Raw genomic sequence first — 59,634 nt, 5'->3', positions numbered from 1 at the left:
ATTGTTAGGAGACCTAAAATTATTTACAATTTTAACTTTGACCAGAGGCTTTGAATAGGTCTTTTTTCTCTTTTTCTTTAATGTCTCCATATTAGCAAGAATGAACTCTGTACATTATAAATTTGCTTAAAGATTTTGAATTTTTTTCTTCAGAATAAAGTGTACTTTAATTATAGTAATTAAGACAGTTTGTTTTCAAGTAGTCTTTCATGATTTAGAACTAGATTTTAGATTTTATTTCGAAAAGTCCTGAGCTCTTCTTAAATATACATTATAGAGAGCAAGCATAAGTTGGAAAGTGCATATTGAGCACATCTGTGCATTTGAGAAGGCAGGCTTTTTTATGCTGTCATGAGCAAGATAGAAGGGATAAATGCAAGTTATGTTTTGAGATTGCTCATAGCCTGACAAGATGTCATCACATGCAATGCTATGAACTCTTTGCTTCTGTTAAGAAGCAGCCTACATATAATCAACCTACAGTGAGCTGTCTGAAGCTAACCAAGGCAGGCAGAACCCTCTTAAATGTGAGACTGATGTATAATGTTGTTGCTATGGTCAGTGTTGCTGCAGGTTTGCTGGGTGAGCCTTCTTTATTCATATGAAAGCATTTAAACGCATTTTATTTTGCTGAGTGCTGTTTAGTTCACAGCCATTAAATGTCACATGAAGCCTTGATAGAACTTGTTCATAACGGATAATACATTATTTATATCTGTAGTTTGTATGCTTAGTTGTTGCCTATAGTGATCTGGTTATAGTTTGAACACTTTTGTATCATCTACAGGAGTGCTTTGAGCATCAATTTTGTTTTAATCTTAAATGGTAGCAGTTTGCTGCAACTAAAATAGATCAATGAATATAATTTCAGTCTGTTAAATTAGCAGTACTATGTAAGGTAATGATAGGTCATATATATAGTAGGTTTATTGCACTACCCATAGAAGTAAGTCACTCTGTCATACCCAGTTATTTTTAAAAAGACACCTTATCATTATTATCCTCTATCTCATATATTATAAATTTAAAAGACATATATACCAAATATAGGTCTGTTTGAGGGAAAGGAAAAATATATCAAGGTGTTTTTGCCTCTATTTATTTTCAAATAGATTTTTTTCTACGTTTTTTAAAGGGAAGAGAAAATGAATTTTTTTTTTTTTTTTTTGAGACAGAGTCTCACTCTTATCACCCTAGCTAGAGTGCTGTGGTGTCATCATAGCTCACTGCAACCTCAAACTTTTGGGCTCAAGTGATGCTCCTGCCTCAGACTCCTGAGTAGCTGGGACTACAGGCATGTGCCACCGAGCCTGGCTAATTATTTCTCTTTTTGATATTAACAGGATCTTGCTCTTGCTCAGGCTGGTCTTGAACTCTTAACCTCAAGAGATCCTCCTGCCTCAGTCTCCCAGAATGCTAGGATTACAGTGTGAGCCACTCCGCCCAGCCTCAAAGTTACAATATTTTAGAGTATAAATTGGTTTTTGTTGTTCCAGCCACTTAAAGAAATGCAAAGCTAAAAAGTAAGATCTTATAATTGGTAAAACTGTAGATAAATTGGCAATGAAAATTCAATAGAACATCTCAGCACTTTAAGTTTAGAGAAGATGCTGAATTACTGTCAGATTAAACTACTGAACATTCTGATCATGACTGCATTGAGATTGTTTGGACATAGTCTGGAATGCACCCCTCATGCTCATGCTCACACATTGTTACTTCTTCGACCTCATTGCTGACTGCTGTCTTCCTCACTTCAGCCACATTGGCCTCTGCTATGCCTTGAAAACACATCTAATGAAGACCTCCCGTCACCACCCCTGTTCCTTCTACCTTGAACACTTTCTCCCTAGGGATATCAGATCTCTGTTCAAACGTTACCTGCTTAGTAAAGCCTTCCCTGCTCCTTTCCTAACACTTTTATCTCCCTTTCCTGTTTTATTTGCTGAATAGCTCTAATTTTCACCAATGTTCCATTTTATTAATAATTTATTTTTTAAAGCAAAGACTGTGAAATTACCAACATTCTACATACTTTATTTTGCTTATTGTTTTTTCCCATAAAATTATACTTAGGCTCTCTGTGATTTTTATTATGTTGTTTTTCTATAGCAGGCATATAAAAATATGTGTGTACCATAGCAGGGATTCAAAAATTGCTTGTTAGAAGGGAGGGAGGAAGGAAGGAAAAAAATTGATACATGCTGTTATGAAAGCTTAGTAGTGCCTATTGTAGATCAGAGTTCAAGCTCTGGCAAATGACTTACATCTGTAGCCACGTTCTGACAGTGTATGAAGGTGACAGTTTGGAATGACAGACAAAACAGGACCCACACAGGACCCTAAGCAGCAAATAATATGTGAGTGCCCTTTTTCTAAGGTCAAGCCTTCTAACATAATAGTTTAGAAATTAAAAAGCTGAAGCTGGTCACAGTGGCCCATGCCTATAAGCACAGCACTTTGGAAGGCTGAGGTGGGAGAATTGTTTGAGCCCAGGAGTTCAAGACCCCCATCTCTCAAAAGAAAAGCAGAAGAAAAAAAGGCTGATCAAATAACCAGCAAGAGTGTTCACTATAGTAGTATTTTGCTTTCATTCAAGATACAAAAGAACAGTGGCTTACATGCCAATTATCAATTTATTGTCTCTCCACTCCAAATCCACTCTTTATTCCCTACTCTGCAAAAGGGGAGATGGACCCTTGAAATATTATTCCTTTAATGGCTAGTATGATGTCCCTTTTGTTGGTAGAAGATGCTGTGTTGAAAAGATCTGTCAGGAAGAGGAGTTTTTCTACCTCGTCCTGGTATTCCTGCAGTACGGATGACTTCCTCAAGGTCAGGCTCCTACAGTGCTCACAGCTTCATTGCTTGGTCCTGTAGTATAAGTTGGCACCTGCAGCACCCACTGGGCAGCAGCTTTTCCCGATAACACTCTAGGGTGGTCTTGTAGCAGAGTGCCTCTGGTGAGACACCTGTCTGTCAACAGATTTACCTGGTGTTTCACTGTTCACTGGGTGGCCAAGCTGTGTGGTCAAAGTTAAAAGGCAGATAAATGTTACCCAGGGATGAAACCAATGTATGATTTGAGTCGCTGAGAATAGACAATAACTGTGCCGGGCTCAAGTGGTACAGTGTTTACATAGCAAGAGGAGAGAAAGAGTCGATCCATTCTCGCCAGTACAGACCATGTGGCTGCATACATCTCACTTGCTGCAGTAGAAGGACCCTGACCCTTTTCCCAGGCATGTGAAATACAGAAATCTGGAGGTGTGCCTGAGGGCCACTGACACACGTGCTTAAGCAGAACAAAGGAATAGACATTACATTTAAATCTGGGAAAGATAGTCCCATTCAAGGTGATAAGCCCAGAACAGGCAGGGAAGACTCTCTCAGTAAGGAAGTATTCCAGATCCAAGGCCCATTCTTATGTGGTTAGCCAGGGGTCAAAAGACTATGCATGAGACTGCCTTTCCCAACACTTGGCATCTTAGAAGGCGGATTTTAAGCAAGTTCTGTCAGTCAACACTACAGCAATTTCTCTACCATCCAATGAGCCCTGGCTTCACTCTGCCCAACTGTTGGGGATGGGGGCAATTTTATTAAATATATAACAAGATCTATATTTCAATCTTGAGGGCCTTTTCCTTGAATGTTCTATCTTAGCCCTAGAAGTGGTTGCTGCTTTTTATATCTGCTATTCCTATATTATTTAGAATTCTCTTTACTTTTTCTTTTTTTCTAGATAATCCTTTGTTACTCCAACCCCATTATAGTTAATAAATCCTTATATTAAACTTTCCCTGTTTAAATTATTGTATGGTTTATCACTCCTGTTTAGACTCAGACTGATCTAGCCTATAATTTATAGTCAACTTTTTTAATAATCACTTTTGCATAGTATTTTTAACAGCAGGTCAAGCTATGTTACAGTCATGCTGATGATAATAAAACTCAAATGGCAATTAATGTAGAACTATTTTTTGAGAGTCAAATTCTATTAATATAAATAGTGCTAAATGTAAGATTATGGTATATACACCTGATTTCGTTGATGCCTGTTATCTACAGGGTGATAAATTCTTCAAAGTTAAAAGGACACAAATAGTGCAATATAACTTTGCTCTTATGTTGTTTTACCCATTCTTTCCACTCGAATATCATTTCTACTCCCTTATTTACTTGGGTAAATTAACTTCTTAAACTCCTTCATAGAGTTGTTTTAAAGATTAAATAAGATAAGGTAGTTTTATAGTAGGTACTCTTTAAAAAATTGAAGTAGATTTCCATATAATGAATATAGCCCAGGAATGACGTTTTCTCACCCCATAGGCCAGATTCTTAGAATAGATTAAGTACTTATTAGGATCTCAGGAAGACTCTCTTTCAGTAAGTACTAATATGTTCTACAATTGTCATTAATTATAGAAAAAGAAGCATTTATAAAAGCTTTACTGAAGAAGTAAATTACCTTTTCAGTAGAGTTAAGCAAATGGGAAATCACTGGTATTCAATTCTTCCCTTTCAGCGAAGATGGACAGCTGTGGACCTTGTTCACAAATCACATCACAGGCTCACCAAATGCTACAAGTGTGTGGCTCCTTGGCAGTGAGGACTCTTGATCTAACTAAGGTTCATTTCTATTCATAACAACTAATGATTGATCTACTCATTGCAATTCTTTGGTCAGAGAAACTTGGAAAAAATTAAGAGTCAAGTTGTTCTCTTTTATTATCTGTTAACTTAATAACTGCCCTCATTAATGGCTTTATAGTTGGATTGCATGAAAATATGCTATTTAAAACTATAAAGTACTGTACTATAATATTATTATCTTCTTACTATGAATTGGTCAGAAAAAACTTTTAGTCATTATAGACTTTTCTCAGAAACTTCAGCTTATTCTCTGCTTTTGCAAAATGTACGTTCATAGCACAAGATATGTCAGCCCTCCCCCAGGCCACAGCACAGGGCATACCAGTTCTCCCAGAGACTATATAGGCTAGGGTGTACTAGTCCTCAGTTAGTCTCTTGAATCATCTTTAAATAATAACATGTTAAACTGTACTGCATACTTCATTAGTTAATGAATATCCAGGTATTTCAAACAAAAATTTATAGACCCTAGTATGATGTAATACAATGAAGACACCGAGCTAATGTTCTTAAGAAATGCTCTTGATAAATATTGTGTTTTTTAGTATTATTGGGTTAGTACTATATATAGCTATACTGTTCAAACCTCAGAAAAGATAAACTTTGGCCTAAAGAGACTTTTCATGTTTGTAAGTACATTTTTTTGGAAAGAGTTCAGTATAATTTTAGATGATATAAAAAATAATTAGAAGACACAGAGCTGTAGGGAAGTTGTTGGGTAAGAGATAGGTTTAGGAGATAAGCCAGAATGACAGATGTAAAAGCCACTGATGAAGAGTAGGGTTACAGCATGTTTCAGTGATGTTAGTAGGCAGAGGGTACAAGAAGTTGAATGGCTGTGTGTAACAAGAAAAATCTATGTAATGGGGAAAATCTGAGATTTTGTTCTGAAAGTTATCAATAACTAATCGATAATCTTGATAATATTCAGCTGCCATTTATAGAGCATGTGATAAAGATTTAAAAAGTGTTACAGAAATGTTTCAATGAGCAATTATGAACATGTGTAAGACAAATGAAAAATATAGAAAGCCTCATCAAAGAAATAGAAAATATAAGAAAGAATCCAATGAAAACTTTAAAACTGAAAAATACAATGACCAAAGTAAAAATCTCAGAAGATGAGTTCAACAACAGACTGGAGGGGACAAAGAAAACACTCAATGACCTGGAAGATAGAACAATAGAAATCATCCAATCTGCAGGGCATGGTGGCTCATGTCTATAATTCCAGTACTTTTGGAGGCCGAGCTGGGAAGATCATTTCATGCCAGGAATTTGAGACCAGCTTGGGTAACATAGCAAGACCCTGTCTCTAAAAATAATAAGAAAAAAAATTAGCTGAGCTGGTGGTGCACACCTGTAGTCCCAGCTACTTGGGAGACTAAGGTAGGAGGATTGCTTGACCCCAGGAGTTGGAAGTTGCAGTGAGTTATGATCACGCCATTGTACTCCAGCCTGGGTGACAGAGTGAGACCCTGTCTCAAATAAAAGAAAAAATTGTCCAATCAATGAATAGAGGCTCAGACACTTGTAGGACTATAACAAACAATCTAACATTCTTGTCAGTGGAGTCCTGGAAAGAGAGGTGAAAGATCAAGACTAAAAAAGTACTTGAAAAAATAATGACTGAAAACTCCATAAAGTTGGACAAAGCTATAAACTGGTAGATTAAAGAAGCAGAGGAGACCCCAAATGGATAACCCCTCAACCCTGCAAAATTCATATCAAGACACATCATAATTAAACATCTGAAAGCTAAAGACAAAGAACAATTCTTGAAAGCAGTAGAAAGATGACGCCTATTCTATATATGTCTATATCTATATATCTATATAAAATAATTTGAATGACAGTGGATTTCCTTTTTTTTTTTTTTTTTTTTGAGACAGAGTCTCACTCTGTTGCCCGGGCTAGAGTGAGTGCCGTGGCTTCAGCCTAGCTCACAGCAACCTCAAACTCCTGGGCTCAAGCGATCCTCCTGCCTCAGCCTCCCAAGTAGCTGGGACTACAGGCATGCACCACCATGCCCGGCTAATTTTTTGTGTGTATATATTTTAGTTGTCCATATAATTTCTTTCTATTTTTAGTAGAGACGGGGTCTCACTCTTGCTCAGGCTGGTCTCGAACTCCTGACCTCGAGCGATCCACCCGCCTCGGCCTCCCAGAGTGCTAGGATTACAGGCGTGAGCCACCGCGCCTGGCCGACAGTGGATTTCTAATTAGAAGCCATGGAGGCCAGAAGGAAGTGGCATCATATTTTTCAAGTGCTTAAAGAAAAGAAATGTAGACCCATAATCATATGATTATGATTCACCCAGTGAAAATATCCTTTAGGAATTAAGAGGAAATCACGATATTCTCATATGAAGGAAAACTAAGAGAAGTTGTGGCCAACAGCCCAACCCAGAAGAATGGCTTAAAATAATTCTCTAAACAGAAATAAAATGATAAAAAATATTGGAGCATCAGGAAGAAAGAATGTTGTAAATAATATGACTAAATTCAATAAACTTTCCTTTTGCGTTTCTATATTATATTTGATGGCTTAAGCCATTATTATAACACAGTGTGATATGCTTCTAAATGTATGTAGAGGAAACATTTAAAATAATTATAAATGGGGGAGGGTAAAGAAGCATAAAAGCTTCTATACTTCATTTGAAGTGGTAAAATACCAAGAAGACATAATAGTAATGTTAAATGTGTATGCAACAAAAAATTAGAGATGCAAAATATGTTAAGCAAAAACTGATAGAATTGAAAGAATAGATAGGTGACTCTACAATCATAGTTGGAAACATCACTCCTCTTTCATCAAATGATACAGAAAAACATCAAGGATATAGAAGAAGTTAACGTCATCAACCAACAGGATCTAATTTACACTTACAGAACACTCCACCCAATGGTAGCAGAATACTCATTCTTTTCAAGTGCCCATGAAGCCTACACCAAGATAACCATGTTCTGTGTCATAAACCTCAACAAATTCAAAAGATTTGAAATCATGCAAAGTATATTTTCTGACTACATTGGAATAATATTACAAATCGGTAACAGAATGATACCAGGAAAATCTCCAAACATTTGGAAATTAAGCCACATACTTCAAAATAATCTACAGACAAGTATTGTAAATGTTTAAAGGGAAATAAAAATACATTGAACCGAATGAAAATAGAACACATAAAAATTTCTAGGACATAGTTAAAGCAGTGCTGAAAGAGAAATTTATAGATAATATTAAATGTATGTATTGGAAAAGAGAAAAAGGCTCAAATCAATAATCTAAGCCCCACTTTAAGAACCTAGAACAGGAAAAGCAAAATAAACCCACAAAAAACAGAAGGAAGAGCAGAAATCAATGAAATTGAAAATAGAAAAACAATAGAGAAGAATCCATAAATCAAAAAGCTGATTTTTGAAAAGACCAATAAAATTAACCAACCTCTTGTTAGATTAACAAAGAAAAAAAGAGAAGACACAGATTACCGATAACAAGAATAAAACAGGAGATATTAGACTGCAGACATCAAAAGGATAATAAGGAGATACTACAAACAACTCTACACAAATAAAGTTGACAATTTAGACAAAATGGACTGCTTCCTTGAAAACACAAACGACCACAACTCACCTAATATGAATAAATAATTTGAATAGCTCTGGAACTGGTAAGTAAATTGAATTAGTAATTTTAAATTCCTTAAAAAGAAATATCCATGCTCATATTTTCTTAAAACTTCACTGGAGAATTCTACCTAATGTTTAAAAGATATTAACACCAATTCTACACAATCTCTTCCAGAGAACAGAAGATGGAACGCTTCTTACTTCATTTTATGAAGCTAGTATTAGCCTGATACACAAACCAGACAAAGATAGTGCAAAAAAGAATACAGCCAATATTATTCCTGAATATAGATGCAAAAGTCTTTCACAAAATATTGGCAAAAAGAATTCAGCTATATGTAAAAAGGATAACATACCATAACCAAGTGGGTTTTATTTCAGAGGTGCAAAGCTGACCCAACATTTGAAAATCAATCAGTATAATCATCCATGTTATTAAGCAAAAGAAGAAAAATCATGTTATGCCAATCAATACCAAAAAAAAAAAAAAGCATTTGACAAGCTTCTATATCCATTTAGCACTACCTAAGAAAAATAAGGATAGAGGAGAAACTTTCTCAACTTGATAAAAAGCATTTACAAAAGATCCTATAGCTAACATTATACTTAATGGTAAAACATTGAATGCTTTCCTCCTAAGATCAGGAATAGAGTAAGGATGTGTGTTCTTACCGTTCTTCTTCAACATATTGTTGCAATTTGTAGCCAGTGAAATAAATCAAGGAAGAAATAAAAAGACATACAGATCAGATAGGAAGAAAGAAAAGAGTTACTTTTGCAGACTGCATGATTGTTTACATAGAAGATCCCAAGGAATCTACAAAAAACTAAATCAAGTTGTATTTCTACATACTAGCAACAAACATATAGTTACTAAAATTAAAAATACAAGACCATTATACAATTTACAATCACTCAAAAAAAAGGGAAGAAATATTTAGGTATAAATTTAACAAAACATGTACAGGACTTGTATGCCCAAAATTATGGAATGCTAATGAAAAAAATCAAAGGAGATCTAAACAAATGAAGACAATTGTGTTCATAGACTAAAAGACTAAATATAGTAAAGATGTCAGTTCTCCCTAAATTGATACACATATTTAATCTGATTCATATCAAAATCTCAGCAAGATTTTTTATAGATATAGACAAGTTTATCCTAAAATGTATATGGAAAAGCAAGGAACAAGAATAGCTACAATTTTGAAAAAGGAGAATAAAGTGTATCTGATTTCAAGAGTTACTATATAGCTACAGTAATCAAGACCAGTATTGGTAGAGAGACAGACACATAGATAAATCACACAGAACAGAGAATCCAGAAATGGACCCACACAATTATGCTCAATTGATTTTTGACAAAGGTGCAAAAGCAATTCAGGGGAGGAAAGATGGTCTTTTTTACAAATGAGGCTGGAGTAATTGGACATCTGGACTTGCACAGTCAACAACAACAAAAGAATTTCTATGTAGTATCCTATCTTCAACAAAAATTAACTCAAAAATGGAGTGCAAATTAAATGTAAAACTATAAAACTTTTAGGAAAAAAGAAACAGAAGAAAATCTTGGGATCTAGGGCCAGGAAAAAATTCTTAGACTTGACACCAAACTCATGATCTGTAATAGCAAAAATTTACAAATTGGACCTAATTGAAATGAAAAATTTTGTTCTAGGAAAGACCTTGTTAAGAGGATGAAAAGCCAAGCCACAAAGTGGAAGAAAATATTTGCAAACCATATATCTGACAAAAGATTAGCATTTTAGAATATGTAAAAAACCCTCAAGGCCAGGCACGGTGGCTCACGCCTGTGATCCTAGTACTCTGGGAGGCTGAGGCGGGAGGATTGTTTGAGCTCAGGAGTTCGAGACCAGCCTGAGCAAAAGCGAGACCCCTGTCTCTACTAAAAAATAGAAAGAAATTAGCTGGACAACTAAAAATATATAGAAAAAAAAAATTAGCCGGGCATGGTGGCGCATGCCTGTAGTCCCAGCTACCTGGGAGGCTGAGGCAGAAGGATTGCTTGAGCCCAGGAGTTTGAGGTTGCTGTGAGGTAGGCTGATGCCACGGCACTCTAGCCAGGGTGACAGAGTGGGACTCTGCCAAACAAAAAAACAAAAAAACCCTCCAAACTCAATAGTAAAAAAAATGAATCTAATTAGAAAATGGGCAAAAGACATGAAGAGGCATTTTACTAAAGAGGATATACGGATGACAAATAGTACATGATAAGATGTTCAACATTATACCTATTAGGGAAGTACAAATTAAAACCACAATGAAATATCATACCTACTATAATGGCTAAAAGAAAGACAGTGACGACACCAAATGTTGACAAGGATGTAGAGGAAGTGGGTCACTTACATGTTGCTGGTGGGAATGTAAAATGTTCTAGCTACTCTAGGCAATTTCTTTAAAAACTAAAACTAAACATGTAGTTACCATATGACCCACCAGCTATGCACCTGGGCATTTTCCCCAGAGAACTGATGATGTTTCTTAATACAAAAACGTGTACATGAATGTTTATAGACACAGCCAAAACTGAAAACAACCCAGATGTTCTTCAATGGCTGAATGGTTAACCAAATTGTGATACATCCATACCATGGAATATGACTCAGCAATAAAAAGAACAAACTACCGGCTATATGCATTAAGCTGGATGAATCTACAGAGAATTATGCTGAATAAAAAAGCCAATGCTAAACTGACACATACTGTGTGATTTCACTAATACAACATTTTTGAAATGACAAAACTGTGGAGATGGAGGCCAGGGATTAAGGAGGTAGTGGCAGCAGAAGGAAGTGTGTGTGGTTATAAAATGGCAACATGAGAGATCCTTGTGGAAATGAAAATGTCCTTTTTTTTTTTTTTTTTTTTGAGACAGAGTCTCACTCTGTTGCCCAGGCTAGAGTGAGTGCCGTGGCATCAGCCTAGCTCACAGCAACCTCAAACTCCTGAGCTCAAGCGATCCTCCTGTCTCAGCCTCCCGAGTAGCTGGGACTACAGGCATGCACCACCATGCCCGGCTAATTTTTTCTATATATATTTTTAGCTGTCCATATAATTTCTTTCTATTTTTAGTAGAGATGGGGTCTCGCTCTTGCTCAGGCTGGTCTCGAACTCCTGAGCTCAAACGATCCGCCCACCTCGGCCTCCCAGAGTGCTAGGATTACAGGCGTGAGCCACCGTGCCCGGCCGAAAATGTCCTTTATCTTGATGTATGTTAACATTCAATATCCTGGTTGTGACATTGTACTATAGTTTTGCAAGATATTACCATTGGGGAAAACTAGGTAAAGGGCACAGGAGATCTCTCTGTAATATTATTATTTTTTTACAACTGCTTGTGAATCTATAAATACCTCAAAACAAAAATGTTTTTAAAAGCCTTAATAGAAAACCAAGTACCTGACTTCTGGGAGCTTACAGTTTAGTTGGGAGGGGAGATATGTATTATTTTTAAAAGTTCAGAAATATGTAACTCAAACTGTAACCTCGTCCAGTTATGAGGGAAAGCTTTCCTGACTTTTGAGTGACATTTGCAATCAGTTCTGAAAGATAAGTAGGAGTTGACTAAGTGACAGGGAGTGGGTCGTTGCAGATCTTCCAGAACTGAGGGAAGAACACATGTAAAGACCCAGGGCTGGGAAGGAGCACGACACATTAAAGTGATGGAAAGAAGGGCTGGATTAGCTGCAGCAGTGAACCAGGGCGGGTGAGATGGTGTCAGATGAGGCTGGACCTACAGTTAGGCCAGATCAAGCAGGGGCATGTAGGTAGCTTTAGAATTTTGGTCTTTTGGAGCAATGGAAGAAATTGAAAAGTTTTAAGCAGGAGAAAAACTTGCTCAGGATGTTATTTTTAAAGCTCACTCAAGCTGCACTATGGAGAGTGGATTAGGGAGGGAAAGTAAGACCAATAAGGAAGCTAGGTCCAGGTGTTAGATAATGAAGCTGGGATTTGGTTAAAGCAATAAAAATGGAAAGAAGTGAATGCATTTAAATGGTATTTAGGAGGCAGAATTCACGGGACTTGGCATTGAATTTATGTTGGAAAAAAGAGGTTTTTAAGACCATTCTAAGGTTTCATGCTTTAGTAACTAGATAGCTTGTGGCACCATTCTCTGAGATAAATATTCATGTTTTATAGATGAGACCATAAGTTTGGCTTTTTTATTTGATTTTGTAGTGCCTTTGAGATATCCAAATCAAGTGGGAATGTCAAATAGGTAATTGGATATTTAAATTTGGACCACAGAGAATGAACCGGGCTGGTGTTATGAACTGAGAGTCATTTTAGGCAATGGGCATGGATGACATCATATAAAGAAAGAGCTTAGACTAACACCAGACTATAAGATAAAAGGTTGGGGAACAATAACATTTAATGGCTAAGTAGAGGAGGATGAGTCAAGAAAAGAGATTTAGTCATATGATCAGAGAGGTAGGAGGGAAACCAAGAGAGTACAGTGTCAAAGAAACTAAATACAGCTTCAAATAGAGTGTTCAACAGACCTTATGCTGAGAAGTTATATAAGACAAAGACTGAAAATGTCTTGTGTTTAGCCTCATGGAGGTCACTGGTGACCTTGGAAAGACCTGTTTGGTGGGTTAATGAGGGAAGAAGTCAAATTAGTTCATTAAAGTCTATGTAATATGCTGGATGATAGATAAGACCATTAGGCTAAAATTTAGTTATTGAGTACATATTATTTAAAATATATATGTATCACTGGGTGAATAAGTCAATGTATTACATATGAGATAGGTACAATTATCCCCACTATTCAAATAAAAACAACTAAGCCCTAGGGATGTTAATATCACATAGCTATTAAGTATTTAAAGTCAAGATTTGCACCGGTCTTCAACAAAATGCTACTTCTCTAAACAAAGACATGATCAAGCAAGGAAAGATTCATTTTTGTCATTGATTTTTCACAAAAGCTGAGATAGAATGTATGACTTTTGAACATCCTAGAATTTAGGCTTATTGATATTTAAAAAACATTTAATTAGGAAATATGTCAAATATATACAAAATTATAGAGAATAGCATAATTAATTATTATCAACATTTATTAACTCATGGCTTTTCTTGTTTAATGTATACCCACCCCCCAGCCATCTCCCTACCTCAGAAGATTATTCCAAGGCAAATCTCTTTTTTTTTTTTTTTTTTGTGACATTGTCTTCTCTCTGCCTGGGCCAGAGTGCCGTGGCGTCAGCCTAGCTCACAGCAACCTCAAACTCCTGGGCTCAAGCAATCCTGCCTCAGCCTCCCAAGTAGCTGGGACTACAGGCATGCGCCACCATGCCCGGCTAATTTTTTTTTTTCTATATATTTTTAGTTGTCCAGATAATTTCTTTCTATTTTTAGTAGAGACGGGGGGGTGGGGGGACGGGTGTCTCACTTTTGCTCAGGCTGGTCTCGAACTCCTGAGCTCAAACGATCCTCCCCCTCGGCCTCCCAGAGTGCTAGGAATACAGGTGTGAGCCACCACCACACCCGGCCCAAGGCAAATCTCAGACATAGCTCTTTCTAAAATCAATTACAAAGTTGTTCATTTTGCCTGCTATAAAACTTCCACTTTCAAATATCTTCTCAAACCTATGTATCTGATAGTTCAAATAGGAGAACAAGCAATAAAATTACACCTGAAAGTCATGTAAGTTTTAAAGTTACTTTTTCACTTCCAACAGGTGAAAGGAACCGTTTAATTAAGGACAACAGATGAATCAGATAAACTGGTGTTTCTTTTGATGTTTGGCTGCCTTCTTTCGCCTATTTGTTTACTGCAATAAAATGATTAGAAAAACCTCACAACTTTCTACATGTAATGAGTTTGTTTTTAAATTTATAAAGACATGGCTTTGGTCATTATTATTTACAGAGGTAAGATAATGCAAATAACAGATAATGGGTTTGTATTTTTCTGAACATGATTCCTACATCTTTTGGAGATCATTTGTCTTTGGCCCTACAGAGTCATGGTTCCTCTATGTGCTTTATGTGACATCACAGTCTAAGTAAATGACAGTGCATGCAACACCAGCTGCTGAAGGCTGAGATGATGAGAACATGAGTGATAAGATGTTCTCTCCCCTTGCTCTCTTTCTGAAGACTACAAACTCCATCTTTCTTCTAAAGTCTTACTAAAGGTGGATATCTTTTTTCTTCACTTCAATTTTTAAAAATTCTTTGTTTTTATTTTATAGAATAGACTGAGAGTGGGCTTTTAAGAGCAACAGTTGATTTTATATTTTTATATAAATACTGCATATTAATAAACATTTATAAATAGGTTGACGAATATTTAGTATCAATGATAGATACACAAGCAGTTTGGCTGTGAATATATCAAACTTATTGAAAATAAAGAAATTTTGAGATTTTATATATTTCTGACTTTTTCAAAATTCACTTTGATTTAGATGAAAGTTGAAATATATATTGTCCAGAGCTAATTTTCAGGTTGAGCTCTCTATAACCCTAGATACTCCACCCAAGTGTTTCAAGGTTCACCTGGAACTATGATAGTCAGAAGACAGGTTAGGGGGCAAGAACCCTGAGTTGGTGGGGCATGTACTCTTTCTGTTTTTGTTTTCTCAGCCAGAGTCATTCTGTTGTGTTTCTTAAGCATCTTCAGTATACTTTGTTTAAAGAAATGGTTCCCCACCTAAGTTTGAAAATCAATGGTCTATAAAAACAGCACTTTGATAAAATCCTATTTCCTGGGAAGGGGACCTTCAGGGAACCATAAATTCAGAATAGAAATAGGGAACAGGTTCCCCTTTATGTGATATTTTGTTCAATATATTCAGAATAGAAAGCAGGAAAGCAAGTATTGTAATTAGATAATTATTCATAATAGTATCTTAATATCTTATAGTATTAAGATAATTCATTCATGTACAGAGGAATATGGTCAACATGCAATATTTCCAAAGATTGTAGCATAACAGGAAATATAAAAAAGTAGAACTGTACATGTGTTTCTCATTCAAGATAATCCAAATTTTGAAATCTCGTTTTCCAAAAAAAGAGATAATTAGAATTATAAACAGATCTTCATTTTATGGTAATAAGGACTTCTACCAGAATTTATGTGCAAAGTTATGATTTTAAAAATCTGCAAACATACGAAATTGCATCAAATAAGTTATGTCAGATAATTATCCTTTGTTTAATGTTTACTTTTTAAAAGCTTGTCATTAGTTTGTTCATTCATTTTTTTTTCAACATACATTGATTGAAAGTGATGGAAGTGTAAGAAAGAAAAAGTTTATGGTCCCTGCACTTAAGAAAATCCATTTAGTATGGCCGAAAAGAAAACTTACAAAACAAGTATATTATTGCAAATGAGTTGCAGAGATAATGCATTGGGTATTCTAAAAGGGAATGATGATTTAGGGCTGGTATGACTGGGGCAGGTTTCGTGGTAGAAAGGGGCTTTTATTTGAAGAACAGGACTTTGTAAAGTGAGGTGGAAAGGGAACGGATGCTATGTAGGGGGATTAGCTGTGAGCAAGGAATACAATGTGAAGAGCTGTTCATGAGAGAATGATGGTTTGCAAAGGGGAATAATGGGAGAATTGATTGCAGCAAAAGGTTATGGTGAGAAGAGGAAGTGACTTTATTTTTGAAGCCAGGGTTCTTAACTACCCTATTATGAAAGCCAGGCGACAATGTAGATTGCTTTTAGGAGTGCCTATTGCAATCTCTAAGAGATGCTTGTACCCTCCCACCCTGAGAGATTCTTATTTTTCCCTTCCCTTGCTGCCCAGGTGAAAATTTGTATAGTGTAATGAAGAGTGTTTCTAGTTGGCATGTGCTGCACATGTGAACCTCGTGAAAGCTGAAGAAAAGGAGGCTGGGCCTGGCGAGGTGGCTCATGCCTGTAATCCAAAATGCCAAAAAAGCAAAGTGGACCAGACACTGTACTAAGCATAACAACCTTTCAAAGAAGGTATCGTTTCTATTTTACAAAAAATAAAATCTAGAAATTAAATACAAATCCAAGCTATACAGGTTTTAGTGGGAGAGTTGGATCTGAATTCAGGTGACTCCAAATTCTGCTGACACACCATGATTTTAATTTTGGGTTTCTAAGAGACCAACAGAAAAAGGAACAACTGGAATGAGGCTAGCTTTAGGGGTAAGAGGAGCTTGTTTTTGAGGTTTGATGTACTGGTAGGTTGTCTAGCAAGCATCTACCAAAGTGGCATTTGGCTTTAGAGAGGTTGGGCATAGAGTACTGAAAATTATTCACATAGATGTGATAACTGATAAGGACTCCAAGGGAGACAATTAAGAGTTCAAAAAGAAAGAGAACAAAGGCTTGAGCAACAGTAACATTTTCAGGTTAGAAAAAATGGAATCAATTATTAAAAAGCCAGGGAAGGAGTAGAAAGTTATGAAGAGAAATAGGAAGTGTAGTAGCATCAAAAACAAGGGAAACACTTGTACTTAGGAAAAGATTGTCAAAGCTGCTGAATACTGCAGATGTCCAGGAGACAGGTCTAATTTGAAAATTAGAAAAAGAATAGTTGGGGTCAGTAGTTTCAATTCAGAAGAGCATTTACACAGGAGTTAGTGTGTAATGAATTAAAAATTGAGATAGTGGCCGGGCGCGGTGGCTCACGCCTGTAATCCTAGCACTCTGGGAGGCCGAGGCGGGTGGATCGCTCAAGGTCAGGAGTTCGAGACCAGCCTGAGCAAGAGCGAGACACTGTCTCTACTAAAAATAGAAAGAAATTATATGGACAACTAAAAATATATATAGAAAAATTAGCCGGGCATAGTGGCACATGCCTGTAGTCCCAGCTACTCGGGAGGCTGAGGCAGGAGGATCGCTTGAGCCCAGGAGTTTGAGGTTGCTGTGAGCTAGGCTGACGCCACGGCACTCACTCCAGCCTGGGCAACAAAGTGAGACTCTGTCTCAAAAAAAAAAAAAAAAAAAAAAAAATTGAGATAGTGAAGATAGGGAAACATCATCTGTTAACGTCTGTGGACCCTTTTGATATCTTGAGAAATTAGAAGGAGGAGAGAGGGCTAGGGAAGGTTTCAAGACTGGTCATCTTTATAGCTTCGTAAGGAAAGAGCCAGTTGAAAGGTAAAAGATTGAATGCAGGTGAAGAAAGGGAAATAATTTTCTTTCTTTAAGGAAAAAGTTTTTAATTTCAAAAATACTGAAAATAGTAATAACACCTGTAATCAACCACAGAAAATTAAATAAAATAAGTTAAAGATTTTTCTTAAATCCTCCAATTTGCAAACCCCTTTCCTACTCCATCTCTCCTGTTAATAGTTTGGTGCAAATCTTTTCCAATTTTTTCCTTTATTTAAACAAGCATCTCTTTCTTTCTTTTCTCTCTCTCTGCTTCTGTACCCAAATATACATTTTTCTTAAATAAAAATGAAACGATGCTATATATATGCATTATATATTTATGTTTTCAAATTACTTTTTTCATTATATCTATCATAGAGTTCTTCCTAGGTCAATACACACACATACCAAATCCATCTTATTCACTTTAATAGGTGCATGGTGTTCTTTTGTTTGGCTAGATTATAATTTGTATAGAAATTTCTTCATTGGTAAGCCTTTCTTGGTAGGTTAATTTTAAAAAGCGGATTGCTGTGTGTTGTGGGCTGAATAACAGTCCCCAAAGATATCCACACACTAAGCTCTGGAATCTGTGAATTTTACCTTATATGGTAAAAAAGTATTTTGCAGGTGTGATTATTAACTTAATCACCTCAACTAGATACTGAAATAGGAATATTATCCTGGATTACTTGAGTGAGCCCTAAATGTAATCACAGAGTCATGTGATGACAAAAGCTGAGGGAAGCAGTGCCAGACAGGGAGAAAATGCTACAGGGCTGGCTTTGAAGTGGTAGGAAGGTGGCACAAGCTGAGGGATAGAAAGAAGCTAGAAAAAAGGAAGGAAACAGATTCTCCCCTGGAGATGGCAGAAGAAATCAGTCCTGAGGACATGTTAGTTTTAGCTCCATAAAACTCATTTTGGATTTCTGGCATCCAGAAATGTAGACATAAATTTGCGTTGTTTTATGTTACCAAGTTTGTGGTAATCCAGTATGTCCTTATCTGAACTTTATTATATCTGCAAAGGCCCTATTTCCAAATGAGGTCACATTTATAAATATGAGGGTTAGGATCTGAACTTAACTTTTTGGGGGACACAATTCAACTCACATATTCATTTTAAAAAAGTCAGTTCCATCTGTGAGTGGTTTTAACATTCGATTTCTGAGAACCTACCATTTAATCCTGACCTTGTTATTGCCTCATCCCAATAACAAAATTCTTGCTGGGTTTGAGATTTTAGGAAGTCCCATAAGAAAGAGCTGAGCATAGGTGGATATTTTGGGGATAATGAGCTTGGTGTCCACATTCCAGATTATACATATGTAGCACATTTTTTAATAAAGTTAGTAAACTTTATTAGCAAAAATGTTGCTTAGCAAAACTAAGCAACATTTTTATACACATATATATATAGAATATATGTGATCTATTTATGAATATATCTTAAAAGCAGCAAAGTGTGGGGAGAGGAATGGCATAGCCAGGAGCACACGGTGGGTGGGTTCATAAGTGTTTATAATTGACTTCCATTACTTACATATACGTTTATGAGCCATACTCTTTTGTATGCAATATGTAATAAAACAGCATACTAGTTATGCTTTAATGTAAAATTGTACCTGCATAACACAAACTTTAAAAGAAATGGTATACAGATGGTCGAATATATGCTTTGAGAAAAGAGCGGCATGTACGGAGCTCAAAAACTGACACTGGAAAGAAATACCGTTTCATCAAGCTAACTTTTCCAGGTGTTAATTGGAAAAGCTGACAGCTGACAAAGCACCAGGTGAACCCAAGCTAATTATGAAACAGTAAAATAATCTGTTTCTATGAAACTCAAGTATCAAATTAGGAGGCTCATAAAGTGACCAAAAGCATTCCCAGAACCACAGCTTCCACACTGGCTAGCCACCTTCCCAGTGAAAATTCCTTTTCTTAAAGATTCCTAGTCTGAGCAAAGACACTTGCCCTATTCCAAAATGGCTCCGACATCCACAACTTAAGTATAGCGCATGTCCGGAAGTTACGCAACCCCCCATAAAGTAGTGCGTCCTTACCCGTGGGGGGAGTTTCCGCCATTTTTGAAAATCGGGAAGGTGCCTTAGATAAGCGTAGTTGCCGCCGCGATGGCAGCCTTTGCCGTGGAACCCCAGGCTCCCACGATGGGTGAGTGAAAAACTGTTCTCTTTGCTGGCACTGCCATTCACGCTGTAGGCCTGGAAGCGGGCAAGACTGAAAGGCAGTAGTCAGGCTCTTGCACGCTGGTTTCAGTCGGGGAGGAGGAGTCCTGGGTCTCCCCAAGTTCCTAGTCGCTCCCGCGCTGCTCAAGGCGTCACCACCCTATCGCTATTGAGGTGGCTGCGGGAAGCTGTGCGCCCTGGGAGGGAGAAGAAACGGCCGTCGGGCGGTGACTGAGCTGTGTTTGTGTCCCCGCACGCCGTCTGCACCAGACTGGCCCATACCTGAGACGCCCCCCGACGCCCGAGACGCGATGCTTGGTTGCTGGGTTCCAGGATCCTCGGAAGCGTCCTAGGGAAGGAACTGACCGGTGTGCACGTGGGTGGGCGGTGCCCTAGAGTGTGTGGTTACAGTCCGCTGCTCCTTGGTCGTCTATACTTCCAGTTCCTGTTTTGACTCCTTTACTCTCCTGGACTTTGCAAAAGGAATCTGTTACTAATGAAAGCTTGAATCGTGAGATTTGATCAACCAGGTGATGGTAATCATTGAGATATTGGCCTTAATAGCAAGCTAGGCGTTTGCACAATTTTTCCCGCCTTTATCTGGGGACAGTGACTTTATTGTAGGAGATCTTTTCTTTTAACCAGTCAAAATCTAATTTTTGAAGATTCACTCTCATTGTTTATTGGGGAGCCTTGTTGAAATATGTCGTCTTTGAAAAAAATCTGCCATGTTGATTTCCTTTTTTATTATTATCATTATTTTCCTCTGCTGGGTTTTGTGACTTGTGAGAACTGTCGAAAATTTTAGAACAGAAAATAAACCGTCTATTATTATAGAGACTTACCTGAAAATTAGGTTATAACTTTCTGAGTTTGGAAGAGACCAAGTGCGGTATATATTCTGTAGAATGAATTTCTTAGATTTTAAGGGCATGCAATGCTTGCCATATTTGTGTAAAATTTAAGTTCCTTTTGAGAATAGAGTAACTTGAATTACTTTAGTGTGTCATAAACAACTAAATACATACCATCAATGATCCAGATACTCTGCTACATTAAAACTTACATACAGATGTCAGTCTAGGTATTTATTTTTCGTATACTTTAGAGATCAGAAAGCTCATTTTCAGTTCCAAAGTTTTCTATTCAGCAAAAACATTTTAGAGTGCATGTTTGTTGTGGATACAAATTCGAATAAACCTATCCCTGTATAGTGTCTGGCCGGAAATCTGACATTAGCTGATCTTATTGTTCAACTCCACATATTGTAGATATTCCAGATAGTTACTGGTGTATTAAAACTTCAACAAACTGTGCTAGTTGAATACTTATTTAAGAGTACAGACTGTGAAATAGAATTTAAGACCTGCAGCATCCATTGGTTAATTTCTCTCTTTAAGTGAAATTTTGCCCAGAGGGGTGATTAGTGACAGTCCAGATTAAGAGCGCCTTGTGCCCTCCTAACTCTCTGGTGCTTTCTACTGTGTCAATGTATATCCAGATATATCAGAACTTTAGTTAACCTAATTCTTATTTTACTTGCCATGTGTTTTTTTTCTTCTGGGGGATGGAAGAGTGAAGGTAGCTGCATTTATTGCTGTGGTTTTCTAAATGTCTGTTCAGAATATGCTTTTGTTTAGGCTTTTGGTTTGATTTTAGTTTTTGCTCTTTGGAAATATTTAGTGGCATGTAACATAGTAACTAGCACTTTATGAAATAATTACAATGTAATTATAGTTTTTTACACATTTCAGAATTACTTTGCTTTTTTCCTTTTTTATACACTTGTGTTAATATGTAGGTCTATTAGAATAGGAAATAAGAGGAAAAATAAATAATTGACAGTTTTTGGATAGCAAGAAACAAATTTTTGAGGCCATTTAGAAGTTCAGTAATAATAAAAACCGTATGTGTAACATATTAAACATTTGATCTTTGCCATGAATCATACTCAGGCTTGTCACCTAGTTGAAAAATTATTTTTATAAGCAGAGATTGCAGATTCTACATTTACACATTAATCATTCAGTATTTGCTATTATAAGATACTGGTAAAATAATATTTATTGAGCACTTACTGAATATCAGGTACTAGATCAAGTGCTGTATTTGCCATAATTATAATAAAAGCTCTGTGAGTGGATGTTGTTCTTATGCTCATTTTGCTGAGAGAACTTGAACCCACATCTCAGACTCCATTGCTCCTATTTTCCTTACTGTGCTGTTTTGTTCTGAAATTAGAATGATATGGCTTGCTCATTTTCATAAAGGGAATAATAATATCTTCCCTGTAAATTGTGAAGATGGATTTTGAATTGACAGCTGTGAAGTATTAGTTCTCTCTTTAAATTGATTTTATATTAGGGAGAATTTATTGATTATTCTTAACTTTAAAACTAATGATTTAAAAAATGATCCACAAATAAATTTCCCAACTCTCTTTAATGTGTTTTGAGTTAGGATGCTAGTTATCACTGTTATTATTTCACAGGTGCTCTAATGTGTGGATGATTATATGTTTATCACAAAAGTGGTTCACTGTATTTAGGAATGGGGAAGAAAAAATGAGACATTTAGCAATCTAAATCCATTGTGTCTGATTTGCTAAGACTTTGTGTAATTAACGAGTGCATTCTGTCCTTGTTTTTGGCGGTTACATATTAATAGTAGAAACTGACCCAGAAATGGAAAGAAGTTCTGTTAGGGATTTTTAAAGATAATCTATTAAATAAAAATTTTAAATTTAAAAATAAGTGTATTCCAACCATAGCTGTATTTAAAAAAGGAGACAAAAATAAGTGTCGATTTTTTTTTTTTTTTTTTTTTTTTTGAGACAGAGTCTCACTCTGTTGCCCAGGCTAGAGTGAGTGCCGTGGCGTCAGCCTAGCTCACAGCAACCTCAAACTCCTGGGCTCAAGCGATCCTCCTGTCTCAGCCTCCCGAGTAGCTGGGACTACAGACATGCACCACCATGCCCGGCTAATTTTTTCTATATATATTTTTAGCTGTCCATATAATTTCTTTCTATTTTTAGTAGAGATGGGGTCTCGCTCTTGCTCAGGCTGGTCTCGAACTCCTGAGCTCAAACGATCCGCCCACCTCGGCCTCCCAGTGTCGATTTTTTTAAACTTGTGAAATACTGTAAACAAAAACAGCTGTTAAAGATTAACATTGTGAATACAAGGTAATTTACATTTTTCTAGAAATAGTTTTTATTGGCTTTTAAAGTAATAAGTTCAACTATAGTTCTATAATAATTTGAGTTTTTATTAAATTCTCAATTGTGCTGGATTCTTACATCTTTTTGCTAGATACTATAACAGAACAGTTCTTAATTTTTTTTTTTTATTAATTCATTTAGGATCTGAACCAATGATGCTGGGTTCGCCAACATCTCCAAAGCCAGGAGTTAATGCCCAGTTCTTACCTGGATTTTTAATGGGGGATTTACCAGCTCCAGTGACTCCACAACCTCGATCAATTAGTGGCTCTTCTGTAGGAATAATGGAAATGAGATCACCTTTACTTGCAGGTAGGTGAATTGCTTAAAATAGTTTATAGTAATATCAACACACATATAATTTTAAGTAGTGGATTCACCCTCATCAACACATTTATTAAAAAAAAATTAATGCTTCTATTGTAAAGCAAAGCTTTTGAGGCTCTTGGAATAGGAGTGTAAGCTATAATAATTTCAAGAATGATTCATTAAAAAATTCGTCCTATATTTCATTTATTCTAAGATGCCTTTGATTGTAAAATTCACCGTTTAGTACCACTAGGAAAGAAAAACACTAAATATGACACAATGCTAAGATGCCATTTTTTGTAAAATATATATCCCTGTTTTGGAGATGTTAAAGTATGTGTATGAGTGAGGGGAGAGTGCCTCTTGGAATTGATGAAATATGGTTTAGCTTCAACTGAATTGATTTTAAATAATTCATCTTAAAATACAAGAATAGCAAATATCCAGTCAAAGGAAGTGTAATTTGAAAATTTGTAGATAAGAATGCTATTTCTAGACATACCAAATTAAGATTCTCACATATAGTGTGATTAGTGAAAGAACTTTGCAAACTAGGGCGAGGGTTTTTTTTTTTTTTCTTTTGACACAGAACTTGTCAAAACAAAGTATTTAACTTCAAAGCAACCTGTATTTATTACGGGACTCCTTTAGGTAAAAGAAAAGACATATTTTTAAAAGATAACTGAACTTTTAACTACTTCAAATTATATTATATTTGAAGTAATTCACTTAACGTTATTTTCTGGACAGACTTTTTTATTTCAAGTGTATTATTTTCTTATTGTAGCTACCATATATTGAGCGTTTATGAACCAAGCAGTATGTTAATCATATTTTGTATATGTTATTTCATTCTTTTATCAACCTTAAAGGGTAGGTAGTAGTATTCTCATTTTCCGAAAGAGGAAACTGAGGCTAAATGCAATAAATAATTTGCTGAAGCTCTCTTATTAGTAAGTGACAGAGCACTTTAAAGCCCAGGTCAAACTCTATAGCCTGTGCTCTCAATAGCTTATACTGTGCTATCCTGTGCAGGGTCAGACATTAGTCTTACGGAGGGCCCGAGCTATATCACTATTTGGCATTATGGGTTCTCCAAATTCTAAAGACATCTTTATGTCACAGAGGTTGGTTCTTATTCTATGTCTTTATTATGTACTTAAATATATTTCTAATGTGGGAAACACGAATGCCATCTATTTAATTTTTTTTTTTTTTGGAGACAGAGTCTCGCTCTGTTGCCCAGGCTAGAGTGCCATGGCGTCAGCCTAGCTCACGGCAACCTCAAACTCCTGGGCTTAAGCAATCCCTCTGTCTCAGCCTCCCGAGTAGCTAGGACTACAGGCATGTGCCACCATGCCCAGCTAATTTTTTTCTGTATATATTTTTAGTTGTCCAGATAATTTCTTTCTATTTTTAGTAGAGGCGGGGGGCGGGGGGGGGCCTCGCTTTTGCTCAGGCTGGTCTCGAACTGCTGACCTCGAGTGATCCTCCTGCCTCAGCCTCCCAGAGTGCTAGGATTACAGGCGTGAGCCACTGTGCCCGGCCCCATCTATTTAATCTTGACAGTCAAATTCCACAATAGGGAATTATATTTATTCAGGTATCCACAGACTGGAGCTATCTAATACCTACTTTCCAGTGAGACATGGGATCAAGTTTTGTATTACGCATTTTGTAGAGAAAGCAAAAGTTACATGTGTTTCCTAAAAACTAAAATTTCTATTAACTACTTATTCTGAAAACTTTTATTTAAAGTGCAGTCTGTAGATCAGCAGCATTGGCATCACCTGGGAGCTTGTTAGAACTGCATAATCTCATGCTTCACCCCACACCTTCTGAATCAGAGTCTGAATTTTAACAAGATCCCCAGGTGACTCTTCAGCATATTAAAGTTTGAAAAGAACTAGGAGACAGGAGTTTAAATGAATATTTCAAAAATGTTAATTAAATAAATCTTACCAGAAAGATGGAAGATGCCTTTGTTTTATCACCTGACTATATATTTTTTTGTGCATTGTAGGCGGGTCACCACCGCAACCAGTTGTGCCAGCTCATAAAGATAAAAGTGGAGCTCCACCAGTTAGAAGTATATACGATGACATTTCTAGCCCAGGACTTGGATCAACACCTTTATCTTCAAGAAGACAGGTGGTGTATATACCCTCATCTGCAGTATATAACTTCATGTTTTTATGTGGCTATAAATGGGTCAATAATTAGAAATGTTTCCCTGAGGTCTATTTTAGTGTAACTGTGTTGCACAGAATAAGCATTAATCACATTTATCATAGAATCTACTTAATTTGTGTTTATCATGAAATTTACTTAAAAACATAGAACCCCAGATTGTTTTCTCATATGAGTAATTCTGTGGTTTTTATAGGTATGCCTTATCCACCTGCCCCTGCCCTCAGCCTACTTAATATACATGTAGAATATGATTATGATTTAAGTCACTCCAATTGTTTAAGACGTTTAATATTTATAAATAATTTTGTGAAAGAACAAATGAGGATTCAGGTTTTATCCAAATGCAGGGTTTTATCCAGATTTAGGGCACTTGGTAATGATTTGGGATCTTTGTTTAATGAATGGCTTTATTAATATAAAACCAGTATCTTTTTAGAGGCATATTTACTGTTTACTTATTTTGCTAAAAAAAGAAAAAAAAAAAAAGCTGTCTCCTGAATATTTATGAGCTCTTTTTAGTATGCTTCTGGTGTAGGTGTTCTGATGGTGGTGGTTTGATTGGTATAGGTATCTGATGGTGTTGTTTTCAGTCATAGGTTATATTTAAGGTAGACAGTTTCTGTTTTGATGGTACTGACAGCCAGAAAAAAGTGTCTAATACTTATGAAATACTTACTATATGCAGGCCCTGATCTTACGATTTCTAATGTATTATTTAATCCTTACAATGGATCTGAGGTAGCTATTATGAGCTTCATTTTATTATTGATGAAACTAGGACACAGAAAGGTTAAGTAATTTGTCAAGGGTAAGGAAGCTAGTCGGTAGCAGAGCCAGGTTTCAAACCTAGGCAGTCTTGATTCTAGAGTCAGTATTTGTAATAGCTGCACTGTGTTAATACTATGATAACTCTTGATTGTCAGTTGAAAGGTAGTATGGACTTTTAAGTAGGAAGTTTAGTAGCTTTTTAGTCACACGTGTTCTTTCCTATCACTGTTGTGCTCAGTAGGACATATAAACAAAGCCTATCAGTTAAATTGATTAATTCTTCATATAAAGATAATTCTGTCTGATTTGGATATGTTTTATGCCTTTCCCTAAATCAAATTTAGCAATGTTGTTTGATAGTTTAATATTAGAAAGTATCTTTCAGTGAATTTTGACTATTTGTAGGCTTGACATGTCTGGCATATCAGGCCTCTTTGTCAAGCGAAGCAAAATTCATGCATGTATTAAACAGATTACCTTTTCTTTCCAACACTTGTAGACCTGCTCTCCTATCCAACAGTAGCCACTAGCCAAGTGTGGCAATTGATATTTGAAATGTGGGTATTGGTACTTGAAATGTGGCTAGTCCTAATTAAGGTGTACTTTAAGTGTAAAATATACACTGGATTTTGAAGATTTAGAAAGAATATGAAGTATCTCATTAATTTTTCCCTGTTGATTACATATTGAAATTATAATATTTTGGATGTATTAGGGTAAGTAAACTAAATTTCACCTGTTTGTACTTTTTAAATGTGCCTAGTAGAAAATTTGAAATTATATGTATGGCATATGTTATATTCCTAATGGATAAATGTCCTGGTCTAGGTTGGTTTTGTAAAGGTTGATGAATAAATCTGATGTTTACTTTGGTATGAGAACTACCGGCTTCTAAATTTATGCGAGTTTTCATTATTCCTATGATGATACAAAAACAGAGAGGTAGATGACAGTTATCGCTATATTCGAAATGTTTAAAAGCATCATGGGTCATAATTTATAGAAAATGTTTTTGACTTGAAAGTTGGTAAAAATATTATTGCTAGATTAGAGCCCAAATTAGTTATGCTCCTTGAGACTTTGCTCAACCTCTAATTGTGAAAGAAGTTGGCATTAAGAATTGAACAATGAATTTGTATCTCTCCTAACATTCTCTCAACATTTAGTTCTAGTTGCTAGATTTTAGATTTCCTTAGTTTAATCTGAATCTGTTTTAAAAAATCTATATATTCCAGAAAGAGTCTATTCTAACTTTTTAAAACACTTTTGGTTCTCATTTCTTGATTGGATATTATCTTTGTTTATAGAAGGGTTTTTAACTACTTTAATTTTCTCATATTTAAAGGGACTAGTATTGATTATTTTCCAGCTTTGGTATTTTCTACTGGTAGTGGTAGGAGTATGCTGTCTTTTATTGTGTAGACTGATTTGAATCTATAGTATTTCATGATTTGTGTCTATTTAGAAATAAAATTCTGGCCGGGTGTGGTGGCTCAGGCCTATAATCCTAGCATTCTGGGAGGCCGAGGCGGGCGGATCGCTTAAGGTCAGGAGTTCGAGACCAGCCTGAGCAAAAGCGAGACCCCCGTCTCTACTAAAAATAGAAAGAAATTATATGGACAGCTAAAATATATATATAGAAAAATTAGCCAGGTATGGTGGCACATGCCTGTAGTCCCAGCTACTCGGGAGGCTGAGGCAGGAGGATTGCTTGAGCCCAGGAGTTTGAGGTTGCTGTGAGCTAGGCTGATGCCATGGCACTCTAGCCTGGACAACAGAGTAAGACTCTGTCTCAAAAAAAAAAAAGAAAAAGAAAAGGAAAAAAGAAAAGAAATAAAATTCTATCACTTTTCTGTTTTTCTGTGTGAACTTGATAAATGCCATTTTGTCTGTTATTACAGATATCAGACATTAGGAACTAGAAACAAATAGCTATCATGTTACTATCTATAAAAAAGTATTTTTAAAACTATGTAGCTTTTATTTTAAATATGCTAAAGAGTTTGGAATGTTTTAGGTTAATACTGCTCAACTTAGAGTACCTTTGGATTGTGAGCTAGAGGCATCTCTAGCACCTGATAGAAATTCAGTTATGTATCAAACAAAGCCTTTCAGTACTTACTGTGTTTATGTTATGGTTATGCATTTTTACCTTAACACTTTTTTTTGTTTTTGTGTAGCCAAACATTTCAGTAATGCAGAGTCCTCTTGTTGGAATTACGACAACTACTCCCGGAACAGGTAAGCAACACCAAAGACTCGTCTCTATTCTTTGAATGAAGGTAATGTATGACCTTTGTTGATAATTGCCAAAATTTTTTCTTTTATATTTCAAACTTGGAAATTTTCTCAAGAGTCCATAACTTCAGGAAGGAAATACTTTGTACATTGATTCTTTTATGAATGTATAGGCATGATAGGATATTCTCAAAATACTAAGAATTTTTTAAAAAATTATATACTTAGATATTTGAAGTATCTTCTGAGTTATTAAAAATTATGTAATTAAAACTGTTGCAATTGGAGAGAAAAGGAATACTGAAGAGAATGAATAATAAAGGTGTTTTGAGAGATATTAATGCATAGCTATAAATCTAAATGTGGTTAAATACAAGCAACTGCTGATTATATCTATTTTTTTCCTTCAAGAGTAATGACATTTTTATCACCATCAGCATTATCCTTACCACAGTTCTTCATACGTATTCATAAATTTATAGTCCCATCAAATGGTTTTTTTTTTGTTTGTTTGTTTTTTAACAGGCTTAATTTCACTTTATTTTTCTTGTATAAAAATGCCATGTTGTAGCCACAGTTGGAGCCTGGGTCCTCTGCACAGAGACTCTCTGGTGTGGGTCTTGACAAGATGGTCAGTGAACTCCTGGTAGGGAGACTTGGTGAATACTATCTCCTTCCAGAGATCCGGAGTCAGATAGCTGTAGGTCTTGGAGATGGCATCAAAGGTGGCCTTTGCGAAGTTGCCCAGGGTGGCAGTGCAGCCCCTGGCTGAAGTGTAGCAGTCATCGATACCAGCCATCATGAGCAGCTTCTTGGGCACGGGGGCTGAGACGATGCCAGTTCCTCTAGGGGCAGGGATGAGACGTACCAGCACAGAGCCGCAGCGGCCTGTCACCTTGCAAGGTACAGTGTGGGGCTTGCCGATCTTGTTCCCCCAGTAGCCTCTAAGCACGGGAACAATGGAGAGCTTGGCCAGGATGGTGGCCCCTCGGATGGCAGTGGCTACCTCCTTGGAGCACTTTACACCTAGACCGACGTGGCCATTGTAGTCCCCGATGGCAACAAACGCCTTGAGCCTGGTGTGCTGGCCAGCGCGGGTCTGCTTTTGCACCAGCATGATCTTCAAAACTTCATCTTTGAGAGATGCCCCCAGGAAAAAAATCAATGATCTCAGACTCCTTAATGGGCAAGGAAAAGAGATAAATCTCCTCCAGGGATTTGATCTTCATATCCTTAACCAGGCGCCCCAGCTTGGTGATGGGCATCCTCTCCTTGTCCTTGGCTTTGCCTCCGCGAGCTCCGCGGCCTCGGCCTTGGCCCCAGCCCCGACCAGGGCCGCGACCTCGGCCCGGAATGCCGCTGCCGAAGCCCCCACGGAAGCCGCCGCGGCCTCCCATTCCAGGGCCCTCCTGCTGCACCGGCGTCATCCGCCATTTGGTGTTTTCTCGGAGAAGCAGCCCATCAAATGTTTATTCAACAAACATTTGAGCCACCTAACCAAGTACCAGGTTCTGGGAAACAGTGAACAAAATAGATAATCTCTGCCTTTATGGAGCTTACATTTATATGCAGAATTTACATATATAAACAAAATAGGTAAATTATAAAGTTTGTTAGAAGGTACTGCATTTTGTGGAGGAAAAAAATTAAGCAGCAAAGGAGAGTTAGGGGGTGGAAGCTTATAGTTTTAAATAGGATAATGTATTAATTCTCTATTGCTGCGATAACAAGTTACCACAAACTTTAAAAGTGGCTTAAACAGTACAAATGTATTATCTTACAGCTCTGGAGGTCAGAAGTTTGAAATGGGTCTCAGTGAGCTAAAATCAAAACATTGGTGGGGCTGTGTTCATTTATGGAGTTTCTGGGGTATACTCTGTTTTCTTGCCTTTCTATTTTTAGAGGCTGCCCACATTTCTTGGCTCGTGGTGCCCTTACTCTGTTTCAAGGCCAGCAGTTTTCCATCTCTCTGACCATTCTTCTGTGGTCACATTTCCCCTTCTCTCTTTTAAGGACCCTTGTTAAATATATTGGGTGCTTCTTGGATAATCCAGCATAATCTCCCTATTTTAGGTCAGCTGATGAGCAGCCTTAATTCCACCTACAACCTTATTTCCCCTTTGCCATGTGAAGGAACATATTCACAGGTTCTAGGGATTAGGTCATGGACGTCTTTTGGGGATCATTTCACCTACCACAGGTACTTAGGGAAAAAGTAACATTTGCTTAAAAACCTGAACTGAAGGAGGTAGGTAAAAGTGTTCTAGACAGAAGGAACAGCAAGTACAAAGACCTTGAGGTGGTAGTATGGCCAGAGTGCGTTTGAGGAAGAATAAGAGGCCAGTGTGACTGAAATGGAGTGAGGGGGAGAATAGTAGAAAATGTGGTCAGAGGTAATCGGGGACGATGTATGACAGGGCCTTGTAGGTCACTGTAACAATTGGTCTTTACCCAGAAAAGGTAGAAAACAATTAGAATGATACTCCTCTTGTGATGAGAATAGTTTGGGGGCAAAGGGTTTGGGTAGAAACAAGGAGACCAGTTAGAAGGCTACTGGTAATCCAGGTGAGAGATGGTGGTGACATAAAAAGAAGGCAGGAAAGGAGGAAATGAAGAGTGCAATATCAAAAAAGATAGAGCATAAGAAACAATAGCAAGATAGTAGATTTAAACTTAACCAAATCAACAATTACATAAAATGAAATGTGCTGAACACTCCATTTTGAAAGTAGAGATTGTCAGAATGGATAACATAAGCAGTATCCAACTACAAATTGGATCTTTTGATCCACCAAGTCTAGATTTCTTCAAGCAGTCTGTGAGCCCTCATTGGCAGTGTCCTTAAAGTCTAGATTTCCTCTAACAATTTGAGGCAATTTAGGCCTTTTTATCATGCTCCTCAGAGTTCTTCCAGCTTCTGCCCACTGCCTGATTCTAAAGTCACTTCTCTATTTTTAGGTGTTTAACAGCAGCACCTGACTTGTGGCACCAAAATCTGTATTTTCTATTGCTGCCAATAACAAATTATTACAAACTTTGTGGCTTAAGACAATGCATTTATTTCAGTTTTTATAGGTCAAATGTCTGGGTACAGCTTAGTTCTTTGCTTAGAGCTCAGGTGTCAGCAAGACTGTTTCTTTTGGGAGTCTCTGGGGATGACTGTGCTGCTGTGCTCATTCGGGTTGTTGGCAGAATTCAGTTTCATGTGGATGTGAGAAGGAATGAGGTCCCTGTTTCTTTGCAGGTTATTCTCAGCTTCTAGAGGCTGCCTTCATTCCTTGGCTTTTTGCTCCCTTCTTCCATCTTCAAATGTAGCAATGGCAGATCAAGACCTTTCTTACGCTTCATATCTCTCTGACTTGACTTGTCTGCATTCTGTTGCTACTAAAGGCTCATTTGATTATATTGGCCCTACAGGGATACTCTAAGGTAATTCCTTATTTTAAGGTCAGCTGATTACCAACCTTAATTTCATCTGCAAAGTTCTTTCCCGGCAATACCCAGATTAGTGTTTGAGTGAATTACCAGTTAAATTAGGGAACAGACATGTTTAGAAGTCTGTCTAACATGTGTGTCATGGTCAAAAATCTAGTATGTCACCCCATTCATTTCAGCTACATAAGTGAGGTGGAGTGTCCTATGGTTTTTACAACTATAACCTGATCAAACTCCTGTAAGAAATAGGTAGATGACAATGCTTTGTTACACAGATAGTGAGACTATTTAGTTTGAGTCAGTAAATGATCCCAGGAATATTGAAAATGCAAAAACACATAATGTTAAGTAATATATTGTATGTTTTAGAGGCTCGTAGTTGACTGAAAAGCATATATTTTCTTATTGGGGTCAAGCGGAAAAGCACAGGATTAAAGTTGATGATATATCCTTTTGTTAACTTATTTTTTTTTCTAATATAGTAACTTCTGTGAGGTTTTATAATTGTAGAGATCATGTATGAAAATACAAAAACTGTGATAGGAAAAATATACCTATCATGAATTGGCCACTGGGAGACACTGCTGCTTCTACTTTGAGTTTAAAGAATTTACATAAAGAAAATCTTAATGGGGCATAAGTGCAAATATTTTTGAGAAGATGTGACGGATGTGGAGAACTATTATGCATGGCTAGTAGTAAGAAATAGAAAAAGGGGGCTGACAAGAAAATTGAGGGGAAAACCTAGACTTTTCGCTCAGAGCAATTTTGTTTTAGCTTCTATATTTAGTGTTAAGTGAAGGGTTTTTTTGTATAATTTGTAAATTTTAGCTGAGATTGGCAACGTTTATAAAGAGATGTCATGGGATATAATGGCATGAGTGCCATTTTATGCCTAGGTTCTTTTTTTTTTTTCCTCTTTGGAGAGAATTTAAAGATATGCTTAGGTTTTTTGGGTCCAATAAGGAGGGTTTTGTTTTGTTTTGTTTTTAATTCTGCAACTAATGTTAAGGTATCTTGTAGAATCTAATTTTTGGTGCAGGGAAATCTTGGTCATAAGACAGAGGAAATCTGGATAGAAGAATATCAGAAACTCTTTCAACCATGGTATATATATATTTTTTTTTTCATCTTGTTATGGGGGATACAGAATTGCAGGTTACATACGTTGCTCCTGTACCTCCTTTCCCCCCAAGTCAGAGCTCCAGGCGTGTCTGTTCCCCAGGTCGTGCGCATTGCACCCATCATGTAGGTATATATCCCTCCCTTCCCCACCCCCCCTTCCCGAGTCAGCACCTTCAAGTGTTACCACTCCCCAAACGGTGCGCAATGCACTCATTGTGTAGGCATACCCCCATCCCCTCCCCCACCCCCCACCTCAGTCTGATATCCAATTGGTGTCGTTCCCAGATTTGTATTTAGGTGATGATCAGGGAAACCAATTTTCTGGTGAGTACATGTGATGCTTGTTTTTCCTTTCTTGGGATACTTCACTTAATATAATGGGTTCCAACTCTCTCCAGGAGAACCATAGAGATGTCGTATCTTCATCATTCCTTATAGCTGAGTAATATTCCATGGTATACATATACCACAACTTACTAATCCAATCATGTATTGACGGGCACTTGGGTTGTTTCCACATCTTTGCTATTGTGAATTGTGCTGCTATAAACATTCGGGTACATGAGTCTTTGTTACAGAATGACCTTTTTTCCTTTGGGTATATGCCCAGTAATGGGATTGCTGGGTCAAATGGCAGGTCTACTTGAATCTGTTTAAGATACCTCCATAATGCTTTCCACAGGCAACCATGGTATATTATTGCCCCTGGTAAAGAACTCTGAATATGTTTGCTCTATCTTTCTTCATTCTCATCCTTCAATTTTCTGCTGCTGCTGTTTAAAATTTCCTCTGATTTTTATCTACCTTTTTATTTTTTAATTTTTTCTTGAAGTTCTTTCACTTATATCAGCTCCCTTACCAAGAGGTAAGCCACTTATTAATGAACTAGAGTCCTTATTTGTGTTAGCATATTGTTAACAGGTTAAGTGTGATATTAAGTGATATGCTATAGCACCATGGTCCCCAACCCCTGGGCCTCAGACTGGTACTGGTCTGTGGCCTATTAGAAACCAGGCTGCACAGCAGGAGGTGAATGGCGGGCAACCAGTGGAAGTGTCATCTGTATTTACAGCCACTCCCCATTGCTCTCAGCACCGCCCGAGCTCCGCCTCCTATTAGATCAGCAGAAGCGTTAGATTTTCATAGGAACTCGAACTCTACTGTAAACTGCATACAAGGAATCTAGGTTGCACGCTCCTTATGAGAATCTAATGCTTGATTATCTTAGGTGGTGCCAATGCTGTGATGCTAGCACTGGAGAGTGGCTACAGATGCAAATTATCATTAACAGAGAGGTTAACAATGTAACAATAATAGAAATAAAGTACACAGTAAATGTAATGTGCTTGAATCATCCTGAAACCATTCTCCCCCTGCACACTGCCACGCGCCACTACCCCCTCATTCCATGGAAAAATTGTCTTCCATGAAACTGGTTCCTGGTGCCAAAAAGTTAGAGACTGGTGCTGTAGCACATTTGGGCTGCTTTTGTTGATGTGAGGACCTCAGAGTTCTGATAGTATTCCCAGAAGGGGAGAAAAAGGACTCTTCTTTTTCTGATCTGGGTTAGCATCTCCTTATATGAGCTCCTATTAAAGCTCTCTGTGCTTACCTCTTACTTTTTTACATCACTAGATTATGAACTCCTTCAGGACAGAGATTTTTTTCTATATATTCAGTGTTTACCCGATATAGAGCTGGGTCCAAAGGGCCTCAGTAAATATTTGTTGATTGAATATGTTGATTTATGTAAGTTGTAGTGAGTTGAATGGTGGCCCCCAAAACAACATGTACACATTCAAATCCCTGGAGCCTGTGACTGGCCTTATATCACCTCCAAAGTATGATTAAGTTAAGGATCTTCAGAGGAGGTTCTCCAAAAGGTAGAGAGTTAAGGAGGTGAGGGAGGGGGTGTGATCCTGCATTACCTGGATGGTCCCTAAATCCAATTCCAAGTGTCTTTATAAAAGACAGGAAGAAAGAAATTTGACACAGAAGAGGAGGAGAAACATACAGAAGAGAAGTGATGTGGTTAGAGGCAGAGAAGCAAGGGTGGGGAAACTGGGGCCTCACAGCCACATGTAACCTTCCAGATCCCCAATTGTGGTCTCTTGACTGAATCCAAACTTCACAAAACAAATCCCTTTTATTAAAAGGATATGTTCTGTAAAATTTGGATTCAGTCAAAGGCTACACTTAAGGATCCAGAATGCCACATGTTCTGTTGTTGTGGAAGCATGCAAGCAGTCACCAGAAGGTGGAGGAGGCAAGCAGTAGGTTCTTCTTAGAGTCTTCAGCATGCATGTGGCCTTTGCCAACAATTTGATCTTGGACTTCTGGCCTCCAGAACTGAGAGAGAATAAATTTCTGTTTTAAGCCATCCAGTTTGTGGTAATTTGTTACAGCAGCCACAGGAAAGGAATATAAGTATATAGTATTTTGAGGCAATGACATCCCAAACATCAATATCTACTACCAAGTATAAGAGGATTGGAATATTTGTATTCAATTTGGCAGGGCATAGTTTTTCTTTAATAACACTGAATAAACACTAACCTTACTCTAGATGTATTAGTTACTTATTGCTGCTAAACCATATTATCACAAATTAGCGACTTTAAACAGCTCAGATTTATTATGTTATAGTTCTAGAGGTCAGAATTCTGAAATAGGTCTCAGTGTGCTAAAATATAGGCTTTGTTAGAGCTGTATTCCTTCTGGAGACTCAGGGGAAAATCCCCGCCCCTTTTCCAGCTTCTAGTGGCTGCTCATATTTGGCTGGGCTTATGGCTCCCTACAGTCTTCAGAGCCAGCCATGGCAGGTGATTCTTTCTTACATCGCTCTTTTCCCTCTTCCTTCCTACTTAAAGACCCTCATAATTATATTGCATCCATGTGGATAATCTGGTATAATCCTATTTTTAATTGGTCACCAAATGCTTATTTAATTTCATGTCAAACTAGCCATGGTATCACTGAGTGGTCTCCAGTTATGGTGGGGGTAATATTTTATGTTTTACTCAAAATAATATAAATAGTTTTAAAAGATCAAATAGCACTTACATACTTATAATGAAATGCAGCAGCTTAGCTTTATTATGAACTAACCAGTCCAGATCCTAGAGCCATTCTTTTTGAACTTTACTTCCATATATCTAAATGAGATGCTGTAATAGTTTTCTGTTGCCACTGTAACAAATTAGTACAAATTTAGTGGCTTAAAACAACCTTAAAATTTATTCTCTTAGAGCTCTCTCAGGAGTCCAAAATCAGTTTCACTGGGCTAAAGTCAGGGTGTTGGTAGGATTGGTTCCTTCCGGAGGCTCTAGAGAAAATGTTCCCTTATTTTTTTCAGCTTCTATCTGTATTCTTGTTCATGCCGCCTTCCTCCATCTTTAAAGCACATCATTCCAATCTCTGCTTCCATCATCATTATCACCTTCTCTCTGAAATAAAATCTCCCTTTGCCTCCCTCTTATAAGGATACTTGTGGTTACATTTAGGGCCCACCTGAATAATTCTAGATAATCTCCCCATCTCAAGATCCATAATCACATCTGTGACATCCCTTTTACCACATAAGGTAGCATTCACAGGTTTCAGGGATTAGTACATGGTCATCTTGGAGGGCTGTGTAGCCAACCACATATGATTATATCGCTAATTCTAGATTTTCAGTTTTCAATTTTGCTGTTTTTCTTAAGGTAATTAAAGATATTCTATTTTATTTTCCCCCTAACATTATCTGAATATAATTATATCTAGCTTTATTCTTTTGTCATTGTTTATATTATTATGACTATGTAGAAACTCTTCAGTGCTGAACCAATTAGTATACTTCATCCTTTAGGTAAAACTCTTGCTTTTCCAATAGTTGACAATTCTTATTTTTAACCCTTAGTCTAAATCTAATTTTCTAAGTGCCATTTGTTCCCCTTATTTTAACCAAACTTTCTGTTGTTATGATAGATATCTTTTTGAGAATGCTAAGTTTCAAACATTTGTATATATTTCTAAAAATATATAGAAAAAATTAGTTGGGCATGGTGACTCGTGCCTGTAGTCCCAGCTACTAGAGAGGCTGAGGCAGAAGGATTGCTTAAGCCCAAGAATTTGAGGTTGCTGTGAGCTAGGCAGACATAATGGCACTGTAGCCCAGGCCACAGACCGAGACTCTGTCTCAAAAACAAAACAAAACAAAAACAAAACAAACAAACCAAAAACAAACAAACACAAAAACCCACATTTTTGTTTCTTAAATTGAGAACTTCTTTCTCTTAGCCTCTTTCTTGACTGTTTTCTGTTTTAACGTGGTATACAACTACCATCCTAGGATTTGCCTTAGCAAGTTTCTAGTGTTGAGTTCTTTTTCCTAGATAGCATGTCTTCCTCTTTCTTTATGTCCTAATTTTGGTGAAGAATATATTTCAGTAGGTTTCTAAGAAAGCTTGCATGGGAAGTGAAATTAAGACCTCATGTCAGAAATTTGTATTTCTATCTTCACACTTAATTTATGTTTGGCTGGGTATATAGTATTTGAGGTTGGAATTTTAAAGGCATCATACCATTGTTTCAGTGTTCTGTGGAAGTTATTTGTGGTGATGATTCCTGAGTATTTGTATGTGCCTTGTTTTGGAAAAATTTATGATCTCTCTATGGTTGGTATTCTCAATTTCTTAAATGTGCCGTGGTGTGGGACTTTTTCATTTGTTTGCCTGGGGAATTGATGAATTCTTTCAATCAAGATGCTTGTATCCTTCAGTTCTGGGAAACTTCCCTGTATTATGTTTGATAATGGCTTTCTCTCTGCTATTTCTGTTCCCTCTTTCTGGAATTTCTTCTGTTTGTGTGTTACAGCACTGTAGAGATTTCTACTTTTTCTCCCTTATGTTATCATTCATATCTCTGTTCTACTTTTCGAGAGACTTCCTCAATCAGTTTTTAAATTTTTTCTATCATTTTAATTTCTAAGAACTTTTTTTATGAGTAGTTGTTCTTTGTACTTAGAAATGTAGCATTCTGTTCTTTCTTGGGTAAAAAGTCTTAGCAGTGAGGTTAATAGTGGTCGTCTTCCTGCTCTTACTGTCTGGTCCCTTCTAGTTCTTTTTTTTTTTTTTTTCCCATCTATTTTATCATGGTGGAGGCATATTTATTGAATGAAGCATTAAGGAACTATTTGGAATCAGTGTGTATGTAGGGGTGAAACATTGACAGGAGGGTGGAATCGGTGGTGAGAAGCTGTTTTGTCTCTTACCGGGCTTCATTGTAAGGGTATTGGACAGTAAGCTTTCTTTTTGTTGGGAGAATCTAATTTGAGCATGTGTAGGGTTTTTTTTGTTTTGTTTTTTTTTGTTTTTTTTTTTTTGACAGAGTCTCACTCTGTTGCCCGGGCTAGAGTGAGTGCCGTGGCGTCAGCCTAGCTCACAGCAACCTCAAACTCCTGGGCTTAAGCGATCCTACTGCCTCAGCCTCCCGAGTAGCTGGGACTACAGGCATGCGCCACCATGCCCGGCTAATTTTTTTTGTATATATATATTTTAGTTGTCCATATAATTTCTTTCTATTTTTAGTAGAGACGGGGTCTCACTCTTGCTCAGGCTGGTCTCGAACTCCTGACCTCGAGCGATCCACCCGCCTCGGCCTCCCAGAGTGCTAGGATTACAGGCGTGAGCCACCGCGCCCGGCCTTTTGTTTTGTTTTGTTTTTAATTTTCCCAGTGAAGAATCCTTTAATTCTCTGCCTTAATGCCTTAAGCTGTTGTTCTGAATGTATACGGGCAGGGGCGGAGCAGTGTCCTTTTCAATATGCCACTTTTCACTTAATCTCCTTGCAGTTCTTCTCTACTGTGACTGGACTCCTTGAGTCTTGAGCTGTTCGGGTTTCTTTGTTCAGAGACAAAATCCTTGGTCCTGGAGGGGCAGAGTGACAATTACCTGGCTGCCTAGGATGAGGAGGGGCCTGGCATCTGAGTCCCACATACTTTAGTTTTCCTTGATTCAGCTAGGAACCTTTCACAGTAACAGTGGTCTCCAAAACCTGAGATTTTCTAGAATGATTGTCATTAGGTGTCTGAGAGAGATTCAGTTCACCATGCTCCATTGGATGTTGTATCCATTTAATATGCTTTTTGGGTACAATGAGTGTGCCAAACCTCAAAGTCTGATTAAACAGTCCCTGTAAGATTGGCATTGCTTCAGACCCCAGCTGCAAGTTTGGGGGTCCCCAGGGCCACCATCACTTCAGACCAGCTGGCTATAAATTTGGGGATTCCCAAGACTACTGTAATGTTTGGCAATTTACTAGAAGGCTCAGAGAACCTGCTAAAAGTACTTTTTTACGTATATTTACTTAAAAAAGTCCTTTTTAAGTATATTTAGGGTTACAGTTTTATTATAGCAAAAAGATGCAAATTAGAACCAGCCAAAGGAAGAGACACATAGGGTGAAGTCTTGCAGGGTTCCAAATGTGAAGCTTTCCTTCCATTGTCCTTTGGGGCATGTATTATCCTCCCAATGTGGATATATGGCAATACATATGGAGTATTACCAACTAGGGAAGCTTACTGGATCTTTCATGTTAGAGTTTTTATTGGAGTTTGATGATGTAGGCATGATTGAAGTCTTTGATCAAGTGGTTGAACTCATTCTCCAGTCCTCTTCCTCTTCTCAGAGGTGGGATGATATTACGTGATTGAAACCTCCAACCCTTTTATTACATGGGTGGTCTTTCTGGAGTGACCAGCCTCCAACATGAGTCACATTGTTAGCATAAACTTATCAAGTGCAGTCTTTAGGGGCCCACCAGGAATAACAAAGACACTGGTATTGCTGGGGAAATTCCCAGAGTTAAGAGGTTAGCCCATGGGAACTGGATGAAGGCCAGACCTCTTGTTGAGCAGAGACCAAGTTCTTTATCACATATTGTGCTACTTTGTCTCATGATAAGCAGGTAACATAATACTGCCAGGAACCTTTTGTCCAAGTTTCTTTTGCCATATATTTGTTTAAAATTTACTACTCTCTTTTATCTCGTTTTTATTTAGGTTAGTGGTCTATTTTGAAATAATTGAATCTGTTCTTTAATTGAAGATACTTTCATAAAGGGTAATAAGGTCTTTTGACCTCTGCTTTAGTCTGATCTTATGAAGAATGTTTGAATAGTGATTTACCAAGGGAGACACATTACAGTCCAATTTGTTGTGGTTTGATAGGCACATTTTATTTTCATCTTATAAAGCATAGCATGTAGGTACCAGAAGGCTGATTGAAAGGAAGTAAAATCAGTGGAGCAATTAAACATTAACTAGGTGGGGGGCAATTATGCTAAAGTTATGTAAATAGTTTTAGATTATGTATAAGTAATTATATTTTTCAGAGTAGTTGACAGGGCAAAAATTAGATTGCTTATTCGTTTGAGACTTAATTTTGACTTGTTTTATTTTTAAAGGTCATAATGGTTGTCTCAATTTGAGCCTTCATTTAATTTCTTGCTTGAAGGTTATTACATGATGTAGCATAACTAAATTGTACCTTCTTAATGGTAACATACAACATGGAAAATTTGAATTGGCTTCAAATTTTGTACTAAAATGCCTTTTACTGTCTTTGGTTTGTTAATGACGTCTTTGTAGTAAGAACTAAATTCATTTAAGGGTATCTTGTATGAATGTGTGCTTCTGCTTACTTCCTAAAGGGATAGTTGATTAGTTAGTTGATAAGCAGATTTTTAAAAACACAGCAGTTGTCAAAGTGGGATGGTCACTTTAAATCAGACTTATTTTGGGAATATATTGAATAGGTTGAATATCCCTTATCAGAAATGTTTGGGACCAAAAGAGTTTGGGACTTTGGACTTTTTTGGATTTTGGAATATCCTTATTATACTTGTTGGGCATTGAAAAAAATCTCAAATCTGAGATGCTCCAATAGCATTTCTTTGAGTGTTATCTTGGTGCTTAAAAAGTTACAGATTTTGGAGTGTTTTGGATTTTGGATTTTCAGATTTGAAATGCCTAGCCTGTACCTATTAAATGCATCTATGGTGATGAAGAAAAAGAAGAATTGTTAAAATGTATCATAGGATATGTGTAGTTTAACATTCCTTTAAATTATTTACTTTGTATTTTCTTCTTTTTATTAGCTTAAACTAAGTTTTAAAAGTCAGATAATTCCACAAGACTTGAGCCATGTAATAAACTGGGATTCCATTCTCTTTTATATACTTTTTCTCACAAGTTAATAATTGTTGCATACCTTCACTTCCTTGATTGCTTTTATAAAAATATTTGAATATTGGCTTCTCAAACTTTCTGGCTGTTAAATTGTTTTTTAGCCTGGTACTTGACTACTGTTAACATAAACATATAGGTAGTCTTGAGCATCTTTCCTTTTTTTCTAGTAGGGTCTAGGATAGTGTTCTAAATTAAATACCTTCTTTAATAAGCCTAATAGATCTGATGTGATCTGAAACATATTTTACCTGAAGGAAAGTTCATATTAATTGGTTAAATTAGACTAGTTCTGGTTTGTATGTTTGAGTTCAAAGAAGTCTATAGCATACTCAAAGAGTTGAGATTTTTGAAATTCTTAGGTGATCATATTTTTCCCTTCAGTTAGAATCATATTGAAGCATTGTAGTTTTTACTTGATAACTTTAACTTTTGATCCTGTTCAGGGTATAGTTTTGTTTTAATATTGTTTGGAGGCAAGAGATGGACATCATTCCTGGAAGTCTTTTAGAGTTGACTCTATGAATATATTCGTGCTGTTGATGCAAAAGAGTAATTGTACCAAAATGCATAATTTATGTTGAAGTTTTATTAAAACAGTTAACTTTTGTGAGTTCTTGTCTGCTATCTCATTTGATTTGTGGAATAACAGATAAGTCTTGCATTATAGGTTCATTACAGATACAATTAAGGGAAAATAACATATATTGAACCTTATAAACATGCTCTCTTGATCTTCAGCTGCCTAGATAAGTATTTTACATACACATGTACCTTGTGTTCTTCATAGGTAAAATGGAGGTGATGTTTTTATTTTATAGGATTTGCTATTAGGGTAAATATGAATACATGTAAAGCATCTAAAATAGCTCCTTGTGTATAGCATAAGTACTCAGTACATGCTGGTGATCATCATCATTAATATTGTTTTATTTTAATTGTTCTGTTGTAATATTTGAGAAATGAAGCTCAGTATATTTGAAAAAAAGCTCAAGATTTTATTTTTTAATTTGACCTTTTGAATATAAAATCTTAAGACTAGCTTGATTCTTCAGTCCATCTTTGTGATTGGCTAATAGTGTGTTACTGTGTCTGGCCATTTTATAGCTTGTCTGTTACAACAATGTCCTTTTGTATGGCTCTGAGGAAATCAGTCTATATTTATGAATAGGAAATTAAAACTCGGTAACCCTTTTTGTGTCTCAGTTTGGATTTGAATAGTGGCTTTATTATTCATTTCCAAATTGGTCTCATCCCTGTAAATTTTTTTGTTAGGCATTTATAAGGCATATAGGAGGTACCTGACACAAGATCAGCTATCCGTGGAAAAGAACTCAAACTCTGTAAAATAATTTAAAGAAGTTTATTCTGAGCCAGATATGTGTGACCATGTCCTGGAGAGCCACCCCCAGGAAGCCTTGGGCAAGTGGTCCTGCTGCGTGTTTGGGTTACGGTTTGGTTTTATATTAATACATTTTAGGGAGACAGGAATCACACATAAAGTCATAAACCAATACATGGAAAGCATACATTGGTTTGGCCCGAAAAGGCAGGACATCTTGAAGTGGGACATTACAGGTTATAGGTGGATTTAAAGATTCTTTGATTTGTAATTGGTTAAGGATATGAAGCTTTGTCTGAAGGCTTGGAATAGGCCGGGTGTGGTGGCTCTCACCTGTAATCCTATCACCCTTGGCGGCCGAGGCGAGAGGATCGTTCGAGGTCAGGAGTTCAAGACCAGCCTGAGCAAGAGCGAGACCCCCATCTCTACTAAAAATAGAAAGAAATTAGCTGGACAACTAAAAACATATATGGAAAAAATTAGCCAGGCATAGTGGCACATGCCTGTAGTCCCAGCTACTCGGGAGGCTGAGACAGAAGGATTGCTTAAGCCCAGGAGTTTGAGGTTGCTATGAGCTAGGCACTCTAGCCCAAGCCACAGACTGAGACTCTGTCTCAAAAAAACAAAACAAAACAAAAAAAGGCTTGGAATGTTTTAAGTTAAGGAAGTCTGTTAATCAGAGACAAGCCACTGCCACTGGATATTGATGACCTGTAGGTGTGGTTTAACCTTTGTCTTATATGACCTTAGGCTTGTTAATGATTTTATATCTTATTGTTACAAGAAATAACTCGAAAAGTGACAGGGCATAATTAGGTGTGTCTGACCTCCCTTTTCATGGCCAGCAACTCAGCTTTAAGGTTTTTTTTATTTTTAGAAGTCCCCTTGGCCAAGAGGGAGTCAATTCTGTTGGCTGGGAGGCTAAGCTTTTATTTTCGTTTATACAGTATTACCACAATATATGTTTTTTGAGGGTAAAATGTGGTCTATTAGTATAGAAAATTTTGAGTTGAAGTTATAAAAATTTCCTCATTGAATAACCTCTAAGTTTTTAACATGCTAATGTACATTCTAAATATCATATCATGATAAAATAGTATATAGCTTTTTATAAACCTTCTATCACAGTAGCTTTTATTTTTCTCCTATAGACAATCTTTATTTTTTAAGAATATTCTTTGAGAAATCCATTTGACTGTAAATATTTTGGAATTACTTAAGGCGATAGTAGTGAGAATGTGTTAGGCTAAGGACCCTCTAGAGAATCAGTAAAAATGGAGTGTGACTCATATACATGGCCATGTAAAACGGTGGTTTTGAAACTACCTAGTTTCAGGACCCTCTTTTCACCTTGAAGACCAAAGAGCTTTTGTTTATATGGATTATAGCTATTGATATTTAGTGCATTAGATATTAAAACAGAAAATTTTAAAAATTATGTATTCATTTAAAAATAGTTAAGCTGTTTCATATAAACATAAATAACTTTTCTGAAGTGAAAAGTTACTATTTTCTAAAAGAAAAAGTTATGAGAAGAATGACATTGTTTTATGTCTTTCAGACATGATAAAATATAGCTGAATTCTCAGGAATCTGCTTCTGCATTTAACCTGAATCTATTGAAATCTCATCAAGTAGCCTCTGGAAAAGTCCATTGTAACACTTACGACAGAGTGAGAGTGAAGAAAGCAAATGAAACATTGTATTTTTATGAAAATAATTTTGACTTGGCTGATCTCATCAGAGGGTCTTGGGAAGTAAAGGGTCTCTAGACCACACTTGTAGAACTGCTGTAGTAAACACAGGTGTTAACTAGATTACTGGCTAAGAGTTCGTGCTTTGGATTCTGATTGCCTGAATTGGAATTTCAACATCCCTTCTGGATGTTATTTAATATTACCCCATTTCCTAATTTGTTAAGTGGAGTTACTAATAGTACCTATCTTACAGGGTTGTTAGAATTAAGTGAAATTTCACATGTAAGGAATGATGTAATAATTAAGCACTTAATAAAATGCTACCTCTTATTGTCATTTTGAAATTTTAGTCCTCTTATGTCACCCTTGTTCAGAATTTTCCATTGGTTCCCCACCTCACGTTGAGGTAAAAGCCAAAGCCTTTAGAGTGGTTTACAAGATTTTTCTTCATGGTCTGGCATGTTGTTACCTCTATGTTTTCATCTCCTTGCTTTAACCTCATATCCCTCTCCCTTACTGTGCAAAAATAGTGGCCTCCTTGCTGTTCATCTAACACAAGTCATATTTTTTCTCAGGGCCTTTACTCTTCTTATTTTCTTCACCTAATATTTACTTCTTCAGATATTGACATTTTCTGTTCTCCTTCATTTTTTTGCTTTAATAGCACCTCAGTAAAATCTTTTTTTATTTAACCCTTCCACACAAATAATAATTATCTCCCTTCTCTGCATAAGTTTTTTCTCTACAGGATTTTCTGTTTTCTAACATACTAACATAAATATTTGCATATTTGTCTGTCTTCCTCAGAATTTAGGCTCCATTAGGCATAGGTGTTTTTTGTTTTTTTTTGGTCTAACTTGTTTACTGCTGTATCCTTAATACCTAGAATGATGCTTGGTGCATATTTAAATGCTGAAGAAATATTTCTTGAATGCGTGTATCATTATTGCTACTGCAAAGATGAAAATAGTCTCTGCTTCTCCAAAATGTGTAATCTTAATTGGACGGTGCCTCTGAGATAAAATGAACATGTAAAGTGTGTAGCATGGCATGTTGGACACATAGAAGTACTCACTAATTGGTAGCTGTTACTGAAGGATAAGAAACAACAGGATAAGACATTTTAGATAACAATGATCTGAATAAAAGAGAACTGCATTCACATTTTATGGGGTAGGGTGGATACTATTTAGGGACATACTGGAAAAATAAGGTTGGCACCATATTGTGGGGGCCAAAGCATTTGTATTTTGTTCAGTGGGCAACAAGTTTTTGAATATTTTTAAGGCAGAGGTGATGAAAGTGGTAGGTTTGGAATAAGAATCCAACAAAAGTCTTCATGGTTGACTGGAAGATCCTTCTGGTATAGGTTTAACCAGAAATTAATAAAGCATTTAGCAAGTTTATAATAAAACATTTGCAAAATCATGAATGATGCCCAGTTATTAATTCCTCTCATTGTATGATAGTATGAAATTGCCATTTGATCACTTGTGTGTTTTCAACCATGTAATTGCCAACTTTTAGTATACTTCATTTAAAACTAAGATCTTTGATTTAAAATAAACTAAGATGTTTATATTGGTAACTAACTAACTATACTGCTATAGGGCAAAGTATGTTTAGTCCAGCAAATATTGGTCAGCCACGAAAGACAACGTTATCTCCTGCCCAGCTGGATCCTTTTTATACTCAAGGAGATTCTCTGACTTCAGAAGATCACCTCGATGACACTTGGGTGACTGTGTTTGGGTAAGGTTTTGGATCATTTACCTTCCTAAAAATACCCCCACTCCAATTTTATAATGAATATTATCAAACATACAGAAAAATTGTTTATGTTTAGATTTTTATATCCTCTCATAAAATGTCTGCATGTTTTTGAACATGTATGTCCACTCTTAAGTCTGTTTTTCAGGCTCGATAGTAGCAGTCTCACTTTTAACTTTTAGATAAACTACTTGAAGTACTGCTAAGTCCTTTTTTTCATATTTTAAGGCATAACTTTCTCAGCTATTTTGTTACTTTTAGTAACCTAATCCTCTTTATGAAATTAATTGCAAGATCTGAAGCATTTTCCTTTAAGGGTTAAAACATTTTATTTTGATCATGCATTATATTTTATAATGCATTATAAATGTTTCTTCTTTTATGACCTTTTCCCGGCTGACTTAATGTCGTCATGAAATACCATTTATCTGTTGTGAGTGATTCTTCCATATTGGAGTAAAGTGGCCCAAGATTCCTAGAATTACGGGGTTTTTTGGTTAATACCTCCCTCACTTATAGCCATTATTTCTCCTTTTCATTTTTGTTTCTTTATCTCTGCTCTGTAGGCACCCCATTTCCTTTGTTGTTTTTCTTTGGGATTAGAAATCTCATATCCAGAGTTATATAAATAAAATTCCAGTTCTGAATGCAGTACGTATTTTACTCAGATTTTAATGTGTTTACTGTCTTATTTATTTTTGTGACTCAGATATTTTTCTTTAGGGTTCTAATCCAAGCTACAGATCAATGAAGTTAGTGGTTAAAGAACCTCCAGATAGATGTTTCTACACTACTGATAGTGGTTATTGTTTTCAGATTGAAAATACCTTTATTGTTAGGACTATCAAAGTAATAATGTCTCATTGTAAGGAATTCAAACCATACAAGAACTTTATAAAGAAGAAAGTAAAAGTCACTTAGAATTTTCCCATACAGAGATTTGGTAACCATCCTTTTAAATGATTCTGTACCATTGCTATTAGTGCTAAGTTTTATTTTTGTTTTATTTAAATTTCAGAATTTTTAGGTAATGCTTGATGCATAATGATATGTCTCTGTAATTTATAATTCTTTCCCTTTCAATAACCATAGTATACTTAAATATTGTATATAAACCACACTATAAAATATATATGATCTGCAACTTAGATCTTTTCTGTGAGATGTGATAATGACAGAGTTAGAATTTTTAGAGATTTCAGAGGTATAATCTGGGGATGGAGAAGAATGGCTGAGTCAAAACTAACATTAAGGTATTTGCTTTTGAGGGACTTTATATTGACAGGGGCCCACATAGGGGAAAACAGGATGTTCAAGAATCTATTAATGTTCTAGACAGTTGGAGGGAATTTATCTTGAAACACTTGTAAGTATGGTAATTTGCATTTGTATTGATAATGGAAGTTGACTGTTTCATTTGGACAACTCTTTTTCAGGTTTCCTCAAGCATCTGCTTCCTACATATTACTACAATTTGCACAATATGGGAATATCTTAAAACATGTGGTAAGGCTTAATTTTTTTCAATTCAGGATTTTGGCTAAGGAAGGATTAGCCAAAGAAACTTGGCTTCTGAATTTTGTCTATTTTTCCTAAACTTTATAATTGTTTTAAGTTTTGATAGAATATGTCCTTTGGAATCTTGAAGGTTGGAAGTTGCATAGTGTTTGATAAAAAGAGGAGATAAGGAAAACGGTGAGAATTTCAGGATCCATTCCCCCTTTCTTAAATAGTTTATAGTCTCTTAAAGATTATGCTAAATATTAAATACTGGCTTCCAAGTTAAGCTTGTTTTACTGGGGAATAAAAGAAGGAAAAAAAGTTTCGCAGTTTATAGAATTTTTAGAGCTTCTCAGCTTAGAGCTTTAAAAAATTGTCTTGCGCAAGTTATAAATAAAAAATCTTTTTTCTGTTACTAGAGATTGACTTAAGTCCTACACAAAATCAAATTGAATACAGTTTTAAAAAATTGTATAGCAACAAGCACTGGTAAGACTTTTTTATAATAAACAATTCTTTTGAGAATTTCTTTACTTTTCAGAGAATATTTGCCACATATTCTTTATTTTAGAGAATTGAGAACTAGATAGAGATTATTAATACTGTTTCCATAGGATTTTTGTTGAACCCTAGTATACAGCTTTTTATAGGGCATCAAGAAATGGAAGTAAATTTATCTTTACATTGTTTCTTTCTATTTTCTTTCTTTTTTTGCTCCCTGAGACCAGGTCTTGCTCTGTTGCCCAAGCTAGAGTGCTGTGGCCTTATCATAGCTCACCTCAGACTCCTGGGCGTAAGTGGTCCTCCTATCTCAGCCTCCTGAGTAGCTGGCACTACAGGCGCACACCATCATGCCTGGCTAATTTTTAAAAAATTTTTTTGTAGAGATGGGCTCTCCTATGTTGTCCAGGTTGGTTTTGAACTCCTGGCCTCATGCGATCCTCCCACCTCGGCCTCCCAAAGTGCTGGGATTATAGGCATGAGCCACCATGCCCGGCCCTGTTTCTATTTTCTAATAGAATTCATTAGGTGTAAATTTCATATATTTTAGTTTTTAAGAAACAACTTCATTCTTTGCAGATGTCTAACACAGGAAATTGGATGCATATTCGTTATCAGTCTAAACTGCAGGCTCGGAAAGCCTTAAGCAAAGATGGGAGGATTTTTGGAGAATCCATCATGATTGGTGTAAAACCCTGTATTGATAAAGTAAGTTGTTGATGATGTAAGGAAAAGAATCTATATGAAGAGCACGAGACTAAGTATTGAAATTGGTGGTCGTGTCACTTGGCTTCACTTGGCCTCTCTTTCTTAGTTTGTAAAATATGGTTATTTACTGGATTCTTCATGGTAAGCCCAAAGGTATTTAATCATAAGACTTTAGCGATAATCTATCCCAACCCCTCATTTTTCAGATAAAGAGGCTAAGAAGGCTTTGGTAACTTGTCCAGAGTTGTTAAAGGTGAGGCCTAGATTTTAGGTCTCTTGACTAGGAGCCCATTCTCTTTCTTCCTCAAAGCAGTATCAGATTCTTTAAGTACTTGAATGGTGCTATTTCAGAATGAATTATTTCATGTGAATGGTAACTGATAGTTAACTTTTGAGTGGCTGAAGCTTTTTGTTAGTCATTTCTATTTGAAGATATTAAAAAGTTATTCTGTATTTATATACTTATTAAATAATACAGTGTACAATTTAAACTTTGTGGCTTGTAAAATCATTGTGAACATTCCTTAGGTATGTGTACTTACGTACTTGTACTACGTACCAGGAACTGCCTGGTGTTGGCTGGTGTGTATACACATTAATGAACAAAGCAGATGTGGCTCCTGGTCTTATAATCTATTATAAGTATATAGTTGTATAATTATTATTCTGTGCTGTAACAGATGTTTGCAGAAGCTAGAGGAATATTTGGGGTTACTGAGTCTCAAATAGCTTTGGACTTTGATTTTCCCCTCTAATCTAGGTTTCCTCAAGAATTCTCTTTTTTGTCCTTGCTGATTTTTTTCATAGTGTTTGTTAGGAGATTCTTATTCTTGTGGTCTGTAATTGTATTGAGGTTGTTTTAGGTCACTGAAGTGAGATTTCTGGTTGAGTGTTAGGTCTCAAATGCTAGCTAAGAAGCATATATTTTCTCAAGCCTAAAGTAATTTGAAAGGTTAATTAGATTAAAGTATGCCTCTTTTGATGCAATTTTTATTGTAAGTGGGATATAATATTGGATAATATGTATTACATCTATAAACAGGAGTTGTTTCTTTGTTTCTGCAGAGTGTTATGGAAAACAGTGACAGATATGCTTTATCATCTCCATCTCTAGCCTTTACACCACCAATCAAAACTTTAGGCACACCAACACAACCTGGAAGTACTCCTAGGATTTCTACCATGAGACCTCTTGCTACAGCATACAAAGCTTCTACTAGTGACTATCAGGTATGTTAAGGCTTTGATTAAAAAAATGTACTTTGAAGGCTGAGTACATGTTTAGCTTTTTCATTGGATTGATTTAATACAATCCAATGCCATTAATATTTCATGCTGGGGTGATTACTTTGATGAAATCTTTAAACTTTTTTTTTTTTTTTTTTTTGAGACAGAATCTCACTCTGTTGCCCAGGCTAGAGTGAGTGCCGTGGCGTCAGCCTAGCTCACAGCAACCTCAAACTCCTGAGCTCAAGGGATCCTCCTGTCTCAGCCTCCCGAGTAGCTGGGACTACAGGCATGCACCACCATGCCCGGCTAATTTTTTTTTTTTTTCTATATATATTTTTAGCTGTCCATATAATTTCTTTCTATTTTTAGTAGAGATGGGGTCTCGCTCTTGCTCAGGCTGGTCTCGAACTCCTGAGCTCAAACGATCCGCCCACCTCGGCCTCCCAGAGTGCTAGGATTACAGGCGTGAGCCACCGCGCCCGGCCGAAATCTTTAAACTTTTAAAATTCCATATTTTGAAGTTTGTATGTTGGTCAATTGGAAACTTATCTTGAAGTTTTAAAAAATTTCTTTGTCATTCCTTAAAATATTTTGAGAGTTTGTTATTTTAGTTTTTTCTTTTGTCATTCCTTAAAACATTTTGAGAGTTATTTTAGTTTTTTCTAAGTTATATTTGCGTACATACAAAGTATCTATTGTATACATCTTTGGCATGAAGGAACATTAAAACCCTATAAAACTGATGACTAAATCTGATGGTATCACAAATGAAGAGCCTTAGGTTGAAGTAGCTTTGGTTATCAAAAGAAGACATTGACCAGCTCCTATTCAGAGAGAAAAAATTCCTCATTTCAAAAAAGTTTAAAGAAGTTCATTACATTCTTTGAAGAATGCTAGAAGTATTGTGACTCTCACTCAGTATGTTATTCTCTTGCTAATTAGCCAAGTGTTCTGAACTTAACCAGCTGCAGATACAGGTCCTGAAATAGTCACTTTAGTTTATAATACCGATATTTTAAATTCCACTTCTTGCAGCTTTTATGTTATTTGTTCAGTTTTCTAATTTAAGAAACAAATATTATTTGCTTTGCCAAAGGAATACAATTTTGCCATTCTTACTAGCATAAGAGTATTCTAAGGCCATATTTTAACTTTTAAACTATATAATTTAGTATTATTAAATGCATTATAATGTTTCTCTTTTAAATTAGCTATTAATTGTAGAATTGACTGTAACATTAAAGAAACAATGACCTAACAATTTTTTTGTGTGTTTTTTTAATAGGTTATTTCTGACAGACAAACTCCAAAAAAAGATGAAAGTCTTGTATCAAAAGCAATGGAATACATGTTCGGCTGGTAGTATAGTAACAGCTAAGAACTCAACTACCAAGGAGAAGGTTGCTACACTAAAACAGAGTTAGCAGAGTACTGCTGGTTTCCTTTGGTTAGTTATATAACCACTCCTGGCAGTATTGGACAGCTATCTCACACTTCTTTTAAAAAGAAGCCTTTTTCTTTAAGGATACAGCCTACTTGTAGCTCGCACTTTAAAAGATGCTTGAGATACATTTTAAAGAAAACTAAAAATCCCTGTAAACAGGATTTTGTGCTTTCTATTTTAGTGCATGCTTAAGCACAAAAAACTCAGCGTTGATTACTGTAAGTTAAATAATTGAATTTGTGGTGAGGCTTTGTAGTCTTCATGAGAAGGTGGGGTGAATTTCATGAAGGGGAACTCTAGCTGCTTCTACCAAGACATAAAGATTATAATTAGCAATTTGAATTATGGTCTTTTAATTTAGATAGTATTTAATATTTTAATTATCTTTGTTTGTATATGTACTGTTGTGGATTGTTATCTTTCACTATTCTAAAACAAAAACATTCTTTTTAAAAACCTTCTAAAGTTTCTTAATAATAAACTTTGTCAGTTGTATTGAACATTTTTTGAAAGGGTGATTTTTGTATTATAAAAAGTTTAAAGTGTTCACTGAAATAGAGCGAATATGTCATGAACCTTCCTATGCCTGTAATCTAGCTTTAATTACCATTAAATTTTGCCATACTTGTTTCTTTTCTTCCCCTTTTGTTTAAAGCACATCTCAGATGTAATGTCATTTTTATCTAAATACTTGCAGATATATCATGAAAGAACATTTCCATATGTAATTACAATGTTAGTATTCCACCTGACAAAATTAATAATAGTGTCTTAATATCTAAAATTCAGTCCATTTAAAAATTTTCTAATTGTCTCCAAACTATAATACTTATGGTTGGCTTGTTCAAATCATGATCTAAACTTAGGTCTACACAATAAATTTTGTTTTGTCTGTTAAATGTCTTAAAATCTAATTTAGCTTCCTTTCTTCTTCCTACCATCCAGCATACCGTGACTTGAAGGAACTGTGTGCATTGCCTGCAGAGTTTCCCACAGTTTGAATTTAGTCAGTTGCTTTCTTGTTCAACTTGTTCATTTATTCCATATCCTAGAAGTTAGATCTAAAGAAGATTAGATTCTGATTTTTTTTTTTTTTTTTGGCAAGAATACTTGATATGGTACAGTTTATATTAAATCAAGAGGCATTTCATTCTGTTTGCCTCATTTTAAAAATTATGCCCAGATTGTTCATTGGACATATGGGCAGAAGCCTGACACCTTCATTGGAAAGTTCCTTATGATCTTTTTACTTGATTTTTTTTTTTTTTTTTAATTTTCTTGAGAGACAGGGTCTCTTTCACCCAGGTTGGAGTACATTGGTGCAGTCAGCACTCTGTACCCTCGGACTCCTGCCTCAAGTGAGACTCCTGCCTCAGCCCCTCGAGTAGCTAGGACTACAGGTGGGTACCACCATGGCTGGCTAGTTTAATTTTTTTGTAGAGATGAGGTCTTGCTGTGTTGCACAGGCTGGTCTTAACTCATGGTCTCAAGCAATCCTCCCACGTCAGCCTCCTGAAGTGCTGGAATTACAGGCATGAGCCACTGTGCCCAGCCTGAAAAGGAAGATTTTAATTGAAATGACCTGAATTGAAAAAACATGACCTTAATACATGTATCTAGGTAATCTGCATTTGTCCTTATCTTTAATATTAATACGTTTTTTTAGATAACATGAAAGGTTTTGATATGCATTTTAAATCACAGCAAACTACTGTTGAAGACTTGTTTAGCTCTCTGAGATGAAACAATACTAAGGAATATACTGGCATGGGTAAAAATTCATTTGTCATTATCTTTATAGAGTACTTTTACTCTGAAAACTCACATTGAAGTCTTTCTCCTCCAACTTAAAATAGGATTATATAATATAATCTATTTCATTATATGCAGAACTCAATTATGCAAGGTAGAACTGGCTACTAAATTCCATTAAAAAACTTACATTTGTATTTGAGTTATACTCATTTTTGTAAATGGATTTTTTTTTTTTTTTGGTTTATCGGAGGGGACATTTTATTTCTATAGGCCTCTATGGAGTATAAAGTTTTCTTTCTGGCTAAAAATGCTTGCTTGCTATAATTTGGGTTTGTTTTTTCCCCCAACATCCATATCTTACTCATCTTTGTTACATCATTTATTTTAAAAGATTCAGGAAACTCTTAGGAAGCAAGCTGACTTACTTTTGAATACTACACAAAAACAACAAGAGGGATGTCTGTGAAGTTAAAAAAGTTACCCTGAACCAAGCTTTATTTTATAAGTTCAGAAAACATAAGTTTCCTTTATAAGTTCCCACAAAAATAAGTAACATAAAATTATAGTCATGCAAAGTTGTTACAAAAAAGGATAAGAAACAGAAATAACATTTTTATAGACATTGAAACACACCAGAAAGGCATGCTCATTAAAATGGATAATATCTATGACCTATTACTTAAAACTGAGTTATGAGATGTTTAGAAAATGATATAAGACATGAAAGAAGAACAAAAATCAAGTTGAAAAACTTAGAAAGTATTAGAAATTAATGAAAAATCACACAAATGAAGACTGAACTAGAATAAGCAAAAGCTGATGAACAACAATGCCCTAAGGGAAATAGGCATTAGAAATCAGAAAAGAGATAAAAAAGTAGCAGAGATATGGCAAATTTTAGAGATAGAAAGGAAAAGATGTATTCACAGAACAATATGAAATGGAATACTTTGCTGGATTAAAAGGAGTTGGAACTACATGTTGGAGGAGCGCCCTGCCTAGTTGAAAATACAGTCCTGGAACAAGCAACAGCAAGATAACAAGGTGTACAAACTTTGGGACTGGCTATCTAGACAAAAATAGCAAGTGACTTACAGGAGCAAGGCTTAACACCACTGTATTAGGAGAAAAAAAACTTAACGGTTTGTGGAAAGAAAATGTGAAGAGATTTTATATCTAGCAAAACTGATTTTTAAGTATAAAAATCACTCCTCAGATATGAGTGTGCAAGAATTCAGGGAACATGTTTCCCTTAAGCACTTCCTGAGGAATGAACTAGAGAATGCACCTCAAACAACCTAAGTAACTAGAGAGATGTTGACTTAAAGTCTGGTGAGTATTTGACATCACATCACATCACTAGACCAAAGTGCTGACCAGATATATTGCTTGAAGCTCAGCCCACTGGGTAGATTTTCCCTTATCACTATCTTCAGATCTACTCTGCGTCTAGAGCGGCAGCAGTCAATTCTTTGGTTTACAGTCAAATATCGAGATGATTAATCTGGAAACCAAGCCTGGGTGTTTTCTCTGTCAGCTGATGGTAGTGAACCACCCAATGAACCCATTGTTGTAAGCTGAGGGAGAGCTGCTGGTGTCTTGGATGTAAGTGACATGGATGGGCCACCTTTTCATGAAATTTGGAGCCTCGGGGACTGCTTGGGCCCCCTAATGAATGTACCATGAGTTACTACCATGCTGGTCTAGTCTTATGGCTTGGTGGATGTGATAATACTCAGTTTATCGGCAGCTCTGGTCATATGGTTAATGAGCTGTGATATGCCAGGAGCGACTCCTTAAACTGAGTATCTGCTGTGGGAAGACTGACTTAGCTCCAGAAACCTAAGCGTTTGTGTTATGACTTCTGCAATCACAGCTTACCAGAGACTCCTTGTAGCATCCTTGTTTACTAAAGGATATCTCTACCATCACGGGATTTGCCAGGTCATGTGGCCCAAGTGGCAGCGTTATTTGTAGTCCAGCCTGAACTTCCTTCAGAGCCCTCTCACTCGGCCCCACTAAAATCTAAATCACCTGCAGATTGGGTTGAAGGAATTTTCCCATCTATATTTTGTGTTGTTTCTAAAATCCAGAAGCCTACCAAATGCTGTATCTTTTTTAGTGGTAGGAGAATCAAGCTAAAATAATTCATTCTTTAGAGAGCGACTGTCCCAGTATGTCTCAGACCAATGGACCCCTATAACTTCACCAGTGTGGTAGTACTCTGAATTTTTGTGGTTTATCTCCAACTATGTGACTTACCAGGGTGTCCGGAGGACTTGCTAGTTATTTCTTAAAAAAAATTTGAGCCACCATGCCTGGCCCTGTTTTTGCTTTATTTTATAATGAAAATGCTTTTTAAAAAGTAGGAAGGGCCTGGGCACTGTAAGTCACACTTGTAGTCCTAGCACTTTGGGAGGCCGAGGCAGGAGGATTGCTTGAGGCCAGGGGTTCGAGACTAGCCTGAGCAACATGGTTAGGCCCCCATTTCTGCATAAAATACAAAAAATTAATTGGACATGGTGGCACACGTCTGTAGTCTCAGCTACTAGGAAGGCTGAGGCAGGAGGATTGCTTGAGCCCAGTAGTTTGAGCTTGCAGTGAGGTATGATGATGCCACTGCACTCTAGCCTGGGCAACAGCAAGACCTTGTCTCTAAAGAAAAAACTAAAACACAAAATGAAAGCATAGCTTAATAAGTTATAAGGTAAACACCTTGTAACCATTATACTACCCAGTCAAGAATTAGGATTTTACAAGTTGTCTCCATGTGCTCCATTCTACACAAAATTAAACACTATTTAAAATTTTATTTTAATAGCTTTTTTCCTTGTTCTTTCATTGTCAAAGTCCTCATATTTTAAGTTATATCATCCAAACATGCATTCCTAGACACTAGCTTAGTTTGCCTCTTAAAAAAAAAAATCAATCTTTTAAGCCTTTTTTAATTTACAGGTTCCCCCTGTATCCTTTTCTTTTCTTTATAATTTATTGTTGAAGAATCAGTGTCTTTTGAGGTATAGAGTTTCCCACATTCAGGATTTGCTGATTGTGTATTCTTGGCACAGTTCTTTTAGTTCTTTTATCCTCTGTATTTTGCAAACTCGCAGCTGCATCCAGAGACTTGATCAGATTTAGGTTTGATCTCTTGGCAAGACTATAGCTAGTGTTTTGTTCATTCATAAAAGATCCATTACAAAAGGGTGATATTCTGATTTTATTATTTTTATTTAATAGAATATTTTAATAAATTGACATTTTTCCTTCTCTAGTATTTTGTTACCAAATGATATAATTCATAGAGAAAAAGAAGAATATTTACATGCCAGTTTTTAAGTTAATGAATTGGTTCTCTATCCTCTGGAGGAAACTAATAACTTGATTTCCTTATGAACTTTTCTAATTAAGTATATTTGGTGATTTCAATCCATTATAATAAATAAACATATTGAAGCTCAAATTATCCCATCTCTAGGAGCCTCTTTGTTGGCTCTAGTTGACTCCTGAGTCCTTTTAACTTGACTCTAGTAGTTTTTGATAGCTTCTTCATTATCGATCACAATATATTCTTTTACGTCTTGTTACATTTCCTGCCCCATGCCTAGAATCATCATTTCTCCACTAAACTCTACCTCTCCTTTTAGGCAAAATGCCTTTTCAATACCATAATCTGGGTGCTTGGAACTGCATGTTGCTACTAAATTTGTTACTATATGTAATAAATCACTTTATGAAATTATACTAATAGAATTCAAATTCAGAACTCCAGTTGTCTTTTACAAACAAATTTATTCTGTATTACACTTGTATCTTCTAGAATTTTGTTTTTTAAAGTAATAGATTATGACAGAATCGGAATGTCCCGTTATTGTTTATTTTATGTCACATTACATACACATCAGACTCAGAATAACAATTCTAATACTGTTTCCATTGAGATAATTGTTGAGAATGGTTGAAAACCATTTTTTTTTTTTTTTTTGCCTCTGCTCTTCCTGTTGTCATTCCTCCTCCTCATTTTTAATTGTGCTATATCTACATTGAGTATTTGGCTGTTGCAAACTATACTTTCCCTTTTATCTGTTCTTAGTTGTACAGTTACTATATATTTAATGCTCATGCTTATGTAGATACCTTCCTATTCATTTTGATTGTTGAAACTCATCTAGTACATTCTTCAGGATGTGTTCATGAAAACATGAACACTGAATTATTTTTTAAATTACATGTGGTTAAGTTTTTGCTATTTATGCTTGAGTACCATTGTTACTGGCTGTAAAATCCTTGGTTAATATTATCTTTCCTTGAGTATAATAAGTACATAACTCCATTTTATTCTGGCATATAGTGTTACTGTTAAAACATTTGATGATAATCTAATTTTCCTTATAAATCATATGTTGTTTTTGCCTAGATGTATAAATAATTTTTTTCTTTTTTTCTTTTTTTTGAGACAGAGTCTCACTCTATTTCCCAGGCTAGAGTTGAGTGCTGTGGTGTCAGCCTTGTTCACAGCAGCCTCAAAGTCTTGGGCTCAAGCGATTCTCCTGCCTCAGCCTCCCGAGTAGGTGGGATTACAGGCGCACACCACAACGCCCAGCTATTTTTTTTGTTTGTTTCTATTTTTAGTTACCTGGATAATTTTTTCTATTTTTAGTAGAGACAGGGTCTCGCTCTTGTTCAGGCTGGTCTTGAACTCCTGAGCTCAAGCAATCCCCCCATCTTAGCCTCCCAGAGTGCTAGGATTATAGGGGTGAGCTGCCACACCCAGCTGACTTTTATATTTTCATGATGCTACTTAGCTATCTTTCCCTTCAGATTAAAAAGGACTAATTTTAGCATTTCTTATAAAGTACATCTAGTGGGCATAAATTCCCTCAGCTTTTATTTGTCTGAGAAAATTATCTCCCTTTCATTTTTGAAGGTCAGGATTGCTAGATATAGTAATGGCAGGTTTTTTTTTTTTCTTTCAGCTTTTCGAATATATCATTCCATTCCCTCTGGGTGCAGGGTTTCTGTTGAAAAATCCAATGATAGTGTTGTGAGGTTCTCCTTGTATGTGAGAAATTGCTTTTCCCACATAGCCTTCAATATTCTCTCTTTAACTTCTGTTAATGATTTGATTATAAATGTGTCTTGGTGTGGATTTCTTTGGATTTATCCTATTACTATTTATTGAGCTTCATGAATCTGGATTTCTATTTCCTTCCAGAGACTTGAGAATTTTTCTGCCACTATTTTTTTGAATATGTTTTTTGTCCCATTTTCTCTCTCTTGTCCTTCTAATATGCTGATAATTCATATATTATTCTGCTTGATAGTATCCCATAAGTTGACTAGGCTGTCTTTGCTCTTTTTCAGTCCTTTTTGTTTTTGCTCTTTGGAGTGAATGATTTCCAATGATCTGTCTTCAAATTTACTAATCCTTTCTTTTTCTTGATCTACTTGCTGTTGAACCTCTCTACTGAATTTTTGAGTTCAGTTATTGCATTCTTCAGCTCGATGATTTGTTACTTTTAAAATATTTTCTGTCTCTTTGTTGAAGTTCTCAGTTTGTTCATACATTGCTCACCTTACCTCACTGAGCATCTTTATGATTGTCCTTTTAAATTCTCTGTCAGGTAAGTCATATATCTCCATTTCATTAGGGTTGCCTTCTGGAGATTTATCTTTTTCTTTTATTTGGAACATATTACCTATGTTGGTTTTTGCCTATTAGATAGAAGAGCCACCTCTGCCTATTTTGTTAGATTGGTCTCATGTAGGAGATGTTTCTGCCCACTTAGCCTTGCCAGCAATTCTAGGTGACTCTAAACACTTTGTGCTTGCCTACCTTATTGTCTTTGTTCTTAGTGGCCCCAAGAAACCAGAGAGTGTCAAGCTGTGCAATTGCCTTGAGAGAGGTGGGATAGAAGCCAGTCCCTTGTGATGTAGCTGGAGAGTTTGGGGTGTTAGATGTGTGCTATGGTTTCTTCTTTGCTTACAGAGGAAGCTGACAGCCAGACTTTTTCTCCCACTCTTTCTGCCCTGGACTAAGGACAGTGCCTGAGGCTGATGCCTCTACACTTTTTCAGACTGCTCACTTTGAACCTGGGGAGATAGTTGCTGAACATGTGTAAATTGAAAAGTCACCTTTTTGTTCTCTGTGGTCTAGGAGAGTCAGGAGTTCAGAGCTCCATTAACTCACAGAACTAAGTGATTTAGGAGCCTGTCCCTTGGGTAAAGGCTGTGAAAGTTGGGATACTTGATGTGTGCAGAAACCAATTCCAGGGAAAGTCTACAGTGTTCAAGTGTCTCTTTGCTTTTCCTACTCATTTCAATGTGAATATTTTCTCAGTCATCTGGTGTGTGGGAGTCTTTTCACTGGATACTGGCTTTCTCTTGGGGAGAATTGATCTGTGTGTAGGTGTTTACTCAGTGTGTCTGTGGGAAGATGGATAATCAGGAGCCTCCTATTCCACCACGTTCCTGATGTTTCCTTCTAATTTCCTTTTTTATTTCTTCTTTGACGCGATGGTTGTATAAGAATATGTTAATTTCCACATTTCCTGATGTTACCAGTTTTCC

At 36.4% G+C, this 59,634-nt stretch overlaps 1 protein-coding gene and 1 pseudogene across 3 annotated transcripts; one reads left to right on the top strand and one right to left on the bottom strand.

Annotated features, from left to right (window-relative positions):
* Nucleotides 1–19,519: 19,519 nt before the first annotated feature.
* On the top strand, nt 19,520–51,606 carry NUP35 (nucleoporin 35). Of its 3 annotated transcripts, none has more exons than XM_069469949.1 (9): nt 19,520–19,591; nt 22,967–23,137; nt 25,158–25,285; nt 28,276–28,336; nt 45,770–45,911; nt 47,366–47,435; nt 48,510–48,638; nt 49,704–49,868; nt 51,154–51,606. In XM_069469949.1, the coding sequence occupies exons 1-9, from the start codon at nt 19,552–19,554 to the stop codon at nt 51,229–51,231; spliced, it is 984 nt and encodes a 327-aa protein (XP_069326050.1). In that variant the 5' UTR covers nt 19,520–19,551; the 3' UTR covers nt 51,232–51,606. The 3 variants fall into 3 exon arrangements, with proteins under 3 accessions (XP_069326050.1, XP_069326057.1, XP_069326066.1); XM_069469956.1 differs by lacking the exon at nt 19,520–19,591 and adding an exon at nt 20,073–20,135; XM_069469965.1 differs by lacking the exons at nt 19,520–19,591; nt 25,158–25,285 and having other exon boundaries at nt 23,090–23,137.
* On the bottom strand, nt 28,855–29,767 carry LOC138384432 (small ribosomal subunit protein uS5 pseudogene; annotated as a pseudogene).
* Nucleotides 51,607–59,634: the final 8,028 nt, after the last annotated feature.

The sequence above is a fragment of the Eulemur rufifrons genome, chromosome 1 (genome assembly GCF_041146395.1).
Source record: "Eulemur rufifrons isolate Redbay chromosome 1, OSU_ERuf_1, whole genome shotgun sequence".
Classification (NCBI taxonomy): domain Eukaryota; kingdom Metazoa; phylum Chordata; class Mammalia; order Primates; family Lemuridae; genus Eulemur; species Eulemur rufifrons.
The sequence above is the reverse complement of the archived record's forward strand: the minus strand, read 5'-3'. Positions and strand labels throughout refer to the sequence as shown.

What these genes read in the sequence shown, in the direction of transcription:
- NUP35 (XM_069469949.1), top strand. Translation starts at nt 19,552, where the DNA reads ATGGCAGCCTTTGCCGTGGAACCCCAGGCTCCCACGATGG. An exon ending in CTTTATCTTCAAGAAGACAG is followed by an intron (nt 25,286 to 28,275) that starts GTGGTGTATATA and finishes GTTTTTGTGTAG; the next exon opens with CCAAACATTTCAGTAATGCA. An exon ending in GGAATATCTTAAAACATGTG is followed by an intron (nt 47,436 to 48,509) that starts GTAAGGCTTAAT and finishes CATTCTTTGCAG; the next exon opens with ATGTCTAACACAGGAAATTG.